The sequence below is a fragment of the Lactuca sativa genome, chromosome 6 (genome assembly GCF_002870075.4).
Source record: "Lactuca sativa cultivar Salinas chromosome 6, Lsat_Salinas_v11, whole genome shotgun sequence".
NCBI lineage: Eukaryota > Viridiplantae > Streptophyta > Magnoliopsida > Asterales > Asteraceae > Lactuca > Lactuca sativa.
Window position 1 is genome coordinate 200,450,219 of NC_056628.2, and position 72,089 is coordinate 200,522,307.

Here is a 72,089-nt window from a genome sequence, read left to right on the forward strand (position 1 = left end):
TGTAATCCCATAAAGTATCAGCCATTGGGTGGAAATTGGAGTCTCTTGGTCCTAAACCCTAGCTATGGGTGTATTTTGCCTAGATCTCACTCTCTACACGTAAAGGTTGCAACTTTACGTGGGAAATAGGCTTGGGGAGGGTAGATCTATAGTTTGGAGCTCATGCATGACTCGGAAGTCCTCTGCATGTAGGTGGATCTCAGTGGACTCGACGAGTCCTTCGAGTGGACTCGGCGAGTAGCTTGAAGATGAGGAGGAACTCGACGAGTGGGATGAGCAGCTCGTCGAGTCAGATGAAGATGGGCATGAACTCGGCGAGTTGGATGAACAACTCGTCGAGTTGGATGAAGTTTGTCGTGTGCTCGGCGAGTCTGTTCTTAGACTCGGCGAGTCAGGTCGAGTGGTCCTAAACCCTTCGAGTTAAGACTCGAGTCAGCGAGTCGAGCCAGGACTCAGTGAGTTGGTCAGGACAGGAATCGAGGATCAGTAAACTCGGCGAGTCAGGGGCTGACTCGGCGAGTAGAGTCGCGAGTGGAAGGACTCCGGATTTATAGACTCGGCAAGTCAGCAGGGTGACTCGGCGAGTAGGGTTGACCTGGAGGGTTGACTTTGACCATAGTTGACTTGGTTAACCTTTGGAGGTCAGTTAGACTAAGTGTTGGGTTGTTGTAGGTAGCTTGGGGAGCTAGCGGAGCAGCAATTCGGAGTTAGCAGTCAGGTAGCGGTCGAAGGGGTTAGCAGCGGCAGTTCGGCAATATCAGGTGAGTTACCTTCCAGTAGCGGTGGGTCTAAGGCCACAATGCCGACCCACCAGTAGGGGTTGTATGATAGATGATTGTCTTTGTGATATCATCTAAGTTCGCTAGTACCTGATATGTTATATGCTAGCATGATATGTTGTATGTGATGGTAGTCGAGTTCGGTTGTTAGGACCGAAGGGTAGTCAGACACCCCAGATACGTCTGACAGTATGTGATGATATGTTTGCATGCTGGCTTGTTATGTTATATGCGATAGAGGTAGTATGAGGGGACCAGTCCCCGTGTTCGGTTGTTAGGACCGGAGAGTAGTTCAGGCACCCCATATATGTCTGATAGTATGTTTATGTTATGATATATGTGATAGTAGCAGTAGGGGGTGGAATAGTCCCCGAGGGTCGGTCGTTAGGACCGACGGGTTGGTCAGCACCCCAGAATGGCTTGACACGGGTTGGTCAGCACCCCAGAATGGCTTGACACGGGTTGGTCAGCACCCCAGAATGGCTTGACACGGGTTGGTCAGCACCCCAGAATGGCTTGACACGGGTTGGTCAGCACCCCAGAATGGCTTGACACGGGTAGGTCAGCACCCCAGAATGGCTTGACACGGGTAGGTCGGGCACCCCAGAATTGCCCGACAGTATGTATGCTATGTGATTGTATGGTATATGGTATGATGGGGGAACTCACTAAGCTTCGTGCTTACGGTTTTCAGTTTTGCTTTCAGGTACTTCCGGTAGCGGAGGGAGGAGCTCGGGGTGATCGTATGGCACACACCATAGAGTAGTCAGCCTGGGAACGTTTACTCTGATAATAAACATGTGTTTTGAAAACTTATACTCAAATTATGTTTTGAATTTAATACTCGAAAGTTATGTTTAACTTATGATATGTTTTTATAAATCTAGTGTTAGTAATGTTTTAAAAGAAATTTTTAGTCGTGATTTTTGGGTCGTTACAAGTTGGTATCAGAGCCTTGGTTTGAGGGATTCGGGCATACTCTCGGGTGTGCCTGAACTCAAACTGAGGGGTCGGATAAAAAGTTTTCAAAATGTGAAAAGACAGTTTTTGTAAAAAGAATTTTGGAAGAATGAAAAACAGTTTTAGAAAAGCAAAAAGAATCCAGAAAGAAAAGAACTTTGAAAAGAGAAAAAGGTGTGGTGCATGCAATCAACCGAGCTCAAGTAAGTACTCCCAATTTACCCATACAAGTTATATTATGATTATCAGTATCGGTTTCAGTTTCAGTTTCAGCTCCAGCTTCAGTAGAACAGCATGCTAGAATAGGACTAAGGATCTAGGATGATGCCTTATGTGCCTGCTTTATGTGTTCAGTTTTATGAGAATTGCATGCTAGTATTGAGTAGACAGCAGTAGGATAGCCTGTTTAGGTTATGCCTGGTAGCACGAGCTTAGCATTGTATGCTAGTGTAGTTTCTCGTTATGAGAATAGTTTTGCCTGAGTATGTCTCCTTTATCCGAATGCTGCTTGCTTTGTGCTTTGTGGGACTCTGAGTGATGAGAGTTAGCCATTAGGTGAATACGTTTCATCACATGTGATCAGGGTTGAATAATCTCAGAGTGCTGGATTTGGCCCTATTGCGCAGCTCTCGTTTGAGTCCAACCGTTGTAGGGACGAGTCTTTTACTTGAAGGATTATCTGAGCCTCGTCACATGTGATGGTATTCAGGTGGTGACTAATTGGCATTACTAGGAGGCCTTCAGCAGCTGAGGACTGTGTGGGTAGAGTCAGAGGTTCCCTAGGGCAAGCCTAGGATGAGAGTAGCAGAGATCAGTAAAAGAGTAAAGGGGACTGTGTGGAGTTGAGGTAACTCTTGAGGAAAGTATGGATAGATGTGGAAGGTAGTAGGGGCCCATACTACTGAAAGCAGAGGATCCGTACTCGATTCAAGAGGGGCCAAGACGAAACCAGGAATGGGGTAGTGAGTGAGAAATTTCTCAGCAGTAGTATGTAAACTGATCAGGATTTTGTTATATTTTTAGCATGGTGACGTTGCGCGAGATACCAGTTAGCAGTTCAGGTGTCGAGGAGGGGTCTGGCTCGGGCTTTAGAGCTGGGCAGCTTGATGATAAGATGAGGGATTTCATTTCCACAGAGATTGCGCACAACATCATCGATCAGACTCCAGTGATTTTCGGTTCGGTTAGAGAGGCCATTGTGGAGCTCATGGACAGCCATCTTGAGGCCTTTAAGGCCGGGTTAGTTTCAGGACAGATTGGGGCTCGTCTAGGTCCCGAATCTTATGGAGTTCAGGGATCCATCAGGGAGGGAGATCCCATTTCTAGTTCCTGCCATCAGGGGGCAGGGGTGAGTGGGGAATTTTGTCTCCAAGAGAGACCATTGCATGATTGGATAGTTGAGGAAGTTTCGCGAGCCATTCGCGAGGATCTGCCCGACATGGTCGTGAGGATCACTGAGAGATTGATAGCGAGGCTTCAGGATCAGACATCTGTTGTTCAGTCAGCAGGCGTTGCCGCTGGGGTAACGCAGGAGCGAGAGTCGGGCAGGGAGTCAGAAGGGAAAAGGAAAATTGATGAGACTCAGGTAGCCTCAGGTTCGGGTAAGAGGCCCAAGGGTCCAGATTTGAGGACGAGGAACTATCAGAGCCGCAGTCGATGCGGGAAGTGCGGAAGGACGCACATGGGTGTGTGTAGGCGTAGAAGTGGTGGCGATGCTGGGTGTTTCAAGTGCGGCCAGATTGGTCATTTTAGCAGAGACTGTGTTGTTACCATCGCCCAGGGGCTTGATCCGTTATGTTTCCATTGCAGTCAGAGGGGCCACAAGAAGGCCCACTGTCCGAGTTTGTATCCAGCAGGGCAGGTGCCAGCTCCTGCCCTTGGGACTTCGAGTACCGCCAGCAATTGTCGAGGCCCGGCAAGGGTGCCTACGGCTCAGAGCCGAGTTTTCCGGTAGATTTCAGCAGGGATTCGAGCAGCACTGAGTAATGAAGGTACGTAACTTTTGTTTTTCTGTCAGCTTATGTCATGATTATATTGTTATGGTTCGGCATCAAATTGAGGTATAAGTGTTGTGTTATAGTGTGGTTTGCTTGTGATTATGTTATATGCCATTTGCATACCTCGGATAATTGGTTGGTAGTTAGGGGATGTGCTCTTATGGAGAAGGTTTCGGTGGACGCAGTAACTATAGCATGGTTGAGAGAGGGATTTGGTGCGTCTCGCTAGTTCGGAGTGGCATAGTGTTAGAGATGGATTGGTTAGATCCCTAGCTATGGCAGGCTTGGGTTCCTTAGCAGAATGATTATGGAATGGCAGCAAAAATCGGGATCTCTTTTGAGTATCGAGCAACAAGGGGTAAGCAGGATCGAAGTGGGGGAGAACCCTCCGGGTATATATGGATAAGATTCTCGTAGACTCAGAATGAGTGCGCGACCTCTAAGAAGAAATGGTAGTAGCTCAGTGATGGATGGATTGAGAAGTTCAGAATTAGGAGTTCGAGAACTTTTCCCAGCGGTTAGTTCATGTAATCGAGATGGTTAGAAGCTGGTTGGGAATCCAGGATTGGAGGACCACCTGTCGGACGCATGAAAGTCGAAATGAGGATCCTGAGAACGGGTAACAAGAGATGTTTTCGTATTAGTAGCCAGTGTCTGAGGCAGCATGCAGGTTGCGTAGATTCAGGAGTTGGGAGGTTGGAAACTTCCCAACAATAGCTTCTTGTATCCGGATTAGTAGACGGTTGGTTTGGGAACCAAGCCGAAGAATTCCTCGACGAAGCGCTAAGAATATCAAGGATATAAGATGATGAGGTTGATGCAGTATTCGAAGACTAAGGGCTATTTTTTTTTTTTAGAAATCGGGATGAGGAATCACTAGCAGGACTAGGGATAGTCAGGATGTTCTCGAGATAGTAGTAGTGTTGTAAGTCTGCGGGGGTAGCCGTAGCATTCACTAGTAGTCAGATAGCAGTAGTAGTGTTGTAAGTCTGCGGGGGTAGCCGTAGCATTCACTAGCAGTCAGATGGCAGTAGTAGTGTTGTAAGTCTGCGGGGGTAGCCGTAGCATCCACTAGCAGCCAGATAGTATTAGAGAGTTGTAAGTCCGCGAGCGTAGTCGCAGTCTTTTATCAGATTGGTAGGTAGCATGTGCGCGTGTTAGACGTGGGAAAGCGGTAGTACCCACCAGTTCGGGTGCAGCAGTGAGGATATGGGAATCCACAGGTTAGATTTCGGATTTCCCAAATGGATCAGTTATGGCTAAGTCAGCAATTTGGGCTATAGATCGTCACATCAGTTATGAGATCGGAGTAGCAGTGGACCGTTGGGGTTCGGGTATGTTGCGGGCTACCGTCAGTCTGGGAGCCATCATGTTGTTAGCCGTGGAATTGATGATGTCAGGATGTGACGTATGGACCCGATCGGTTGGATCGGAAGGTTGTTAGAGCCACAGTGACAGGATAACTAGTGGAAACTAGTCCTAGAGGAAGATTTCGTTCAGAAGTCGTGGAAGCGACTAAGTGAGGAGTCCCTTGACTCCACAGTTGGGTTGGAGTTCAGTGTTTCAGCCAGTTCAGTGTTTCAGGCAGCTCTGTGTTTCAGCCAGTTCAGTGTTTCAGGCAGCTCAGTGTTTCAGGTAGCTTAGTGTTTCAGCCAGTTCAGTGTTTCAGTCAGCTCAGTGTTTCAGCCAGTTCAGTGTTTCAGGCAGCTTAGTGTTTCAGCCAGTTCAGTGTTTCAGGCAGCTCAGTGTTTCAGGCAGCTCAATGTTTCAGTCAGTTCAGTGTTTCAGGCAGCTCAGTGTTTCAGTCAGTTCAGTGTTTCAGGCCGTTCAGCGTTTCAGTCGGTTCAGCGTTTTAGGCAGTTTAGTGTTTCAGGCATGTTCAGTATTGCAGGCAGTTCAGTGTTTGGAAGGTTTCAGGGTTTTGGGTCAGTATTGTATTTGCGTTGGAATGCAAGTGTTGACGATATAGTTGGTTGATTTGGAAATGGCAAGTCCCTCTCAGCAGGATCAGTTGAGCCTTCTGCCAAGTGTAAGTGATCTGTAAGGATAGCTAGGCAGGTAGCTTTTCTTTCAGGATGGAAGGCTCGAGTTAGTAGGAGTTGAGTAATCAGATGGGAGATAAGCAAGTTGGTTCCAGCAGCATCGTTTCAGTATGAGCGGCAGAATGGGTAGAATAGTTATAGATAGTCGAAGTATCTACAGGGGTCGCTGGAGGCGACTAGGAGATTGCAATGGAGTGTAGTGACCGGTGGGAGTCCGGTAACTCGGATATAGGTAGGTCAATTGGACCAGGTGGAAGACCAGCGCAGGTTGGCGGCTGGTGTTGGGTATTGGAGGCAGATCGCAGGCGGTGGGCCATGGTAAACTTCGAGGACGAAGTTCAGTTTAAGTGGGGGAGAGTTGTAACACCCAGGATTTTGAAAGCCAAGAAAGTGAAGGAAACCCTAAATTTAAGAGGGACTCGACGAGTCAAAGGAAGGACTCGGCGAGTCGGAGCGGGATCCGGGTCGATAAGAAAGTGACCAACTCGACGAGTCGGCCAAGTGGACTCGGCGAGTCTGGTCTGTGCGAGGAAAACCCTAAATCCGGGGCTTGGAGCCTATTTAAGCATCTTAATCTTCTTCCTAGGGCTCCTTTACAGCCTCTTGCACCCAGAACGCCGCACCTTAAGCCCCCATTGTGTTCATTCAAGCTTCTAGCCATTTTTGAGTGGGTTTAAGGAAGAAGAAGGAGTGGGAATCCTTGAAGCATCAGGGAGTGGCCTTGGATCTGAAGTTTGGGAAGCATTTCAAAGCATTGGAAGGTATCAATTCGTTGCCCTCCTTCATATTTTTCCTTGGTTATGAGCTTTGGGGCTTTTAAGCCATGTTTAAGACCAATCTTGAGCTTGGGGTCCAGATCTGAGGTTGCTACCTCAGATCCATGTTTATTTTGGTATGTAATCCCATAAAGTATCAGCCATTGGGTGGAAATTGGAGTCTCTTGGTCCTAAACCCTAGCTATGGGTGTATTTTGCCTAGATCTCACTCTCTACACGTAAAGGTTGCAACTTTACGTGGGAAATAGGCTTGGGGAGGGTAGATCTATAGTTTGGAGCTCATGCATGACTCGGAAGTCCTCTGCATGTAGGTGGATCTCAGTGGACTCGACGAGTCCTTCGAGTGGACTCGGCGAGTAGCTTGAAGATGAGGAGGAACTCGACGAGTGGGATGAGCAGCTCGTCGAGTCAGATGAAGATGGGCATGAACTCGGCGAGTTGGATGAACAACTCGTCGAGTTGGATGAAGTTTGTCGTGTGCTCGGCGAGTCTGTTCTTAGACTCGGCGAGTCAGGTCGAGTGGTCCTAAACCCTTCGAGTTAAGACTCGAGTCAGCGAGTCGAGCCAGGACTCAGTGAGTTGGTCAGGACAGGAATCGAGGATCAGTAAACTCGGCGAGTCAGGGGCTGACTCGGCGAGTAGAGTCGCGAGTGGAAGGACTCCGGATTTATAGACTCGGCAAGTCAGCAGGGTGACTCGGCGAGTAGGGTTGACCTGGAGGGTTGACTTTGACCATAGTTGACTTGGTTAACCTTTGGAGGTCAGTTAGACTAAGTGTTGGGTTGTTGTAGGTAGCTTGGGGAGCTAGCGGAGCAGCAATTCGGAGTTAGCAGTCAGGTAGCGGTCGAAGGGGTTAGCAGCGGCAGTTCGGCAATATCAGGTGAGTTACCTTCCAGTAGCGGTGGGTCTAAGGCCACAATGCCGACCCACCAGTAGGGGTTGTATGATAGATGATTGTCTTTGTGATATCATCTAAGTTCGCTAGTACCTGATATGTTATATGCTAGCATGATATGTTGTATGTGATGGTAGTCGAGTTCGGTTGTTAGGACCGAAGGGTAGTCAGACACCCCAGATACGTCTGACAGTATGTGATGATATGTTTGCATGCTGGCTTGTTATGTTATATGCGATAGAGGTAGTATGAGGGGACCAGTCCCCGTGTTCGGTTGTTAGGACCGGAGAGTAGTTCAGGCACCCCATATATGTCTGATAGTATGTTTATGTTATGATATATGTGATAGTAGCAGTAGGGGGTGGAATAGTCCCCGAGGGTCGGTCGTTAGGACCGACGGGTTGGTCAGCACCCCAGAATGGCTTGACACGGGTTGGTCAGCACCCCAGAATGGCTTGACACGGGTTGGTCAGCACCCCAGAATGGCTTGACACGGGTTGGTCAGCACCCCAGAATGGCTTGACACGGGTTGGTCAGCACCCCAGAATGGCTTGACACGGGTAGGTCAGCACCCCAGAATGGCTTGACACGGGTAGGTCGGGCACCCCAGAATTGCCCGACAGTATGTATGCTATGTGATTGTATGGTATATGGTATGATGGGGGAACTCACTAAGCTTCGTGCTTACGGTTTTCAGTTTTGCTTTCAGGTACTTCCGGTAGCGGAGGGAGGAGCTCGGGGTGATCGTATGGCACACACCATAGAGTAGTCAGCCTGGGAACGTTTACTCTGATAATAAACATGTGTTTTGAAAACTTATACTCAAATTATGTTTTGAATTTAATACTCGAAAGTTATGTTTAACTTATGATATGTTTTTATAAATCTAGTGTTAGTAATGTTTTAAAAGAAATTTTTAGTCGTGATTTTTGGGTCGTTACACATAACAACAATTAAGTAACATCCACATACGATATATAACTTAGACATCAGAGAGCAATACCAGGGTCCCACCCTCAATAGTGCTTCCTGACCACGTGTCTATCTATTTTGTAGCATAACTTCCTGTATCGACCTTATTGGAGGAAATCATCAGCACACCAACAACTAATCAGGGATCTACGTAGCATCATTAGTTAATCATATAGTCAACAATCTCTTATGTTTAAATTTTGATATGAATAACCCTTATATTTGTATGTTTATTGCTTGCAATGTTATTTGACGTTTGCAAACTTAACAATAACGTGTTATATAGTTAAATATGTATCGTACTTCAAAGGACATACATATCATTTATATAAGAAGTTATAAAACAAATGAATACAAAACGTTTAATACTTTCACTTAGTTACAGAGAAATATAACAAAACACAAAACATCCTAAATCCCAAACTCCAAACCTAAATGAAGAAGCCCTAATTAATAGAGTATGTGCTAGTATTTCTTCCACTAAGATTTGAAAATCACGACGGTGATTTTTAAGTACTGATACAATGAATTGTTGGACACGTAACCTAAACTTTTGTTTCTAGATAATATCTCACATTCCTTGTAGGTGCACAAAGGTATAGGACTAGAAAAATTGAAACAATCACCATTTATACAACTTTTTAGATTTCTTCGTGGTAAGCGAAAACTTTTTTAGAGTTTAAGTACCATTTATTCCTTCATCTTTGACTTTTTTTTAGCTTTTTTTGGTGTCCTAAATTCAAAATGAATATGTCTTAAATATATTTTCCAAAATCCGAAATACATATTTCATCCTTTATCTAACAATAAGTTAAAAAAGCTTACAATAAAAAAAGTATATTTCGATAAAGCTTTATAAGCTGATGCTCTTTCTAGAAAAATGGAAGACATTTGATATACTCCTGTTGAGAGATAAAAAAGAAGATTTTAAAATAGATTTTAATAAATATGAAAAATTTAGATTTAATATCTAGTAGGAAATGACGTGTTTCAAAGGAAAAAATAATTTTAGTAAACTATTTAAATATGGATTTTGATTATGTTTGTGCTTTGAGGCTGCTTCTTTTTGCTTATGTATTGCACCCACTTGTACATCCGATTAGATACAATTACAAGCTTCTTTTTCATGTTTGGTATCTTGATGATGAGACCGTGATTGGAGATTCAAAGGGGGTGGCCATAGTATTGGACATCATTAGGGCGATAGGTCCAGGATTGGGTGTTGAATTAAATATCAAGAAAAACTGAGTTATTTTGGCCTTCATGTGTTGGTAGGAAGCTTCGTGCGAGTTTATTCCTCATTGACATCGGGCGTCCGTTATTGGGGGATCTATTAGTAGAGACACAAGTTTTATTAGCGGGTTAGCCATGAAGAGAGATGTCAACGCTGTTGATTTGATGTGCATTCTTCCATAATTATGTGACCCCCAAAGTGATCTCCTTTTGCTTCGATCTTGCATGGGCATTACCAAAAATTTCTTAGGTATGAGGACGTTCCAACCCGTTCACATGGAGGAGGTGGCTTTGTTCTTTGATAAATGGTTACGTGGGTCGATTAAGGACATTGTGACTTGCGAGGGTCCTTTCTTTAAGAACATTTAACGATAACTTGCTTCATTACCAATTAGGTTTGGTGGTTTGGGGTTGTACTTAGCGATAGAGGCTTCATCCTATACATTTATGGCCTCACGAGATCAATTGTGGGTGTTACGGGACCACATCGTACGAGATAACAACATATGTGGTATGGATTCTGATTATGTTTGTGCTTTGGCCTATCTTTGTAATACGATTCGAGACTTTGACTTCAAAGTTTTCACTAATAAGGACATTGCCCCTACAAAAACCCAACATTCATTGGCGACTTCCATTTTTAGTAAAATTGTCCAAAACATGTAAGTTTACTTTGGCATGACTATTAGGCATAAAGTAGTTTTTGAGTATCTAACGACACAACATGCTCATGATTTTCTTATGACTATTCCTATTGACGGTCTTGGCCAACATATGTTGCCAGTGGAGTGTCGTGCTATCCTCAAGTATCACCTTATGATCCCTTTATTTGAAGCTGATGAGACATGCCCGGTTTGTCCTAAGGCATGCTTGGACTATTTTGGGGAGCATGCAGTTCATTACAGAGAGCTCCCGAGTTTCAAGTACTGACACGATCTGGTAAGAAATGTTCTTTTCGACATATTTAGCTGCTCTGAGGTTTTTGCCAAGAAAGAGACACCTGTGAAATTAATTTCTGACCAACCCGTTGGAAGGAAGATCAACACTTAGAGCAACTGCCATTCAATTTTTTGGATAGGCCGGAGGGAAACACGCATGTGTGGATCTAACATGGGTTTCCCTCTTGTAGGCTTGGGGAGTAAGGTTTTCACTGTAAGACATACTGCTTTATACCTTTTGCATTTAACACTTTTGGTTTCCTTATGCAAAACATTGTGAAACTACTCAATAGAGTCCAACGGATGATGCATAGTAATATTAGGACCCCAAAATCTATGTATGTTTTTTTGAAAAGAATTAATTTTGTCATCTGAAAAAAGATTACGACGCAACTTATTGTTTGTTACACGTTACGTCTAAGTAAAACTTTTACGAAAATGAATTTTTCTGTGGGTTTTATATGAAAAAAATAATATAAAGAAATATGTGATCGTTTATATGAATATCCTATGAACTATTATGTACATGTAAATGTAAATATTAATGAAAATAAAGTGTGCATGCATTATGCCTACCTATGTAAAGTGATATGATCTATTTTAAGCATATTTTCTAGTTTGTCGATCCGAACCAAATATAATAATTAATGGTCAACAAAAATGAGATGTCACATTTAAAAAGGAGAAAAGAAAAAAAAAAGAATAATAACACCTCGTAAAGGGAATTTTGATTTTTAATCTAATAAGAAAGTTCCCTCCTTTTTCTTTATTTTTGTGATTTCAAGAAAAGTAAACTTTTGCCAGTCTACTGTCTCCATCTTGCAGCAGCATAACAAACCTCATCGCCATTTGCAGATATCACAGCAAATCAGCATTCATCTTCTCATTCCCCTCCATTAATACCCTCCATGGCCATCTTCATCAACTACTGCTCTGTCTCAAATCATCTCTGTGTGTTTCACTGTGTGTGAGAGATGCAACGAGAGTGGGCAGACAGAGGAGAGAGAAAGAGAAAAACACCCATCAAGATTCAGTTCAATTCAAAAACATTAAATTAAATTTGAGATCTCGCTATCTGTCTCCATTAGGATACATACAACTCTCAACTTGGATTTCCTTAAAAGAAATCTCATGTTTTGTTTATTGTAGACATACAAAGAAGAAAGCGAAGTATGAAAATCTTTCTTGGTTTTTTGTTTGTTTTAGTTTTGGATTTCGAAATTAGCTCAACTGATGCCAGACCCGAAGCTTCATTTCCGTTTTCTGCGATTTCTGTTCCTGAATCCTCACCTGCCGCGCCTCCCATTCCTTCAATTCCGGCGTCAATGGCCGACTTCACTTCAGGTATATATATCCCCTTCCATCATTCACATCCGGGTTATTGCTATCTACCTCTAACATCTTTACTTTTATCCGAATCAGGAACTGAAATCGATATCACGAAGCACCAACACAGTTCAAGTCGAAAGGTTCTTATTGGGCTCATCACAGTTTCGTCTGTGATGGCGATCATCATAGTGTCCATCATATGTTTGTGGATATGCCACAGAAAGAATATACACAAATCAGGCAAAATCGGTACCAAAAAATTAGGTAAGACGATGTAAAACTTAATAGGTTTTGATAATGTCTACAGATTCTAATCAGATTCGTTGTTTTAATTTCAAGATTCTTTGAGAGGGCTTCCATTGAGTTCATTCGTTAGCAGAACTAACGGTGTTTTCAAAACCAAAATCGAAAAGGGATCGGTGGTTGTTATGGATTATAACGTGTTAGAATCAGCAACAAATAACTTCGGTGAAAGCGAGATATTAGGCGTAGGTGGATTTGGATGCGTGTATAAAGCTCGACTCGATGATAATTTGCATGTAGCTGTTAAAAGATTAGATGGTATTAGTCAAGACGCCATTAAAGAATTCCAGGTTAATTATCATTATCTTAAAGTTTCAGACTTTAATTAATCTTTTAATTCTTGCAATTTTGTGATTAGGGTTTTCTTTTTTGCAGACGGAGGTGGATCTATTGAGTAAAATTCATCATCCGAATATCATCACCTTATTGGGATATTGTGTTAATGATGAAACCAAGCTTCTTGTTTATGAACTGATGCATAATGGATCTTTAGAAACTCAATTACATGGTGAGTCAATTTTTTGACCTTTTCACAATGCCTAAAATACCCTTTAAAGCTCTGGAGCAAAATCAATATGATTAGGTTGTTTTTAGTGGTTATCACTTATCAGTCTAACAAAAGTACACATCATCTTGAAAGCCGACATAAATTGATATGATTATAATTTGAAACATAGTAAAGGGCAAATATGTCTTTTTTTAGCTATTGATTAGTTTGTAGTGATGGTTAAAGCTTAAAGGGGTAGATGGGTCATATGCATGAAAAGGAGATATGTAGCAATCGATACGAAAAACCCCAAATATGGAAAGTGTGTTAATATTTTGATGAGATTGTTGGGAGTATTTTATTATTTATAAAAATAAAAATAAAAATAAGATTAGATAACAAGAATTAAATTATGTGTCCACACACAGGGCCTTCCAGTGGATCCAATTTAACATGGCATTGCAGGATGAAGATTGCTCTAGATACAGCAAGGTGGGACTTGTGGATAATTAATTAATTTAATAATGAGATGAAATTTTTTATTATTATATTTTTTAAAATATTTGTAATTATTTGAGTACAGAGGATTAGAATATTTGCATGAGAACTGCAAACCATCGGTGATTCATAGAGATCTGAAATCATCTAATATCCTTCTGGATTCCAGCTTCAATGCTAAGGTACTTTTTTAAACATCAAATAATTTCTTTTTCTTTCTTTTTTTTTCTTTTTTTTTTTTTTATAAAATTTACACAAACTTTCTTTCTGTCAGAATCATAATAATAATAATAATGCATCTCCCACCTACTTTGAAAGTCTTAGGTAGGCTATATGACTTGCATTCATAGTGGGACCCTGTCACATATACCTTTCCAAAAATAAATCAATTTTTAAAATATATTAAAAATAATCAATTTTGTGTTGTAAACCACAAAGAAGAAGAAGAAGAAATACTGAAATTTTGTTACAATTGTTATCTTTTGTAAAGCTTTCAGATTTTGGTCTTGCTATAATGGATGGGGCCCAGAACAAAAACAACATTAAGCTTTCAGGGACATTGGGTTATGTAGCTCCCGAGTATCTTTTAGATGGTATGTATACATTCATTTTTGATTTGTTTATTACTTTATTACACTTATCCGGTGTTTTATTATTATTATTATTTTAAGGTATGATGTTATTTAAATGTACAATGTCATAATTGGGTAGATTTTTCATATAGGATAAAGCTTGAATAAGGAAAAAAAAAACTGCAATATATAAATAATTGAAAGTATGTTGCTATTTCTAGGGATTAAAATCCGACTTTTTTGTGCTATTTAATGATGGTCAATTACAAGTACAAAATTTTGATGCATAAATTGAATGTTGATAAAAGGATGTTTTAATGCTTTCCATTTTTGTGTACAGGAAAATTGACGGATAAAAGTGACGTGTATGCGTTTGGAGTTGTGCTTTTAGAGCTTTTACTTGGAAGGCGACCTGTAGAAAAATTAGCAGAGTCGCAATGCCAATCTATTGTCACTTGGGTAGAACTTACACTTTTTTTTGAACATTTGATTATTTGATTTTTATTCGGTGTTTTGAAACCAAATTTGTGAATTTCAGGCTATGCCACAATTAACAGACAGATCAAAGCTTCCGAATATTGTAGATCCCGTGATCAGATACACAATGGATCTCAAGCACCTGTACCAAGTACGTAAATATGATTAGAAAAACTAATTTTAAATAATCATCTGATTTTTGAATAAACAATTTATGAGATTATAAATGTTTGAATGATCTAACACATTTTTTTTTTAACTTTTTCGTTAAATTTTATGTACTGTAAAAAAGATTGACGTGATAAATGTATTAAATAGCAACGTACTTTTTTTATAATATATTATTAGTTTGTTTTTCATAAGTCGAATTTTGAAAAACCTAGCCAACTTTAGCATTACTAATTTTAATTCATCATCATATTTAGGTATTTTGAAAATCTGCCCAATTATAGCAGTGAAATTACTTTGTATTTGAATATGGCCATTCCTATAATTAGGTGGATTTTTTCAAAGTAAAAAGTGTTAACACGAATAAATGAAAAAATAAATGGAAGTAGTAAACATAGTTTCATTTATTTGTATGTAGAGAAATCGATTTGTATTACAATCACATTGCTAAATTAGGTAAGTTATAATAATTTAAATTCAATTAATCTATGTTATTATTTCTTGCATTTAATCCTTGAATGAAACTTAGGTTGAAATTGCCTCCTTTGTGGAATCAATAAAAAAGACAAATCTCTTATGATATACATACCATATGTCCATATCTGGGTTTGTTATTGATAGAGTGAATAAATATGTTATAATAGCAAATGAATGGAAGTACATTGCTGTTTTTTTTATCTGTAGGTTGCTGCGGTGGCTGTGTTATGTGTACAACCGGAACCAAGCTACCGGCCATTAATAACCGACGTCTTGCATTCTCTGATCCCTCTTGTTCCCGTTGAGCTTGGAGGGACTCTAAGACTTACACAAACAAGGCCTTCGGTATCAGTCGACCCATGATTTCCTCATCTACCTATTTGTTTAGGCTATCTTTTTTATTTTTATTTTGTGGGTTTTGTTTTTAAAGATGAAAAAGAGAAGAAAATGGCAAAGTGAGGGTGTTTATTAGAATATTTATTTATTTGGGGGGTAGATGGGTAAAAAGATGTATTTGGTGGGGGTGGGATGGATATGTAAACTTGAAAAGGGTATCCATATGTAAATGAGGGGGAAGGTGTTATTGGTTTTGGAGTCATTGTATGGGTATGATTTGTTTTTGGTTGTAAATTATACTTTTTGTGAAACTTAAAGAAAATAGACTCCACGTCCACTTTATAAAAATTGGATGAATTATGATATAATATGTTTATATAGGCTTGTTTTTTTTAATGTGAAATAGGATATGATAGAATATTGGATTAGGCTACTTCTTGGGTTTATTGTTTCTATTTTGTGGATTTTGTTTTGGGTAATTACACCAATTGTCCTCGTGTACATATCAGAAAATATGTTTGATCCTTATTTTTAAAAATTAATTCGGATTGTCTACTGTTTGTTTAACGCTTGCACGCTTCGTCTTTGATATTTAGTTTTATACAAATTTAGTCCATGTCAAATTTGAAATGACCATAATATCTTTTTTTTTTTTAATTTAATTTCCAATTATTTTTGATTTATTATAATGATATTAGTTATAGATTAATATTTAGAAAAATGTATATCTCCTCATTTCCAAAAAACCTCACCTTTACAAAAAAATCACAAACACCACCATTTTCTTTCCGGGAAGACCACCATTGCCAGAAAACCGCCCGCCACCATTGTCGGAGCACCACTTACCACCATTATTATTGTCCAGAACCATGACATCTTTTTCCTACTCCTTTTCTAATCGAATATCTCTTATTCTCAACTCGTCATCTTGTAATCTTCTCCACTATTCAACCACCCTTTTCATCGTGAGCCACCTTTAACCACCAGCACAACTCTTGTCCTGTCGATGACCTTCAACAACAAAGAACACAAATTAGGATTTCCAATCGCCGCCTAGGGTTTCGAGATTGATGATCTCCTTCTTTACCTGTGCGCCATCACTGGTACTACATTTCTCTCTTCCTCCTTTTCCGATAGATGATCTCCTTCTTCACCTGTGCGCCTAGGGTTTTAGATTCATATACGGGGAAATGTGTGGTTTCAGATCAAGAACTTTGGACGTTTCATGAAGGATTTCACTTTGGGGGTTTCAGATCGAGCATCACCACCACTAATAATCTATTTTTCTAGATTGCGTCGCAATCACAGTTAGAGTCTGACCGATGGATTTAGGAAGTTGTTAGATGGTGGGAAGGAGGTTGTAACCGGTTTTGAGTCGAGTCAAGATGAAGAGAATAGGTGGTGTGACGAGTCTGGAACCAAAATGAAGCGGCGGTGGAAAATCTGCCGGTGATTCGCCTGAGGATTTTGATCGGAGATGGGGAGGTTTCTATTGGGAGGAAAGGACACTAGGAAAAGGAAGAGGGAGGGTGGCTACCATATATATATTATAAAACAATAATAGAAAATTAAAAAAAAAATTAAAGCCAAAATAGTATTTTTATGTCCAGAGGGATGAAATGTGCAAGTTTTAAACAAACGAGGAAAGTCCGAGTTAAATTTTAAAAATATGGACTATACACGTTTTCTGACATGTGTACGAGGGACGATTGATGTAATTTACCATTTTGTTTTTAGCATGACAGAGAATAAAGTGGCAAAATGATGGTGTTTATATAAAATTGTTTAAATGGGGGTGTAGACGGGTAAAAAGTTGGATCTTGTGGGGGTGGAAATGGACATGTACACTTGAAAAGGGGATCCAAATAAATGAGAGGGGGATCTCTTATCAAGATTCAAAATAATAGATGTAACTGTTGGGTTTTGTACAAACAATCCTATGTGTGCATGCAACCCTATAATTGGATCTATATTTTCACTATTAGATACACAACATTATGAACACATATAGAAACCCTAATATGCCCTAGTATTTTCGAAATCTACATAGAAGGTTAGATCACATACCTCTTGTTGTTATATTTGTAATAACAACTTAAATCTTGAATCTTCTTGTCTTTGAAAGCAAGTACCACAAGTGTAGTACCTCTAATGACTCACAAACACCAAGAGCAAATGGAGAGGCAAGAGAGAGAGAGAGAGAGAGAGAGAGAGAGAGAGAGAGAGAGAGAGAGAGAGAGGAGGTATGAAATTTGTCCCTAGGAACCCTAGACCAGGCATGGACGAATTTCATTAGCCAAGGGGTCTTTATATAGGTGTAGGGATTAGGGTTTCAGTCCTTATCCTTATCTAGTTGTTTGCCCACCAAGTAACAATAAGATAAGTCTTGAAAACCCTTATCCTTTGGACGATTTCAAGGATCCTTATCTCCTTGAATTCGTTCAACCATATTTAGGATAACCATTACCATATTTTGTAACTATCACATAATTACAATTCAGCCGCTCTAGTTTAATTAATTACACTTGATCACAAAATTAATTCTTAATTAATTATTGACCAATATTAATTAAACAAATATGATTTTTCCTTTAATATATTATTCTTATAACATATTAATAAATCATAATAACCCCTTTCTCTATTATTTCTCCATTCAAGTTGTTTTGGTGAAGGCAACCCAAAAAGACCATGCACAATCGGGTCAAATTTTAAGTTTTTACGAGTCGTGACGGACCATGTCGTTTGTAAGGTGTGACTTAAGGCGACAATCTTGTATATAATCGATAATTATATATTATCTACTATTATTCATTTTTATATATACATATACGACTTAAGGTGACAGTTTATTAAAGTTTGACGTCAAGTGCAGGCCTTGAAGCAATAACGCGCTATGCCGAACTTTTTAGAATAATGTATTGTTGTACTATTATTGGTTTTGTAGTTACTGTAGTGTTATGTTTTTTTGTGAAATATAAAAGAGTAAATAGCAATATTGGTCCTTGTGGTTTATTAGAAAATGTAGTTTAAGTCAAATATATTTTGTTTCAGAGTCAGTTTAAAATTGAAACTTCCGTATAGAATTTGTCTTTCGAAAATTTAAATGCATTTGAAAAAACTATTTTGTCATTTTTTTTTTTCATTTTCTTTTATTTACTAAATATTAAAAAAATGAAAAAATAGCAAAAAAAACCTTTAATAAGCTACCCTTCCCATCATTTTCTCTTTTAAGGCCGGAGGGTGTGGACGCGGTTTTTGCAACCTCAGCCGCGCACACCGCCAAGACTGCGGTTTTGGCCGCACTACGACTGTAGATGACCGCGACACATGATTGGCTAATGAATGTTTGACCGTTGAACGATCATTTTGTGCGTTATTTTTATTTTATTTTATTTTATTCCTTTTTGTCTTTTTTCCCTATATATACACAAGCACTTCATTTTTTTCACACAATACAAACCCTTCTCGCTCATTTTTTTTAAAAAAAATTACTCATCTCTCTCAAAAATGTCATCTTCTTCATCTTCTGAAGAATTTCAGACTATTTTTGATGGCACTGTTGCGTGTGCTCAAATGGCGGAACAAACATACGATGTTTTATGCAATAATGCAGCTGCAAGTTCTCAACGGAGAACACGAGGATATATTTTCAGAAATCGTAAAGAAGCCAACCATTATTTGGTACAAGACTATTTTCAAGAGAATGCCACTTATCAAGGGTATTATTTTCGTAGGCGCTTCAGAATGTTTAAAGGTTTATACGAATGTATAGTTGAAGATGTAACGAGGGATTGCAGTTTTTTTTCAACAACGCTACGATGTTAGAGGTACACTCGGTTTCACTCCCTTACAAAAATACACGACATCACTTCGTCAGTTAGTATATGACATTCCACCTGATGCATTAGATGAAAGTTTTAGGATGTCTACTAGGATAGCACGAGACAGTCTCCACTTTTTCTGCCAAACTGTAATTCACTTTTATGGTCCAAAATATTTACGTAAGCCTACACGTAATGACATCTTGCAATTGCAAGCTCATCATACTAGTGTGCATGGGTTTCCTGGAATGTTAGGAAGCTTAGATTGTCTCCATCGGACATGGAAAAATTGCCTTACATCATATCATGGGCAATTTACCCGAGGTGATCATGGTCACCCAATGGTCATACTTGAAGCAGTTGCATCATAAGATCTGTGGATTTAACATGATTTTTTTGGTTCTCCTGGTTCGATTAATGACATCAATGTTCTTAATCGTTCACCTATATTTAACAACATATATGATGGATCCGCACCAAATTCTTCTTTTGAAGTGCGTGGAACGCCATATAAGTATGGTTATTATCTAGTCGATGGAATCTATCCTGAGCATGTTGTGTTTGTTAAATCGTTTACGTGTTCAGATGGTTCTAGACGAAAAAAATTCAAGAGAGCTCAAGAAAGAGCTAGGAAGGAGGTTGAGCATGCTTTGGAGCTCTGAAGAAACAGTGGTTTATATTGAAAAAACCAGCAGTTCATTTAGGCGAGGAAAAACTTCAAGAAATCATGTATACATGTCTCATATATCACAACATGATTATTGAAGACGAAGGAAGAGCAATATGTGCATTTGACGAGGAAGAAACCATACCAGAGACACAACCAATGAAAATTGGTGGCGAAGAGTATATGAATAGGAGAGCAGAGATACGTTGCACTGAAACATTTCACAATCTTCGCAATGACTTAGTGAAACACATTTATGGGGTTCAAAATATTAACCTTAATTTGGATCCACCGGATGACTCCGAAGACGAGTTCTCGGAGAACGACCTTATGTAGTTTGCTTTAGCTATTTTATTTTGTGTTTTTTAAGTTTCTAGGATTATTTTAATGTCATGTGTGTCTTTTTCGTTGGTTTTTTTTTTGGTAATGCAATGTAATGTTTTTTGAATTTTCATTGTAATGTTTTTTTTTTTTTTTTTTTAAATTTTCAAGTAATGAAAAATTATGTTTTTTTTTTTTTATTAAAAAAGAAGTTTTAATTAAAATAGCTAAAAAAACAAAACAAATAAAAATAAAAATAAAAGTGTGGCACCACTCCCTTGGTGTGGCAAGAAACCACACTTGTGTGGTAAAAAATGACGTGACGCTTATGTGGCGGTGGAGGGAGTGCGGTTTCGGTGGCACCACACCCTCCAACCTAATACACCAATACAATCGGCTGTCTCTTTTTTTTCCTGCTGCTGCCGCAAGGAATATCTTCTCCTTTAATCACCATCGTCAAAATTGTTGTCCGCAACCCCCCTTTGTCAGACTACACCTTCCCGTCATCTGTTCGTCTCTACCTTAACTAGAGCTTCCTTCATGTCGCTATAACCTAGGTTGGCTAGGGGTTTTCTGGTCCGGGGCTAGGGTTTCTATATTGAAGTCGTCATTGATATAGTCTTCTCTCTATTTCTTTCTCAGACAAAGATTATGTAGGTTTCTAGATTCGTGAGAGGGTCGAACATGAACATGGAAATCCCTAACCCTACTGCTTCTATCACCGATCGACTAGGGTTTTTAGGCCAAGAGAATCCTAGATGTATCCGTTTCATATCTTTGAGGGAGAGAGAGGTGACATATTCATTTTCATGTATGTTTCTTTGTGTTATCCGATGGCAATGTCTCTGTTGGCGATGGTGGTAGCTTCATCTAGTATATGCTTCCTAAAATGGGTTTGATGAAAATCGATTTGCTGAAGATAGTGGTGGTTTTTGGAAAGAGGGAGCAGGGGGTGTATGGTGTTTTTTTTTTCTGGACAAAAAAATGGTGTGAAGATGGTTGCCAGCGGTGGTGGTGCTGCAACATGAAAGAGTAGAGAGAGAGAAGACAGTGTTAAGAAAAATGGAGTGAAAAATAGTCTTTTCAAATGCATTCAAATTTTTTAGGGACCAGTTCTGTATGAAAGTTTCAATTTTAGATTAACCATGTGACAAAAAAAATTAAATTCAAACTATACTTTTTGGTAAATGATAGGGACCAATTTTGCTATTTACTCAACATAAAAAAATGAACTCCACTCATCTATAAAAAATGGATGAATTATGACATAACATATGTTGTATCATGTTACATCAACATATTAAATGGATTAATACGATATATTTGGTGTAGAAGTAGGCCTAACATTTTTATTGGAAAACCACGGGTTTCCAAGTCATCGACCATGTACTCATTACTTCTGGCATTGTTATTGCCATCTTATTAGGTTCAACCCACAAACCATTTCGAGCATTAGGTTTTATTTCTATCCCATAAATAATATGACTTCTTAGCAAAGACCTACTCCATAACGTGGAGGAGATATAGGTAAATGATATTCCAATTGAATGCCTCTTTGAAAGGAAAGAGTTATTTTATAGGCTTGGCTTGTTATGTAACATAAAATATGAAAGAATATTGGATTAGGCTATTTTCTTGGGTTTATTTTTTATGTTTTGTGGATTTTCTTTTTAACATGACAAAGATAAGAAAGTGGCAAAATGATGGTGTTTATATAAAACTTTGTTTAAATGGGGTGTAGATGGGTAAAAATATTGTATTTGGTGGGAGATAGAAAAGGATATGTAAATTGGAAAAGATTCAAATATAAATGAGAGATGGGGCTTATGATTTGTTTACGGAGTCATTATATTGTATGGTTATACTTTGTTTTTGGTTTATGAACCACAAAAAGAAAATGGACGCTACTTTCAATTTATAAAAGCGGATGTTTAAAAAGTTTATATTTAGTGAGGGTGGAAAATGAAATATAAACTCGAAAAAGTACTCTAAATGCAAATGAGAGATGGGGGTTTTACTTCTTTTCGCGGGACTAGAGTCCTTTTTTTTATTTTTTTTATTTTTATTTTTATTTTTAATATTTGGATGTAAAGTATCTTTTTTTGTGAAACATAAAGAAAATGTTGGACTCCACTCTTACTCTATAAAGTGGATGGTTATCTTGATAAAACATGTATTGTATTTGTCTTCAAACGGATAATGTATATGACTTGTAATGAGATTGGTGTTAATGAGGTAAAATTTGTGTTTTTTTGCTCCACCAAAAAAGACTTAACAAAGTGGGAGTGTGAGAAATAGACTTGCTCTTAATCTTTATATGTCCAAAAATTATGAATACCAATGATCAAGAGGATTTTGTACAAAGCATTTACAGAGCCGGTTTAGACGGTGGGCAATCCGAAAGACCGCTCAAGGCCTACGTCTCTATGGGACCCAAAATTTGTGTGCTATGTAGTGCATATATATATATATATATATATATATATATATATATGAGGTTCAATAGAGAACCATAATTAATCAATAAACCAAGAAACCAATCTTTTTTTTTTTCAACTTTTAGAACTTATTTTTTATCAAAAAAAAAAAAAAAAAAAACTAAAAATACAGAAATTCATAACTTTTTATCCTTTTTCCAATGATATAAAATTCGAATTTTTTTTTACGTCAAATTCACAATATGAATTTTTAAAAATTCATAACGTGAATCCGGATTCACAAGGTCAATTCGAAAAATATTTTTCACATTCACAATGTTAACATATGAATTTAGATATTTTTAGATTTTTTTTTGATAAAGAATAAACTTTAGAATTTGAAAAAAAGATTTGGTTCCTTGAAGAACCAATAATTATGGTTCTCTATTGAACTTTTCACTATATATATATATATATATATATATATATATATATATATATATATATATATATATATATATATATATATATATAAGAACCAATAATTATGGTTCTCTATTGAACTTTTCACTATATATATATATATATATATATATATATATATATATATATCCGGTAAGAAATTTTTTTTGGTAGGAAGGTAAGAAGTTTTTTTTCTACATATTTTTTTGACGAACAAAATAAATGAATCACTAGATGATTCATTTGTAAGATGATTCACAAGAAAAAATTCCAAAAAAAACATATTTATGATTCATTTTTTAAGTAAATTAAGAAAAAATTCACTTTTATGACAATTTTAGTGAATAACAACAAAATCATTGTATAAATGAATCATCGAAATGTTTTTTTGAGAATTTTTTCTTGTGAATCATCTTACAAATGAATCATCTAATGATTCATTTTGTTTGTTCGCGAAAAAAATATGTAGGAAAAAAACTTCTTACCTTCTTACAAAAAATTTCCTTCTTATTTGATCTTGACTCTCTCTCTCTCTCTCTCTCTCTGTATATATATATATATATATATATATATATATATATATATATATATATATATGTTATTACCTAAATGATTTGCTTGTTATTGCTAATTGAACACGTTTATAGTGAAGAATAAATGATATATATATATATATATATATATATATATATATATATATATATTGAATTTTCATTATATTTGTCTTTAGGGACCTTTTTTTTTCTTTTTGCCCCAGACCCTATATACGTTTAGACCGGCCCTGGCCATTTATGTAATTAAATGTTAGATGTGACATCCCCAAAATCACGGCCATAAAAGACCGATTTTGTTTATGCTTTATAAAAATCAGAGTACTTCATTTTATAAAAAGGTTGCGGAATTTGTTCCCAGAAAAACATGGTAAATACGTTATTAAAACATTTTCGAAGAAACGTATTTATTTCATTTTAAAATGTTTGGGATGTCATCGTTAATACCGAAACATAAGCATAAACAGAACTTACAATGATTTACACTAGTGATCTACATCTCTTTTAAATCTCTCAGTGTAATGTCACTTCACTTCGTCACCTGTGATATACATAAACTGAGTGGGTCAGGTTGGGAAACCTGGTGAGTACATAGGGTTTTCAACCCACAATAATATAATTATTATGTTCAATCAAACAATCAACCCAATTACTCATCCCCATTATCTTCTTTACTCTTTAAGGATTTAACCTAAGAGTCATCTATCCTGCATTCGTTTATTCCGAAGTCCCTTACTTCCAGGGTTATGGGACTGGCACTAAATCCATAGCTGCCAATGTTCGTTCATAAAGCACTAATTCCATAGCTGCTATAGTCTATTCATCGGGTACTAAATCCATAGCTACCAGTCTTTATCTAATAGGTACTAAGTCCATAGCTACCAATGTTCAACAGGTACTAAGTCCATAGCTACCAATTCCTACAGGTACTAAATCCTTAGCTACCAGCGTCTAACTAATAGGTACTAAGTCCATAGCTACCAATTCCCAACAGGTACTAAATCCATAGCTACCAACGTCTAACTAATAGGTACTAAGTCCATAGCTACCAATTCCCAACAGGTACTAAATCCATAGCTACCAACGTCTAAAAGGTACTAAGTCCATAGCTACCGGTGTTTGTCCCATAGGCACTAAGTCTATAGCTGCCAATGTATACTCACGTCATCTTCTATCTCTCATCATTCATCTACCCATCTCATACCCAACATTTTCGTATATATAAAATACGTATACAGTTTAAGTCCTTTAAAACATGTATAAAACGTTCAACCGGCATAGACAGCAAGTATTCAGATAATGTGCACACATAGCACGTAGTTTATATAAAATACTTCATATCTATGTGTAAGATGAAAGGGACTATGCACTCACTTGAAAGGTGGTGAGTCGGCACTCAGACAGCACTTCGTTACTCTTAAAACAATTATCCCTTGACGAAACCTAGTATCATTAACCACTTGGGTTGTGGTGACTTGGTAAGGCATGTGGAAGATATGGTGGATAACCTATTGACCCATGTTCAAATCCTGGCACCACTAAGCCCTTGTGGCCATGGAGGTTCGCCTGCAGTGACTCCAGAGCATGAAGCAAAGCTTTATGTTTGCAGTGAGGGATTAGTCGGTGCGCGAAAGCTGGCCCGGAAACCCTCGTTAGGGAAGTTCCCTTTCCAAAAAAAAAAAACCTAGTATCATTACCACTAGAGTTTAGTCTAACGCTTGACGAGACTAATTTAATAGTCTAGCTATTATTACTATTATATAAGCGTTAAATAACACTCAATATAACTCATAATAATAGCCTAAATAATTATTTTAAGGTCCTAACAATGTTACTATAATTAAATAAAATCTATATTAAATATACTATAGGCGTAGCTCACTTACAGCGGGTTTTTATTAAAAACCGGGCTTCGCTGGAGCAGCGTTTCCGAGCCGAAAGCTTTTCTTCTCGGAGCCGTCGGGCGCTCCGGGGCTCTCTTCTCGTGCTAGGGAGGTTCCGTAGACTTGGGAGGGGTTTAGGGAGGCTAGAGAGAAGTTAGAGAGAGAAAGAAAGGCTTATGGTGTGAAGAAAATATGAGGAGTTCACCCTTGTATTTATAGGAAGTGTATAGTAAAGTAGTCTCCAAGCTTCGTCCGTAACTTTTGCATACGAGCTCCGTTTTTGTCTGTCTTTTTACTGTTGAGTTCCTATTAATGAGATCTTCAACTTTCATTTAGACCTCGTTGGCTAATTCTCATTCTATCTCGGATTTACAAAACTGTATCAAATTCGCCGCGCTCGAAAAGTAGGGACTAAGCTTCGTCCATAACTTTCGCATACGAGCTCCATTTTTGTCTGTCTTTTTACCGTTGAGTTCCTATTAATGAGATCTTCAACTCTCATTTAGACCTCGTTGGCTAATTCTCATTCTATCTCGTATTTACAAAACTGTATCGAATTCGCCGCGCTCGAAAAGTAGGGACTAAGCTTCGTCCATAACTTTTGCATACGAGCTCTATTATCGACGTTCTTTATATCCACGCGTTGGTATTTACGAGTACTATAACTTTCATTTAGATCCCGTCGGCTAAAAATCGACCGATCTAAAATTCAGATTTCGGGTTGTGCACTGCTATGCTAAATCTTAGGAAAATCATAACTTCCTCATACGAAGTCAGATTTGGGCGTTCTTTTTATCGATTTTCTTAGTTTAACATATTCTACGACTTTCGTTTAGATCGCTAAGGCTAAATCTCGCTCTATCGTAAATTCACTATTCACGCTTCCCGGTATCGTGCCGGTTCCGTCGCGAAACTTCAACGGGTCATAACTTCTTCGTTATAACTCGGTTTTCGGCGTTCTTTATATGTACGAAAACCTTGTAACATACTATACAACTTGGTTAAGATTATTTATTCTAAATAATCTTTTGTCGAAAAGTCGTTTTCGACCCCTATTGCCTCTAAATTGACTAGCCCGGATTTGCGGGCGTTACATTAGACATCTTATTAAATGAAATTTTTATATTTAAAGTGTAAGATTTTTAATCTTGTAATTCGTTATGTAGTTATTACAAATGATTTTATTTCATCTTACATGCATGGAATGCTCGAACAGTTTCAATAGTTTTTGCTTTGTTTTCTAAAACAAGTTCTTCAACTCAGGAGCACTTATATGCATCATACTTCTCTAGTTAGGGACTATCCTGTAACACCTGTTAAATCGATACAAAATACATAATCTTTTTTTTTACAAACTCATGATAGCACGGTGTACATTTATATCAACCTAGTATACAAGTTCTATCACGGGATAATATGAATAAACTATTACCCCACCACCACCACCAAGTGTCACGATCAATACTCTTCCCAATACACGAAAGTTTACCATCTTGAAGCTCAATAAGCGCGTTAATACTCTCCATGAAGTGTCACATTTTCCTTTATCACCCTTAAAAGTATTTTGACTATTAATAGTTACTCTTGACATTCTCCATAAGACTATAACTCAATGCTAGTCATACTCATATGCTCAAGAATCATACAAGATACATGTTTCAGAATCCATGCATTAATGCATCACATACTTTTTTTCGATCAATGCATTGCATTTCTATGGATCAATGCATTATTTTTTATCAAATCTTCGAAATAAATTTTAACACATCGTTAATCTCTGAAGGTTTAAGTTTAAGAATCTACTCTTTTAGACACTTAATTTGTTAAATCTCAACTATGATACCAACTTGTAACACCCGTAAAATCAATACAAAGTACATAAAATTATTGTTTTACAAACTTATAATACCACATTGTACATTTATATCCATTCCAATACTTTATAAGTTCTATCAAGGGACAATATGACAAAACTATACAAAAGCTCGTGATCCCTACTCTTCCCAATACGTGAAAGTACACCTCACTCATCTTGAGCTAAGTTATGTCCTTACTCTTACTAGTTTTTCATGAAACTGAAAGGACATCATCACAACTATTAGCTACAAGAGCTTAGTGATTAATAGGCTCAATATACACAATAGCAAATAAACTCAGTAACATCAGTATAATCCGTGTGGGACCTCCAAAAAACATGTCATTACTACAAAGTGTCTGAAGCCCTTTCAATTCCTTAAAAACAATATCTTTTTCGGATGACATACCCAAACTCCAACATACCTAAAGTCGTCTATTGTCTTCTCCTTAAACTTTAAATTACATCAAATTCCCATGTAATCTCACATAGCTTCTATTGGCTACACCTATCCGACACCAATTACATGTTGGGGAAAAACGAAATAGGGTTATTGGAAATCTGGATCACAAACAGGAATCGTGTTATCACTTTCCTTATTTGATATTTCGACCCTATATGCCTTGGGTATCACGAAATCCAAACTGGGATAATTCCTGATGCAACAATTCTGATTTAAGGCACAAAATTAGAATCAATTTTGAGAAGATGAAGAAGAAAGCGTTTCCAGTTTTCTGTGTTTCAAAGTCGTTATTTTTCCCGGATTTATCCACTCAACGGATAAACAAGAACAGTTTGCATCTTTCAGAAAAGACATATTAGTTCTTGAATTTGCATTTTTCAAGAATAACAAATTAGTCCTTGTACTGTTCTAAATTTTTTTTTTCAGGACGTTGCCCCGAACCCCGACTTGACACAGTAGATTAGGTTCGGTACTAACAATGTTTAGTAAATACAAGTGTGCACTCCCACATCTCTTAACTTGTATTATAACTAAAACATTATTCTTGATACACTTGTTAAATACATTACACTAAAATATATTTTGTGAAAAAATCACCAACATTACAAACTACTGACCAGACAAAAAGACAAAATTACCCCTAAAATTGACTTATGACATTTCCATTAGCAAGTTGACTTGTAAAGTCTGTGTGATGGTAAAGAACACATCAAAGAAACCCGGGAACTTTACTCGAGAAAGATAGTCCATAGAAGGAAATTATGATTATGACGAGATTAACAAAATACACAAAATTTGTTTATTTCAAAAGGATGAAAAAGCTTTGGAGTTGTTTAGAAGTTTTCTCCACAAATCAATTAATTAGGTGCTATTTTTGGTGAAGTTTCCTTTCAAAAAGACCGGATGTTTTAGTTATTTAGCATTATTTTTGTGTTTGTTCCCTTTATTTTACTCGCCAAACTTTGTTTCACTCCAGCTTCCTGTTGGATTTTCATCTTATAAAGTTTTATGTTGTTAAAAAAAGGCATTTCTCTATAACACCTATATATACCTTATATGATCAGATCCTATCCTAATTAAGTAAAAAAAATATCACACAAAGTGTTTCACGACTTATCTCAAACATGTTGCTTGAAATTACTCCCTTTGAAACCCCACTAAGGATGGTGGTGTGATCATTGAGGAACTTTACAAGAGGTTAGAGCCAAGATTGAAGTGAGGTAAGGGGGTGTTCAAGCATGAACGAGTACTAGGATATGGTCTTGATTAGAAAGTAATGTTCTCGTTTTTTAGTTTATAATCAGATTTATATTTAGTGCTAAAGTTTTTGGTTTTATGTATATGCGACAATGAAAATCAAACCAAGGGTCGGTGTCATAGTTCACTTATTTCTAGACTTTTAGATATAGTCATATAGCAATAACATTTTTTTATTTAGTTTTTGGCTTTCACAAACTTCCAAAATTTCCCAGATCAACACTTTTTTAGGTTAAAAATGGCATTCCAATAATGTGATACTCTTCTTTATAAAATAACCTATGTATGTAAAACTTGTTCATTCGTTAGACCATATCTTTTGTTTTCCATGGATTAGGGAGTGATTGATCCGATTATGTACATTGAAATGCTCTTTTATGTGGCATGTAAATTAAAGTAATTATATTTTCATATATTAAAGGATCATATGATCTTTTTGCCTTGAAAATTGAAGTAGCATGCAAAATTTCAGATTTTTCCAAAACAAATGGGGGGAGTTATCGAGGCAATAAGTCAAGTGGTTACACAAATATACTATATGTTTCTTCAACTTAGGCTATATGGAGTGGTCACTACAAACTCACCGGAAAAGTGGTGCCACCTATGCGCCACATCACCTTCATCACCAACCCACTCCACTATGGAAATGGTCACCACTAACAACATTTACTTTTTTTATTATTATTATTATTTTAACATTTTGTTAAGTAAATAACATAATTTTTAAAATAGGTAAATTTTTTTATTTTTTGTAACACTATATGAAATAAAAAAACATAATTTATAAGATAAATAAATTTTTTGAAAATACAAAAAAAAAAAAAAATTTCATTAACTAAAAACATAGAAATTTAAAACCTAAAATTACTAAAACACACATAAAACCTAACAAATCAACTACTACACTACTTAACTTAAAAAAAAAAGTAAAACACAAAAACCGTAGAACAGTACTACTCGTTGTCATCATCATCATCATCCTTATCCTCATCCGCCTCGTCGTCACCGTCTGCATTCTCGTCGTAATCATCGCCCTCGTCCTCTTCGTCTTCATCGTCATTTCCCCCTTGGTGTTGTCTCTCCCATATGTGCTCGGTCAAATCGTGTCGTAGATTGTGATGTGTTTCACGATTTTGTATTTCCAAAACCCTAGAGAAGTATGCCGGGCTCCCAACTTGTATTACTGCAGGTGAGTTAAGTGCATCGTTGTCGGTATATGAACAAATAGCTCTGCCCTCTTCTTCTATTATCATGTTATGTAAAATCACACAGGCAGTCAACACTGTCGTTAGTTTTGCCCTATCCCATGTTCTTGCTGGATGCTTGATTATGTGACATCTTTGTTTTAGGACTCCAAATGCTCTTTCAACGTCCTTCTGTGCAGATTCCTGTGCTAACTTGAACAATTTTCGTTTCTCATCGGCTGGAAACGAAAAAGACTTAACAAATGTAGCATACTCTGGGTATATCCCATCACCTAGGTAATATCCATACTTGTATTCATTTCCATTCACAACGTATGACATATCTGGTGCTTTACCCTGCAAAATATCGTTAAATATCGGAGACGCGTGGAGCACATTCAGGTCATTGTTTGACCCCACCATGCCAAAGAATGCATGCCAAAACCATAGGTCGTTTGAAACAGCCGCCTCCAGTATAACAGTCGGGACCCCATGATCTCCTCGTGTGAACTGACCAGGCCACGCATTGGGACAATTTGCTCACTCCCAATGTGTACAATCAATACTACCAAGCATCCCTGGAAAACCATGTTTAGCTTCATGCGCGGCATACAACTGTTCGACATCACTTTTAGTCGGATGTCGCAGGTATATGTCACGGTAAAGCTCTATAACATACTCACAGAAAAGATATGTACAGTCTCGACCCGTCCTCTCAGACATTTTCAGATACTCATCTGATGCGTCTGCGGTTATACCATATCCCAATTGTCTAAGAGCGGCCGTACATTTTTGTATTGTGGTAAAACCACGTTTACCTCTAGCATCCCAACGTAATTGGAAAAACTCATAATTACGTTCCAAATCTGAAGCTATACGTAAAAATAATTTTCTACTAATACGAAAACGGTCTTCGAATTTCGAAAGGTCATAAAGACTATCAGGGGCAAAATAATCATGTACCAAAAGTTCATGTGCCGCCTCTCGATCCCGATTGATATATTTTCTATGTTTCTTCTCGCGATGTGAAGTTTCGCCTCTCTGACGAATCACGTCTTGTGCCGCAGACAATAGTGTGTGCAAAACCAAATTGTCATCAGAATCGCTATCCATTTTTTGGTTGAGTTTGTATGTTTGTTTTGAGAGAATTTGTATGAATGTTTTAAAAAAAAATTGTATATGTGGATGTATATATAGATAGAGAAAGTAAATTAAAGAAAAAAGATTTTTTTTTTATTTAATACTCCAACGGTTGAAAATTGAATGGCCAATCGATTTACGCGTCTTCGTCCGTCCTGGGAGCCACGCCACAACCAACCCACTGAACACATGGGCGGTGTTCACGTGTGGAGAGACCCTCCACGTAAGCATTCCACGCGTGGAGGTCTCTCCACTCCTGATAGCCTTATAGTAATTGCTAATTTATGGGCAATACTTCCATTTTACATGATGCTACTAAATGACAAATATTACCGGAGGCCAAAAAGACTGTAAATAATGTCAGAACTTGAGTTGGTTATGGGGACAAAATGGTACAATGCTATCTAGCAAAAAAGGAAATAGGATGTATAAAAGAAAATAAAATTGATTCATTATTTTTAGATCGATAATAAACTATATATTATAACCCAAAAGAAAACTGTGTTTTAAAATTGACTAATTCAATTTGACACCTAAATATGTCTGAGGCTTTATCATCACTAAACATTTCTTTGATTATAGTAGCATTAAGGTTTTGTGGTTATAATAAAACTCTACTTTCTATTGAGACTTTATAAAAAACCAAACATAAAAGAAAGAAATTAAAATAAGATGTTACAATATAAAAATATTTGAAAGTCAATTGTTATTTTTATAGTTTATCGCTTAAATTTAAACAATTTTATTTTAATGATATAACAATAATAGGAAAAAATGAACGATGTAACTAAAAAAAAAAACTTTATAGTATTATGGGAACAAATGAAAATGAAAACATGATGTTACTAAATAAAGTAAAATCGATCAACTCAGCCACTAAAGGAACATGACATTAGTTAGTTACAAACAAGTGACTTTTTTGGTTTCGTAGTCCTTTTGGAGTGTTTTGTATGTGAAAATGGTCTCTCCGAAAACTGAAATGACTATAATACCCTTGGGGTATTTATTTTTCATTTTTCTTTCATTATTCTTAAAATTTAATATTTATTTATTTATTTTAACAATTAAAAAATTAAAAAAGGGCCCACCTCTCTCTCTCTCTCTCTCTCTCTCTCTCTCTCTCTAAAACCAGGTCCTGCCTTGAACACGAACGATCGGGGATGGACACGAACGAAACTAGTCAAAAAATCGAGGGCACCGGTGGGGGTCAAACAGATCGCGGCGAGGGGAGAAGGAGTTCGTCGAGACCGGCGATTCCTCCTTGGCCTTATTGATTTCATCGTTGGCAGCCACATATCGAGGAAGGTGAAGTAATTGCAGTCGATGACAGTTTTGGTGTGGCCGGTAAATACCGAGGAGGGGAAAGGAGTCGATATCTATCGAGCTTTCCTTGGTCCTCTCACCTGTTCGCTGGCAACAATAAACCGGGAGAAACAAAACAACTGAAACTTTCCACATTTAGGGGTGTTTGGTAGCTCCAATCGACTAAAAAGAAGGAAAAAGGGGTAGGTTTTCGTTGGTGAACTGTGAATGAGAAAGGGAGGTGGAGACGGCGGTCGTCGTTTGTGGTGGTGAGGGAGGCTGCTCCAACGGCTTCCCTTGGTTTCCTTCGTGCTGGATCCAGTAGCGCACAAGCAGAAGAAAATCCGCAGCAGCAGCTGGGGGTGTTTGTGGTGGTGAGGGAGGCTGCTCCAGCTCTCTCTCTCTCTCTCTCTCTCTCTCTCTCTCTCTCTTCGTCATCACATATTCTTCATGTGTACACATTTCATATATATATATATATATATATATATATATATATATATATATATATATATATATATATATATATATATATATATAAACACTAAAAATTTAGAAAACACACACATAATGGACTTTCAACTTAAAGGCATACATGTATCACCCAGATACTTTTGTGATTCCGATTCCAAAACCTTACATAATTTACCCTGTTTTGATTTCCCCCAAATCCATATAGACCCATCGATTCCGACAGTTGCAGAAACAACACCATATGCAAATGGAGCAACTTCTAGGGTTCTAGTGGATTCAGATCTTCATAATCAACGGCAACAACAACATCAACATTAATTGCAACAGCAGGGGCAACAAACTATGAACTCTGGTTTGATGCGATACAGATCAACACCAAGTTCGTATTTCTCAAATTTGATAAACAGTGACATGTATGAAGACGAAGATGCTGACCCATTCTTCAACCCTCGGGCATAATACCCCGAAACGGAACGCATTTTATCGAGATTCATCTCCGGGGATGGTGATAATTTAAGCTCTCATCATAATATAGGTCAAATTCGGGGAAACGACCCCCCCCCCCCCCAAAATTTATGGATCCTATAAAGCAAGAACGAGCGAGATCCATGGATCAAATTGGAACTGATGATGGCAGTGTACCAGATTTATCAAAGGGGTTTGAAAATTGAATGGCTTTCTCATCAGTTTCACATTCATCTTTGATACCATTGTCTCTTATCCCTGAAAACAAAGGCAAAACCATGGGAATGAGTGGTGCTTGTGTACACAACAATGGAGGTTTTGGCCATCGGAATGAGTGGTGCTTGTGTACACAACAATGGAGGTTTTGGTCAAGCTCATCCAAGAGCTACTGGCTATGGCTTCCCTGGTAGTTCTTATAGAGCTTGGAGAAAGCGATCAAAGACACGCCCTTCTAGGAGTGAGTGAGAGAGAGAGAGGTGGACCCTTTTTTATTTTTTTTAATTGTTAAAATAAATAAATAAATATTAAATTTTAAGAATAATGAAAGAAAAATGAAAAATAAATACCCTAAGGGTATTATAGTCATTTCAGTTTTCGGAGGGACCATTTTCACATACAAACCACTCCAAAAGGACTACGAAACCAAAAAAGTCACTGTTTGGACTAAAACCTCAAAATTTTGCATACCGTAGGGACCATTTTTTCAATTTTGTCTTAAATAAAGTAAAATCGATCAACTCAGGGGGTGTTTGGCTTAGCTTTTCAAAGCCAAAAGTTCTTTTTGAAAAAGAAAAAAAAGGAAAATATGTTTGGCAAACTAGTTTTAGAAGCTACTTTTGAGGTTTTTACATAAGGAAAAGTAACTTTTTGGAAAAGTCAGGAAATCCTGACTTTTTGTAACTTTTCCAAAAAAGATTTTTGGGGTTTGAAAAGCTAAGCCAAACACCCCCTCAGCCACTAAAGGAATATGACATTAGTTAGTTACAACTTGAAAAAACAACCGTGGATATCATTTTGAGAAAAAAATATAAAATACAAAAGTAGAATGAGATATAAATGAAGCATAACATTACGAATAATACTCTCCGGCTTATTTTGAAACAAAAATGGCATCGGCTTACTACGAGTAACTCCTGAAACCTTGTAATCAGGAAGTCGTATTTATCTATTTCTTCTCCAAATAATCTTTTGGTTTTCAAATTTATAGTAATATTGATTAAAATCTCCATTTGAAAGCAAATGAGAATATACGACGACGATCACAAAGAAAAAAAAAAAACAAAGAAATATAGACTTTGAGAATCTTCACACATGGTGGGGACAATATGAGTTTTGTTGTTCATAGCCTCCGAACTTATTTTATTTGAATCCCTATACCTACTTGATGTCGAAGGCTTGTGACACCATGGAAACAGCATGTCATAATCATTTGGTACAAGAATAAAAACACATATCATAACATTTTTCATTTTAAATTAAAGAAAAATATATATTATAATTGTATTACTTTTATATGCTATTAATTGATATAACTTATGTTTGGCACAAAATATTTGAAAGCTTCTAACTTTTAGATTTTGACAAAACATTCGATTTAAACAAGAAACGTCGTTTGATGATACATGCTTTTAGCTTTTAATTTAACCAAAACATTTCAAATCTAAAAACTATTTCATTTAGCGTTTAAAAAAAAATTATTGAGCATTTAAATCAATTTCCAGAATTGCCATTTTTATTTGGTATGTTTCACATTTAGCTTTTAGACCGGTGCCTTTTTTTTTGTAATTTTACATATTTCTAAAACTTTTAATTTTTTGACAAACACTAATTAAATAAGAGTCACAGCTTCCCGCTTCCAGCTATTAACTATCAGTTAGTGTCAAACCCACCTATAACTTGTTGATTTATTAACACTAGACCATTTTGGTTTGGAATTTCTTTAAGAAAGTCGATGAGATTTAAAAATATACAAATCAAATTGTGTGGAGTGCCAATATAAATGTAATCCCTTATATATATATATATATATATATATATATATATATATATATATATATATATATATATATATATATATATATATATATATATATATATATATATATATATTTTGTAACATCGTAAAAATCATGACAAAAAATTTCATCTTTAATTATTAAATAAAACCATAGTTATCAAAATCATTTCATCAAAACATAAGTCATAGTATCTCAAAACATCATAAATGGTATATCCATATCAAAACATCTGTCAAATATATCAGAGTAAACATCTCCGGCTGAAACATCATGGTGTGTGCAATGCAGTCATCCCGAGCTGTTCCCTTTGCTACCGAAAGTACCTGAAACCAAAACTGAAAACTGTAAGTACGAAGCTTAGTGAGTCTCCCCAAACTACCACATACCATACACATAACATGCAACTAGGAGATACGGGCCCCGCCCACACTCGAGGAGATACGGGCTTCACTGACACTCGGCAAACGGTCCCCACCCTTACAATACAGGCGCCACCCATGCTTAATGAGATACGGGCCTCACCCACACTCAACTATCTAGGAGATATGGGCCCTACCCACACTCAGCTAACTAAGAAACAAATACAAGTGTCACACAAACAACAAGTATAACCAAATCTACTAATCTATTCATAACCATAGTCAAATAATGCTAAGATACGGGCCTTGCCCACACTTAGCTACTAATCTGCACACATAACATACATGGGCTGACGTTGGTGCCTTCGACCCGTTCAAACTTGGAGGAAACTCACCTTAAATTTCGGATGATAGCTGAAACGTCTCTGCTCGAAATCAACTCTACTCACTCCCTGAACCAAAGCAACCCCTTAGATACCATTTCATGCATATAACCCTTTAGGGTCAACTATGGTCAAAGTCAAGTCTAGGTCAAAGTCAAAGCCAACACTCCAAGTTGACTCAACTCGTCGAGTTCCTTCTTTTTCAATAGAGTCGGGAACATTCCAAACCAACTCACCGAGTTCCCCTTATGGACTCGTCGAGTTCATCAGTTTGTCAATCCTTCTTAATGCATTAAGACCTTATCCTTCAAATTCAATTCCCATATTCCAGATCTAGACTGGAAATGCCTCTAGAAGGGTAAAGTTTCCAACTTTACCCATGAATACCTTTCCTAAATGGATTAAGCTCAAAACCTAACCCAAAAAGGCCAAGGTCTTAATCAGAACACCATCAAAGCAAAAAGGTAGACCATGAGATTTAGATCTAGACTCTAGGGACTAAATAATCATGTACAATCTTAAACTTTATCCCCATGCATGGCCATAAAAGCTTCAAAATACCAAAATGATGGTCTAAAGGTTGCATGGGACTTCCATGGCCGTAAAGTTGGCACCTTTATGCCATGAAAACCCCTTAAGGCCCTAGATCTGAAGTGTTCTTCACTTGGGATGTACAAGTCCCAATAATCATATCATTTGGACCAAAATAAGCTAGGAACTTCAAAAATGGAGATCTAAATGACCACAAAGCAAGGTTCAAGCTTTATACCAACAAAATGTTGAGGATGAAACAAAGGTTCTAGATCTATAAACTCCTTCTTGTGTCCTTAAGCTTCTCCTTCTTCCAATGGCTTCAAAACACACACTAAAACACTTGAAATAGCTCACAAACACTCACAATAACATTAGGGTTTCGAGATTTAGGGTTTGGGACTTGGAAGCTAGAAATGAGGCCAACATGAAAGGTTTAAGGTGCATAGGAGGGTGCAAACCCCAAAAATTAGGGTTTCTTCCCTGCCGGCCTACTCATCGAATTGAGGCCTCCTATCTCGTCAAGTAGGTTACTTAAATTACGCGAACCTTATGATCTCTACTCGACGAGTTTGGGGCTCCCAACTCGTCGAGTTGCTTTATAAAATGGAATAAATTTAAGTTAAATACGTACCAGGAACCAGGCGTTACACACACACACACACACATATATATATATATATATATATATATATATATATATATATATATATATATATATATATATATATAAAGACTAGGCCAAACTTATCTATAAATAGTAAATTACTATTGAATTTACAATATAAATGTTTAATAGTCTATCACAATTGAAGTGGGAGGTAGATATATGATGGGTTTTATAGGTTATAAAACTATGCATGAGGTGTAAAATTACTTCACTCTTAAGTTCACATGCAACATATTTGGATCTATGTTTTCTCTATTGGTAGCAATAAACTATGAACATCAAGAACCCTAAAGGAAATCTATAATAATCGAACTAAACATAGAGTTCAGGTTTACATATGTTTTGATTATTATAAAGTAAATAACCAAACAAAATTCCGTCTTGAAAACCTTGGAAAAAAAAGCAGTAAAAGTTTAGTGCCTCTAATGGTTTGTACGAAAAACCCTAGAAACCCTAGAATGATGAGGAAAGAGAGGGAGGAGAAGGAAATTTCCTTCCTAGGACTTTTGATAAAGGTGTGAACGAAATTTGATGGCCTTGGGGTCTTATGTATAATTTATGTAACTTGCAGGCAAAACTAGCTTTCAATTAATTAAATAATAGATTTCATTCCAATTCAAATCATTTCCTTATATGCATTCAGGAGGCTTCCACAACCCCTAGTGAGTCTCCAAAATCGTCCACCCTTGGATGGTTCTAGAATTGCCTTCTTTTGTTCAACTATTGAACAATTAAAATTCACCCCTTGCAACTTTAATTACACCATGGATAGTTCTAATTAATAATTAATTAATTCTAATTGATTTCTTATTAATTTATCAACAATATAAATTAACAAATCAATTATTTAACTATTGACCTCATGTTAATTTATTAATCACATAACAAATTAACATACAAATTATTGTTTCCAATTAATATATCAATCAAATAATATATTAACAAATCATTTCTCTCTCTTTTTATATATCTCTCTCTCTCTCTCACACATACACACACAAACACACACATACTCTCTCTCTCTCTCTCTCTCCTAATATCATTTCTAGCTATTTCTAGTTATAATGGCAACCCAAAAAGACTTTGCTTCTATTTGCAAGTTTATACCAATTTATTTATGAGCTTAGAATCCTTAATCCAAAAATATATGCTAAGACTAACGTAATTGTCATCAAAAGAATTCTTGGCAGGCCATTAGCGAATGCATCCGCAAGTTGATGCCAACATGTGATGTCTAAAACATGAATCTCTACTCGAGCAACTTCTTCTCGAAAAAAGTGAATGTTCATTTCAATAATATTTATGTGTGTATGTTGAACTGGATTTCCTGAGAGGTACATATCACTCACATTGTTATAATACATAATGGTGACTTTTGTGAGATGGATATGTAGTTTAAGTGAGAGTTTTGTAACTAATGTGTTAGAGATACTATACTTGTAATAATATGAAATTTAGCTTCAAACACTAGAGTATGAGATAATTGGTTGTCTATTTAAAGACCATGAATAAGTTTTCCTTAAGAAAGGAACAATAACCGATGATGGATCTTCGTGCATCCAGACACTCCCAACTCGCATCAGTGTAGCATCACAAGGTTATGGTTTTGGATTTGGAGAGGTGTAAATCATATGGGACTATGCCGTGTAATATCAAATTATATGTATGAGTGCATTTATTTGGATTGTGGATTATTCATGTGAAGACAAACTAGTTTAATTGCATAATATATATTTAGTTGTGTAAATATGATTTATTAAAGAGCATCGGTTACATTGCGGTAATAAGTAGGATCTGAAACTGATTATCAGTTAATATGTCCAATTTGGCATACATGTCAGTAGGAGTTTGAGATGGTTTGCACGAGGATATTATCGTTTGCTTAGTGATATTCTTTGTATATTGGGATTTGTTAAGAAAGAGGTAGTTTAATGATGATTAATAACAATTCAAAAAAGAATAGTTAAGTTACCTGTGATCCTTCATAGCAAATTTAGTGGCAATAAGTGTTATGAATGGTCTATGACTTTCTTGAGAGAAGGTGTGTAGAATAATTTTTTCTATGTAGATAAGAAGGTAAGAAACATCTTAAAACGGAGGATGATAAATAGAGAGTGATCACACTTATTGTTAATATTTGTTAACACCGATTCAGAAAAATATTTAGAACCAAGTTCGTAGAGCTTGTTTTAAGTCGTACAATGATCTATTTAGAAGGAAAAGTTGGTCCGATTTTAAAGTGTCCATGAATATGATCGATTGTTACATTTAAACAATCCAGTTTTCATTGTAAAGAAAAATGAATCTTTGATGTTAACTTGTTGTATTGGTCGTACATATGGTTGGTTTGAACACATGGCTAAATTTTTTGTTGAAATCCAACCCACGTATTTTAATACTCCATCTCTAACTAACCGCACTTTGTACCGCTCAAAGGAACCATATAATTCAAATGTATGTCCAAAAATCTACATGGACAATATGACATACATGTATGATTTTCTTGGTACTAAAACCCAAGTATTATTTTCAATTAGAGCTTTAAAGTTTTTTGTCATACCATCTTTCCAGTTAGGATTACGGGAGCGTTGTTGATGTTACATGGTCATGGATAAAATGTTGGTCCCATAATAACTTATTCAATCAATAAATACTAAAAACGTTATATAAAAATTAAAATCAAAGATAAAGAATCATAAACTTATTCATATTCGACACAATCTTATTGATTTTCACACAAAAAACTATTACAATATTTTGCACAAGAAGATTTCCAGAATACGTAAATTCTAGAATAACATATATACTAGGTCCGGATGATAAAGTGAAATCCCTTTAACATATGGATCCTTCCATCAGATAAGCAAACAAATCTTTATATGTATTTGAGTCAATCCTACACACTAAGATATCGAGATTGATGCTTCTAGAACAAGTCTTCATTCAACTATCGTTTTTAATATAGATCCATTTAATGGCACTAGCTCAACTGACTTGTTGCTCTATTAATCGGATGATGTAGTACTTCGACTCATCAAATCATAAGTTTTGATCCTAACAATCTCCCTATTTTGGTGATGTTAAAAATGTACTAAGTACTAAAAAATACACTATATGAACAACTCTTTATATCTTATGGAGATCATATATTTACAATAGATCTAATATACTATACAAATTTAGAATACCGATTCGTCATGTCAACAACCTCATCAATAATCTCATGCTTAACTACAGTGAAATCTATATGCTTATAAGTTTTATTTTTATTTTTTCCTACTCGAAAGATATTAGAAAGTGAAACCTCTTGGATATGTCTTTATGATTTCACTTATATATAATATAAAAGAGATGAGAAGTAGCGGCTTTGGATATTTCCCTAGTATGCAAAAGTAACATTTGCCAATCATTGTCAACATAGAACACCCCATGTTTGGGTTATGTGATCATATTTAAATTGACAAGTGGTACACTAACTGGAAGATTTGGTGTTCATGGGTGATGCGATTCTACTTAACCTTAGAGACCATATGGGTCTAAACAACCTTCAACTCATTTATATGTTTGCAATTCTATTTGTCTACTATCCCTAATATCTCCATCCATTATGTGTATCTATAATTCTATATGGTACTAACTTTGAAACTTGAGCATACTCCCTTGTAGAGATTTCAGTCTCCGAGTAAGATGCATAGTGGGAATTTTGTGTCCAGTTGGCTTGCTGCATCTCACCTCGAAATACTTTGATTTGTAAACCTCATTTTAAATTATAAAACCACTTTTACTTTAACTAGGGAATTCAAGACAACTGGGAAAGTGTGACCCAATCATATCATAGCATACTGTTGGTAAGAACGGGTGTCGAACACAAGCAAAACTATAGTGAATTAATATTAGAATGTTAGATTATAGGTTAAACTATCAAACAAAAAATATAAGTAGGAACTGATTATTAAACTTAGGTAAACACAAATTAATAAGTAATAAGCTAAAAATAAACTGATTGGAAACAAACCGCTTTGAATACTCCTTAAAATTATGGTTGATTACTAAAGTGTTATGGACATGTATTCATTATTCACCAATTTCTAAATTGGTTAAGCCTCTTGGTCAAATTCTAACCTTAATGATCATAAAGACAATTAATACAATGGTCATCCAATTAACTATCTAAATTCTCAGTCTGAGGTTCGTGTTATGGAAGATTTGATATTTATAAATCTTGATGGTCATAAGAATTAATTAATGCATGAATTGGTCATCATATGTAATCACACACATTAAAGTTCATTCCTTGTTAGTTTATCCCTACGATTTGGTCTATCATTAGTCATAACTATTTTAATAATCATGAAACAGTTATGATTCAAGAAAACGTAGTAGATTGGTCCCCTAACTACATAAAATCAACAAGAGGTAACAAAGAATAATCTTCAATATATATAGATCTTCAATCAAACTTAACACAATAAATTAAATAACTTTAAATAATAAAAACAGAAAATCAAACAAATATTTAAAGAATTCATCAAGCTAAACACAAAGGAAAATTACGACCATAAATCAGAAAGTAAAAGATAACAGAAATCACAAAGGATGCCAAATATGGTCAATAAACCACACTCTACGAAGTTGCGCTCAATTCGTCTCTTTGATCCCTTATATCTCTGCTCCATATCATCCTAAAAACCCTTTGTCCACCTTTCATACCCTTAGAATGATGTTCTTGGAGTTACTTTTCGACAAAGGTGGTGTAATGTATCGTATTTACCCCCCATTTTGATTAAACATTTTAAATTGTTTATAGGGATTTTGCAACTTACATGACACATATGTTGAGTTGATGCATCACATAATAGGTTTTGTCATGTACCCTCCAAGAAAATGGCATAACACATATTCATGTGTAACACAACGTGTATGACTCTTTTCAGTATCTTTATTGTATACATCAATCCAATCCAATTTCCAGCTCTATTTAAACTCCTTTTTATCTAGCAATGTAAATAGTCTGCAAATTGACAATGTAACTACAATAACACCTTTTTCTCCTATTGTATCAAAACATATGATAAATGTACTCGATATCGCATGCAATATATATGTATAAAATAAGCAATATCAAAATACATTATACTTATTCTTTGATTTCCATCACCCAAAACAAGACTTAATTCATACCAAAATCACAATTTCATCTCAACATCAAATCTTATATACCATTACCCATCACAACCAAAAAGAATAACTCAAAGAAAAGTCATCAATTATATTTAGATGAAGAATCTATTTTTGTAATGTTCCTTTTAACTTTTTTATGTTTCAAATACTCTTTATCATCGTAAGCAACTATCCCTCAACTTGAATTTTACTCATTTTTGCATACTGTAGAATTTACCATTCAAAAACTACGAAGTATCAAACTTCATTTCCAAATTTCTAAGTGAATCAACTAAAAACAAAATATTGTATATTGGATACCCTAATATATAACTATTCATTTCCTCTTGTTTTTCCACTATTTTCTTTTCTTCTTTTCATTTTTTTCACAATTATTGTCTTGTTTTTTTTTATCCTTTTTAAAATTTTCTAATTTTTTTTAATATTTATTGACTCTTTACTTTATCAACATAAAATTAAACAACAAAACAAACTAACTCTCGTTATATTAATAATCTTACTATAGTTCGTAACTTTTGAATGAAACTCATTAAAGCTCCCAAAGTCTCAAAGGCCACTAGTGGAGTCTATGAATTTCAATGAAACTCGTGTAACAGATGTAACGACCATAAAATTTACAACCAATTTAAACTTTTCAAAAACAACCATTTTCATTAAGTTATTACAAAAAGGTTTTCAGTTCATTTATTATCAGAGTATCCCAGAAACATCAACATAAAACTGAGGAACGGTACGATCACGCCTTCGCCTTGCAACGGTCTCCTGAAGTACCTGAAACATTGCACTGAAACTGTAAGTCCAAAAGCTTAGTGAGTTACCCCCAAAATACTACATACAACACATGCGCCCTTCCAGGCCATAACAACACATACGCCCTTCCAGGCCATAACAACACATACGCCCTTCTAGGTCATAACTCCATGGGATCTTCCGATCCGAATGTCTCAGGGGATTTTCATCCCATAACTTTGTTGACCTTCCGGTCCATACTCTGTTGACCTTCCGGTCCTTACCATACGTAGCATACATAGCACATACAAAAATATCATCTTAACCTTCCGGTCCTTATCATACATAACATACATAACACATACATATCACATAACCACATATAACATGATGACCTTTCGGTCCATAACATACTGCTCATATAGTAACATAACACCTACAAATCTCATAACATCTAACAACATATATCTCATACTCTTCATAGCACATAAGACCTTCTATAACATGATGACCTTCCGGTCCATAACATACTGCTCATATCGTAACATAACACATACAACTCTCATAAAATCTAACAACATATATCTCATAGTCTTCATAGCACATAAGACCTTTTGGTCACATATATACCATCCTAACTATCAGGAGACCGACCTTAACCAGGTCTCTAACATATACCATCCTAACTACCAGGAGGTAAACATAGCAAAGCAATAACATAACAACAATACCTAGATTTCCATCCGATAGAGGGCCGACCTTGGTGCCGTAGACCCTGTCAGTATAATGAGGATAACTCACCCGTAACTGCCGACTGAAGAATAAGATCACGCTGCTCCGACCACGAACACGAACTCCACCACTGAACATTACCAAATAACCAAATCCAATAAATACCAATAATTACCAAAATACCCCTTGAAGTCAATTGGTCAACCTTGGTCAAAGTCCAAATCCTCAGTCAAAGTCAACCTTCCTGTTGACCCTACTCACCGAGTCAACCCGTTGACTCGTCGAGTTCACATACTCAAAACTCCCATATCACGACTCAACTCGCCGAGTCGTCCTAAGACTCGTCGAGTTCAACAATCTCTGAGTCCCATCCTGCTCAACTCACCGAGTCGTCCCTCGACTCACCGATTCACGGCTTAACTAGAAAAGGTTATGGTTCCACGACCAGACTCGCCGAGTCCAAGAATAGACTCGCCGAGTCCACACGTGACATCTTTATTCAGACGATTACAGGCCATTCCATTGCTTCCAGTACATAGATCTGGACTCCTAGGGCCGGATTCACACGTAAAGTTTCCAACTTTACGTGCATGCAAGGCTCAACAAGCTCCAACCAAGCTACAAGAAGGTTTTGGGACAAAGGCACTCTCAATCAAGCCCCATGGCTGATGCTTTCTGCCCTCATGGCTCTAACACAACCTAGATCTGAAGTTGCAACCTCAGATCTAGAATCTATACCCAAAATAGATCTTAATCATGCTAAAGAATCCTAAAACAACCACCATGGATGAACAATCAAGGAAATAGGCTGAAGGATGTGACTTCTTACCCTAAAGATGAGTCTAAACTAATGTAGACTTCAGATCCACAAGCTCTCTTGATGCTATCCTCAAAGTCCTCCAACTTCTCTTCACCAATTTCTTCTTCCAATCTCAAACTTTAACAATGGAGGCTCACACACACTAATTAGGGTTTCTGGAACTCAAATGGGCAGTAAAGAGGCTGAGGGTGGCTATAATGAGCTTTATATAGGGCACAACTCCCGGAATTAGGGTTTTCTCCTTTCAGCAGCAACTCGTCGAGTCCACTTCCGACTCGCCAAGTTGGTCACTTAACACATGACCAGAATCGCGACTCGACTCGCTGAGTCTATCCATCGACTCGCTGAGTCGACCTTCCTTATTTACACTAAGAACCTTGAATTTGCACTTCTGAACTCGGGGTGTTAGAACAGAGTTCAGCGCATCCCGATCCGAGTCATTATGCATCACATGGAATATATCATCCATCAGGGATCTAAACTGGACTTCAAAAGCCACAAATGACTCCACTCCTGAACTGCCACTTAGTTAGTATTTAACCAAGACTAAATAAAACTCAAACATCAAATAAACTAAACTCAATCAACCTATTTTGACTATGGATTCTCTAATGGGTTTACTTACATCAAATTTGCAAAACATATTGTAACTTTCAAACCAACAAATATCTATTTACAAATCAAAGTTTTTCTAAAATGTAGAAAATCCACAAACACTATACATATGAACTAAATATTACCTTAGACTCACTTCAAATTAGTATTCATAACTCCAAAAAATACTATTGTTTCATATTCATTCCCAAATAAAATTTAAATTTAGGACCAAATTTCAACTAGCATTTAATTTCCTCGATTCCACCTGATACCCTAATGCCCTCATTGTATGCAAAAATAAAATAAAGATAAGGGAGAAAAAGTTATAGACTACCCTGGGGTATGAGTGGCGAGATTGAAATTTTGACCATCAATGGGATGCTTCAAAAACATACTATAATGATGTTATGATGGTATGCTGAAAATCTAAAACATGGATACATTTTGTCTTTTCCACTCATGTTGGAACTATTAGAAATAGTGACCACAGTCACATCTGTTAGTAATATTACTATTAATATCAATGTCTTTTTGGGTTACACGTAAGGAAACATATAAGCAATATTGAATTAAGAAGAATTATAAGGATCCAGTTTGTTAATTAATTAAATAAAATATGTAGATATATAAGGTCTTACGTGTAAGAAACTGAAAGTCAGATAATTACCAAACTTAAGGATAATTACTTAATGACCAAGTAATTATCCCTCAAAGGTTTAAACCCTTCCCTATAAATAGAAGGCTTCATAACCAGATTTAAGTGTTGATCCCAAGTATGGAAACCCCTAGTAATTTCGGTTACCTTATCTCTTTCTCAAATTCCTAAGTTGCCTTATCCGAGCGTTGCGTGTATCTGATTCACACTCCATGTAAGATGCAGACAATCCATAATCGATTATGGTTATGTTGGTTGGTTGTTCCATAGGATTCCAATGTTGTTGATTTGTTCCTTGGGAGCGACTTCTTTTGATAGATTAGGGTTATAAACTTGATGTCATGAAATTCGTTACGCCTAGAACTTACCCACAAGTAAGTTATGGATGAGAGTTATTCACAAACATTTTAGTTAAAGGCTTTTTAGTGAGTCTCTACGTTATTCATTAGCAGAGTCTAAACACTTAGCATACCCAAACTACTATAATCGTTAATCTTCGGAGTGAGATACATATGTATAGATCTATACGGGTTTACATCCCCACCTGCGGTTGTTAGCTACAACCTCGACTGATCAATCGAAGCGGGTGATATGTGTCTACAATTTTTACTGCAACTTCCAATGAAGCATTGTAGTCGGGCACATTCAAGTCACATAGCTCAATTATAGGACACACTATAAACATTAACTCGAATCTCTCTCTCTCTCTCTCTCTCTCTCTCTTACTAAAACTCATAAACTTTATTCTTTCAAAACCATTTTAAGCATGATTTTACTTATATAAAAAACACCTTTTGGATTTTCAAAGCTTATATAAATATTATTTACTTATAAATAAAATACTTTATGGAACTCTTTTAAAAGTATCATTACTGTAGCTAGCAGAAAACCTGTGACATCCACCAACCTTGTGTTGACCCTCAAAACTACATGTATTCTCAGGGAATCAGTGAGTCTCAAGCATACTGAGACATTGGAAATCATGGATTGCAGGCATTTTAAATTTGTACTTTTGTTTTGTTAAGGCTAACTGTTGTGGCATTTCATGTATTACCATTATTATCTGTAAGAACCTCGTATCCAAACTTAAAGATGGAATAAAAATTGTATTTTGTTTATTGTTGTATTTGTGATATATATTCAGTTTATCTGTGATCCTTGAATTTAGTCACACAGCCTGGCATGTTCCGCCGCCTCGGCCGGGGGTGTGACAGATTCATATCAGAGCTAAATTGGCTATAGAGAAGTCGTATCCTCGAAAGAGGAATACAACTATATCAACTAGCTTCTAATACAAGTATTATTAATAAGGAAACTACTTCTCAACTACTTACGGTACGGGGAATAGAGTTTGAAGGGCCGCATAGTGTTGTTGGATATCAGAACAACTTAAATGCCAAAATGGTCCTGCCCTCTGGTGCTTCATGTTTGGCCCCTGTCTATGATCGGTAGTTGGGAAGTACAAAACATAAATTAATAATACTACAAAACCCACCAACCATAATATATAAGAGTTTATATATACTATGACCAGCGATGAGAACACTTAATAAAAATTCTAAACATCCCTTCAACTAAAACTACTAACTCAACCCTTTAGGTTAGACACCTCAATTAAAAGGTTAGTACCATAAATAATCCATACCAAAAATAAACCAGGAATGCGCACCTATTGTATTTATGGTCGGGCCGGTACACAACCAACTTTGAGCAAAGAGTTTGACAAACTACAACAGTTGAGAGGTTTAGAAGTCGAAGAATGTTCACTAGATCCGATGCAGATACCTAGTACCTTAGAGCCTTTGTATCAACCTTAAAACACTTATTAAATGTTGAAATACTTATACTAACACACTTGAAACCCTTTTATAGATGGTTGGACTACCTGATGACCCCGAGGACAAGTTTCGCAACGAGGATCCCGAGGAGCTACATGAAGTTCCGTTGCATCCGCATGAGGATCCACTACACCTAGCTGGGGATCCATATTTTACCCAGGACGCTCCAAATGAACTTGATGAGGAGGATTCCGAAGAGGAACCTGAAAAGGATCCCAAGGATGATGAGGACCCTAGGGACGAGCATATCCCCCGTTTACCACCTGGACCCAACTGCTCATGTTTTCCAACCCACTAGTGGTCTATTAGGTAAATAGACTCGACCCAGTGAGATATCTTGGCTCACATACCTCCTTTGCATGAGGGAAATTACTGATTTACCACCACGATTCGAGGTTGAGGAATCTTCACGAGCACCACTCAGGGTTAACCCTGAGGATGATCCGATATCCTGCCTGATGTCTCGGGATGAGCAGACTGAGGATAGAGTCGAATCCTTGGAGCACTTCGTGAGAGATTCAGGCTCTACTTCTCTTGAGCACTGAGTTGAGACGCTCGAGGAAGGGAAGAAGGAGGATTCTGATGCAATCCATACATTATACCATCACTCTGGTGCTAATCGCAATACAGTGAATGCCTTAAGAGCTCAGGTTAGAGAACAAAGACTACATAATTCAGATCATGGAGAGTGAGCTGGCTACGGAATGACATCAGTCGGTTATCTATGCGCAGGAGCTGCGCTATATCTTGGACCAGTTCAAGGATTTTGTCCTATATGTGATGACCTGCTTTGGGAGGTAGGTATAGTATCTATGGCAGCTTGTTCCCTAGGATAGGGTTAGAACTTTTAAGGAATAGCTTCTGTTTTGCAAGTGTTTATCACTACCTGGTTTGTAATAGATATTTTGAAAATATTTTCCATTTCTAACCTTATATGGCTACTTTGTAACCAAAACAAGCAGTTCTAATGAAAATGTTTCAGTATTTTGTTAAATGTTTGCATTTATTATGTATTGCCTGCAAAACTCTATATCTTGTGACATAAAATTTGTATGATTTCGGGGGAAAAACAAATTGAATGAATACAAAATACACATGTGATTATTATAACTACATGGTTTAAAAAAACTTAACTTAGCTATCTAACATATTAGGACAATTCTTCGACGAAAAGAACCACGAGTTCGTCCATCACCGACTCCCCGAGCCAACATAAACAACACTCCAGAAGTAACTCAAACGTTAGTAGAAACTCCTAACCGTGAAGGAAATCCAAACACAATGAATGAAAACCCAAAATTCCAAATGGACCCCACCATGATGCAAAATACGCCGGCAGAAGGAATTGCTACAGCCTTGGCAACATATGAAGCTGTTCAAAATGGAAACACGGGTAATAGTGGAAGTAGCACTCCAGTAGCTAACTAAAACTACCCCAGGCACTGCTTTTACAATGAAATAATGGGTTACAAACCTCCATCCTTCTACGACACTGAAGGATTTGTTGGTCTATCCCGTTGGATAGAAAAGACTGAAGCTGTTTTTCACATTAGTTCTTGTCCCGATGACTGATAGGTCAAGTGCACTACCTGTATACTGATGGAATCCACCTTAACTTGGTGGAATAGCTATGCCAAGTCCGTGGGAATCACTGAAGCCTATGCTATGGGATGGGAACCACTGTAGCAGATGATAATCAAAGAATACTTCCCCCGACAAGAAATCCAAGCCCTGGAGCGGGAACTTTGGAACCTGACCATGCAAGGATTCGAGATAACTGCCTACACTTCTCGATTCAATGACCTTGCTAACCTTTGCCCAGGAATGGTGCCATCAGAAGGTAAGAAGACAAAAAGATACATTTGGGGACTAGCGTCACCGATCCAAGGTCTGGTTACTGCATCTGGACCATCCACTTTTGATAGTGCTAAGAAACCGACCTATCAGTTGACTGAGCAATGCATCCGTCGGGGTACCATGAACCCAATGAAAGAAAAGAACCAAGAAGTAATTGCAAAGAGAAAGTTCCATGGAAACCCGAAAGGGAACTTTAAGCATCGCAAGCCAAATCTAGAACCTATAATAGTTACACTACAGTCACAACCACTCCCACTCCAGCCAAAACATACTCTGAAACTCTACCTCGTTGCCCCAAGTGCAACTATCATCATGCTGGAAATTGCTTGATCTGCAACAATTACAACTTTAAGAGGCATTCCGCTAAGTTTTGCAGGAAAGCTCCAAAAAACACAACCCCAATTACTACCGTAGGAGGAAGTCGGGCCTGCTTTGAATGCAAACAACCAGGGCATTTCATGAAACACTGCCCTAAACTGAAAAGTCAGGGCAATAAAGGAAGAGCATTTGTGATAGGTGTGGGAGATGCACGCCAGGAACCAACTGTGGTTACTGGTACATTTCTGATCAACAATATTTATGCTTCCGTATTATTTGACACTAATGCCGATAGAAGATTTATTTCCCACAAGTTTAAGAAAATGATAGATTATGAATCATGTAAACTTAATGAAGTTTACACAATAGAACTAGCCAATGGTCAAATAGAAAGCACCTTAGAAATACTCACCAACTGCCTTCTCACCCTGAATAATCACGTGTTCTATGTTAACTTAATGCCCATGACCATTGGAAGGTTCGATGTGATCATCAGAATGGATTTGTTATCAACCCTTCGAGTAGAGATTCTCTGTTACAAAAAATCTGTAAGATTACCTTTACCAAAGGACAAAACCCTTGTGATTTATGGAGACAAGGCAAGGAAGAACCTAAGAGTCATCACTTGCATGAAGGCAAGAAAGTATTTTCAGAAAGGATGTTATTCTTTCTTGGCCCATATGGTGGATACACAAGACAAGGGTAAGGAAATCAAAGACATACTGCAAGTGTGCGACTACCCGAACGTATTTCTAGAAGACCTACCTGGAGTACCTCCAATCAGACATGTTGAATACCGAGTTGACCTAGTCTCAGGTGCAACACCGGTGGCACGATCTCCTTATCGTCTGACTACATCAGAAATGCAAGAATTATCCAATCAAATCCAAGAACTTCTCGACAAAGGATTTATCCGGCCAAGCTTCTCTCCATGGGGAGCCCCAACAATGTTTGTTAAAAAGAAGGATGGATCGTTTAGGATGTGCATCGACTATCGAGAGTTGAAAAAGCTCACTATAAAGACCGGTATCCACACCCGAGGATCGATGACCTGTTCGACCAACTGCAAGGATCATGCTACTACTTGAAGATCGATCCAAGATCCGACTATCATCAACTTAGAGGTCAAGAAGCAGATATTCCAAAGACAACGTTCCAAAATAGATACGGTCATTGTGAGTTCCTAGTTATGCCATTTGGATTGACCAATGCACCAACCATATTCATGGACCTTATGAATCAGGTGTGTAAACCATACTTGGATAAGTTTGTGATTGTATTCATCGATGACATATTAATACACTCACGAACAAAGGAAGAACATGGACAACACTTGCGTTTAATTCTGGAACTGTTAAGAAAAGAGAAACTTTATACAAAGTTTTCTAAATGTGAGTTCTGGATTAACAAAGTTCATTTCCTCGGTCATGTGGTCAGCAGTAAAGGGATTCATGTTGATCCCACAAAGATTGAAGTAGTAAAGAATTGGAAAGCACCAACAACACAAATGAGGTACGCCAATTCTTAGGGCTTGCAGGCTATTATCGGAGATTTATCGAGAATCCTCAGTGCTCCCCATGGGGAACTGCTCAGACGAAGGAATTCCAGGTCTAGTAGTTCCTAAAGATGCGTAGACTGCTTTTGCATATCTGGCGGAGCTAGATGGTACATTGCCTTGGCTATCAGAGCCGCACCAGGCACCAAATCAATACCAAACTCTACTTGCCTCTTGGGAGGCACCCCAGACAACTCCTCTGGAAATACATCCAAAAAATCCCGCACAATAGGTACACTACATATATCTAACGTGACCTTCACCCTCATATCCGAGACATAAACCAAGAACCCAGAACAACCCTGCTGAAGAAATCCCCTAGCCCTCACAGTCAAATTGAGAGTTAGGCCATACGAGGCTCTATCCCCATGGATAACAAGTTCTCCTCCACTTAGGGTTCGAAACCTCACTAGTTGATGCTTGTAATCTATCATGGCCCCATTGGGCCCCAACCAATCCGTCACGATGATCACCTTCAATCATCTCAAAGGAATTAGAACCTGATCAATAAGAAACCTCCCCCCAAACATATTCAGGACACTCCTCTGAAATACCCTCGTAGTGCTCATGGTATGATCATCCGCAATCTCCACCTCAAGTGGGGAATCCAAAGTCCCCAAAGCATCTCAAAACTTCTTGTTGAGCGCAAAAGGTACAAATGATCGGGTAGCCCCCGAATAAAAAAGAATATGAGTTGACAAACCATTGACCAAAAAGGTCCCTATACAAGATCATAACATATAAGTATAAATAAAATAAATAAAACAGAAATAGGTCATATACCGGTCATGAAGTCTGGCGCTGCTCGGGCCTCCTCAATAGTCAACTGAAATGCGCGACTCATCACCACAGGAGCTTTTGTCTTGATTGGGTGGCCATCAGTAATCCTCATTGTGGCGGACGCAAGCGCAACCACCGCTACTCCTCCTATAACCATCCTTGGACAATCGACCTTTTTATGACTGGTCTGGTTGTAGTGGAAAAAAATCAAGCTCTTCTTGGGGAAATCCCGAATCATCAGACCTGGCTAGCCACATACATAACATGCCAAACCTGCTGCTCGACAGGCTCCACTGTGCGGCTTACCACACTTGGCACATCAGCGACGGCCCTGCCGGCCCCTGTTAGGAGGATCGGAGGTCTTAGGCTTCTTGGCCTGACCTACTGCTCCGACTTCCGCTTTATCCGGAGCTCCAACTCAATTTCCCGTTTCCGGGCCTTCTCCACCATATCATTCAGGGCTTGCACCTTAAAAACCTCAAAAGCTCCTAGATATCATCCCTCAGCATGGAATGATACCTCGTCTTCTTCATCTCCTCATCCGCAGCATACTGCGGAACCAATAATGCTCTCTCCCGAAACTTGGCGTTGATCTCCGCCACAGTCTCTATAGTTTGCTATAGATCCTGAAACTCTCTCACCAAACATTGTACCTAGATGGACGGTGCAAATTCATGATCAAAACTCTTCACAAACTCCTCCTAAGTCATCTCAACCATTACCGCTGATCCCACTTTGCGGGTAACCTCTTCCCACCAATCTCGCACTCGATCCCTCAATATACAAGATGTGAACCCCACCTTTGATGCCTTGGGGAAAAAGCTCATGCGTTGGGCGTTCTCAATGTTTGCCACCCAGCGTCGACTAGTGATGGGATCCCTAACCCCAAATAACTTAGGCGTACCACATGCCTTAAACTCCTTGAACAAGGGAGCTCGGGCCCCAATTTGGCCTGCAGCAATCTTGGCTCGAAAAGAAATGAGCTGCTCCTCCATGATCTCCATGACGCCCTCCTTGACGGTACCAAAAATCATCGGGGTAGAGTCAAGGACACCACGAGTAATCTCGGCCATGATAAGGTCGCAAAACCTCTCATCAAATGGCTTTGCACCCGATCCTGAACCTGATCCTAATCCTGATCCTGATCCTGAACCTCGTGTGATCATCACTATCCTCAACTAAAAAAATACCACATGATAAAAAGAATGATAAGGAATTCAAAAGGGACTACTCCACACTGGACTCCTTAGAGCTTCCAGGTCTGACATTTTTTCAGGTACATGCCCTGTGCTTTCAGTAGTATGAACCCAATACTACTTTCCATACATACCTGTACCTTCTCCCAAGGCTATACCTGATACCCCTAATTCACCCGATCATACATCACGACCCACAAAACACGACACCAACTCAGATCCTAGACTATTATAGGATTTCTCAATCCCTACTGAACCAGAAATGCAAACCAATCATAGCAGGTTGCCCTATGAATTCAAGTTATACACAAATAGAATTACATAGATTGTTAAATAAGCTTCTACCCTAAGCCACAACAAAACAAAGAACATGAATAAGGCATAATTCATCATTCCATGGCTATGTAATCGTAAACATATACAACTTGGAAAACATGCACATAACAAGTAATCAATTCAACATAAATTTCAAAATATAACTATAGCATGGCTATTACATTGGGAACACTTACTTGAGCTCAGCCGATTACGCGAATTACACTCTCCCCTTTTTCTTACACAAAAACCATTTTCAAGAAAAATTGTAACTTTTAGTTTCTTTTTGGAAAAAGGGTTTACCATTTCCTCGGTTTGAGCTCTGACACACCCAAGAGTGTGCCCTAATCCCTCAAACCAAGGTTCTGATACCAACTTGTAACAACCCAAAATTCAAGTAAAAATTTTCATTTTTAAAAATTCCCATTTAATATTTAGAAGTTCCAATCACATTTGTTTCCAAGATTCCAATACATAATCATATTATTCAGAAAGACCAGAGTGTCCATAACAACTAGGGGGAAAATACAGGAGAGTGCATGCTACGCCATCATGTCGGGCCCTTGCCCTTATATCCTGAAGTACCTGAAACAACCAACAAACTATAAGTTAATGCTTAGTGAGTTTTCCCAAAACATACCCAACCATATATCCACATAATGCCATGCAAACATAAACATAAGAATGCCATTGACTCCCTCCATGTTCTTCATCCGAAATGCCATGGGCTACCCCCATGGTCTTACACCCGTGGGCCATGAGCTCCCCCATGGTCTTAACCATTTGCCATGGGCTCCCCCATGGTCTTTACATAAACACATAACACATCAAATAACACATTCATTGCACATGCAAGTATTAAGACTTCATAACAAGTAATGGACCGACCTTGGTGCCTTCGACCCAATGGTATGATGAGGAGACTCACCTCAGTTGCTCGCCTAACAGTCTGATATTTGATACTGAAGAACAGAACAAATAACCGTAAATTAGGATTATAACTCATCATAGGCAAAGAGTCCAAATACCTAAGCCTAATTCTTTTCATGGAGACCCAAAGTTCTCACCCTTACTAATGGGCCTAGTACCAAGATAAATCTATTAATGGGCTACATGGCCCAATAAGGCCCAACCAATATAACTATAGCCCAACTCAGAATAACAAACTAATATCACTAAAGGGACCAGGACCAACGCTAAATAAGGCCCAAAAAGCTTACAAGTCCACACGAAGCCAAAACCCATCTAGGGAACGTACACCCAGTGTACCACTCCAGTATGCTTAACGTACTAAGCCTCATGCCTGTGCGCGCATAATACACTAGGTTACGCCCAACATACAAACAGGAGATGCACCATTGATCATTAAGAGCTTAAAACTTGGGATTTCAACGTCCAATTTCATATCTGAGCTCATTAAGAGGTCCTAATGCATAAAGTTGGCAACTTTATGCCCTTGCATGCCATAAGGGACTCCTAAAATTTATTCTTCTCATTAAGACTTCATATGAGACCTCAAAATCATGCATGGTTTCGATACAACTTTCAAGATGGCACCTTTATGCATTACGCATGTAACACCGTAAATTTTCAAAAAAAAATTTCAATTTGTCAGAAACACAAATTCACAACCAAAATTGTCAATTTGTCAAAAAATACAAATTCAGAAGTTGTCTGATAAAATCCAGGATCCTAAAAACATAAACTCCATCTCGTGTGTACAATCAAGCCGACACCTTCCCGCAATCCTGAGAAGTACCCGAAGCACATTTCATATAACACGGTAAGCACAAAGCTTAGTGAGTTCCCCAAAATACCACACACATCTCATTAGTCTCTCATGGCTATATCTCAAATAAGACCCTCCGGTCGATGTGTCTCAGTGGAGACCCTCCGGTCCCACAACTCGGGTTGGACCCTTCGGTCGTAACTCAATGAAGCTCAGAATAATACACAACATACATCACAAAGACATAATGCAATATATCACAATAATAAGTAATAACATACAAGACCCTCTGGTCACACAAAGTTACCACTCTTGGTAAGTATAGTGAGAAGACTCACCTCATAAGCAAACAAGTAAACCTTGTACCTCTCGAACGGTCTTAGCCCCGCCTACATGTCATAATCATATCTAATAGACACTAATAACCACAACTCTAAACTAATTCAGTCAACCTCTCTCTCTAACTCTTGGAATGGGTAAAAGACCATTTTACCCCTCCATGGTCTCCATAATCCAAGTCTTGACCAAACCCTAAAAGACAACAGAAGTCAACACTCGAGTCAACAATCCTTGTAGACCCAACTTGTCGAGTGCATCTATGTGACTCATCGAGTCCCCTCATTTCCTCAGAAGTGTTGTGAAAATCCAAGTTAACTCGTTGAGTTGTCTCATCAACTCGCCGAGTTACACGTCGAGTCAGCTCACCGACTCGTCGAGTCCCTTCAGACCATTTCCTCATTCAAACATTTTTAGGCAGAAGTGATATCTCATACTCTAGATCTAGCCTTATAAGTCTCACTTATCATGTAAAGCTACGAGCTTTATGTTCATGCATGGCATCTAGGGCTCAAAATGCCAAAACAAGCTCCATACAGGGTTTCATGCATGGAGACTTGCCCAAAGCTTGATAAAGCATGGATCTTTGGGCTGATGGGACCTCCTTTTGTCCATATCTAGAGTCTCAACTCCATGGTAAGCTCCAATAACTCAGGAACCACAAGATAAGGGGGGAAAATCCCTAAAACTCTCTAGAAAGAGATCTATCAAAAGAAATGCTCAAGGTGGTAACTTTTTACCTCCAAATTCAAGCTAACACAGAGAAACACTTGATCCACAAGCCTCTTCTCATTCCAAGGCTTGATGCTCTTCACTTTCCTTCCAAAAGAGCACTAAAACACCCAAAGTTAGCTCCTCTCTCTCTCTCTCTCTCTCTGCTCACACACACACACACAAATGGATACACACGATTAGGGTTTCTCATAGAGGGTTAGAATGATAAGTGAGGCAGAAATGAGGGATTAAGGTCCTTTAAATAGGACACAAACACTGAAAATTAGGGTTTTCTCACTCAGCTCCTACTCGTCGAGTCGGGGTCCTCCGACTCGTCAAGTAGATTCTAAAATCCCACGGCCATAATATTCTCTACTCGGTGAGTTGGTGCTTCCAACTCATCGAGTTTCCTTGTCAAAAAGAAACGAAATAATTAAATATCATACCTGGGAGTCGGGATGTTACAAAGCATGCTCAAAGAGCTCAGATCTAACAATCCTAACCTCTGGAGTTGCTCAACTCACAATAAAGGGTACAACCAACCAAAAATGGACTTTATAGCAAAACCCTAGATCAAACTAACAAAAAGAATGACAAGGATATTACTTTATACCTCCAGAAGTTCCTCAAGATGAACTTGATGCAGGATCTAAAAGCTTAATGACACCCAATACTTGATCACCACCTTCTCCCTCTTGAATGCTCTTTAAAATGGCCAACAAAACACTCTTTAAGCTCAAGAATCACTCTCACAAGAAAATTTGGGGTTAAGGGATGAAATGAGGCTATGAAAGCTGTTTAGGGTTTGGTCCAAAATGGTGAAAGGTTGCTTAAGTAGGTCATAAGTCCGAAAATTAGGGTTTTTGGCCATCTTCCATGTACACCCCGCGTACCTACTCGTATTCCCCGCTTACATGGTTCACTTCTGCGATCATTCCTCCTCAGTACGCTAAGTGTACTCATAAATACGCCCAATGTATGGAAGTGGCCAATTTTGCAATGAAATTTCATTTAAAGGGAATAGAGGTAAATGCTTGGATTCCCCACTTGAACTAGAGTTCGTCCTTGAAGTTCGCAGTCACAAACAGATCCGGGTAATGATCTCGCCTCTTATCCTCCGGCTCCCATGTCCGTTCAGAGCCCTTACGGTGTTGCCATTGCACCTTAACCAGCTTAACCACTTTGTTCTGAGGGGTTTTAGTTTTTCTATCCAATACTGCAATGGGCTTCTCCACGTAGTTCAGGCTCCCATCTACCTGAATATCATCCAAAGAAATGATTGCGGCCTCACAACAACACACTTCCAAAGTTGAGACACATGGAAGGTGTTATGGATCTGACTAAGCTCGTCCAGAAGATCCAACTGATAAGCAACCCTACCAACTCAGGCAAAAATCCTGAATGGACCAATGAATCAGGGCCCCAACTTGCTCCTCTTTCGAAACCAAACGACACCCTTCCAAGGTGACACCTTTAGCAACACAAAATCACCCACTTGGAACTCGAGATATGATCAACGCCGGTCTGCATAGATCTTCTAATGGCTCTGCGCAACCCTTAGTCTATCACACATATATTGAATCAACTCAGTGGTCTTAAGCACCACTTTGGTGCTTCCCATGACCTGATGCCCCACCTCACCCGAACAAATTGGAGTACTATACCTCCGACCATACAACATCTCAAACGGGGGACAATCAATACTAGCATGATAACTGTTGTTGTATGAGAATTATGCTAACGGAAGGTAAGTATCCCAACTCCCTCCGAAGTCCAATACATATGCCCGAAGCATATCCTCAAGTGTCTGAATCGTCTGCTCACTCTGACCATCGGCTTGGGGGTGGTAATCAGCGTTGAAATGAAATTGAGTACCCAACTCCTAATGAAACTTCCTCCAGAATATGGAGGTGAAACGAACATCACAGTACGAGACTACAGATACCGAAACCCCGTGCCTGATCATCACCTCCTGCACATAAATATTTGCTAATTTCTCAGCAGAGATACTCTCGAAAATCCGAAAAAAATGCGCACTCTTAGTCAACTTGTCCACAATAACCCAAATGGAATCCACACCTTGTGTCGTCCTAGGTAACTTCGTGATAAAACCCATGGTGATCTCTTCCCATTTCTACATGGGAATGGGTAGCGGCTGAACCTTGCCATGAGGCCTCTAATGTTCGGCTTTGACCTTTCTGCAAGTCAAACACCGCTCAACAAACCACGCAACTTCCTGCTTCATGGAGGGCTACCAATAGCTCAATCTCAGGTCTCGGTACATCTTTGTGGCCCCTAGATGAATAGAAAATTTGGACTTGTGTGCCTCCTTTAATATCCTTTGCCTCACTCCCCCGAATGCCAGAACGCAAACTCTGCCACACTGAGTTAATAACACCCGACTATCTCAAACAAACAATGGAATCTGCCCCCGAATCCGCTCAATCTTCCAATTCGTCTTTTTTTAAACCCTCCACCCGTGCCTCTTTGATAATATCTAATAAAGGTGAAATCACCGTCATCCTCTTCGCATACATCTCAGATCAGAGTAATTGTTGTCTTACGGATCAAAGCATCTCTTTTTAACTTCTTCCCCACCTTCTCACCAGTAACCTTACTCTCTTTCTTCTCAACCTTCGACTCTTCTCTAAAATTCTTCCTAGGTGATGAGTTTCCTTTGAAATCATTATTTCCTTTGAATTTCGGATTGAATGGCTTCTTAAAGAACTTCTTAACTTTGTTGTTTGAATAATAAGTCACAGCTTCATCTTCTGAATGCATGAGAAAATCTTCATCATCAGAACCATCAATCTCAACAGATTCAACTTCAGACTCTTTTCCTGACACCTTCGAAACCAATGCAATAGGACCTCCTAAATTCATTTTTCCTTCTTTAGCTAATTCATTAATCTCACTTTCATGAGCTTTTAGAACATTATAGAGATCTCTCGACGAATAGTTATCGAAGCTCTGTTGTGTCTTGATCATCAAACTGATGTTTCTCCACTCCTTTCGAAGTCCCATTAAGAAGGTGAAATTGTACTCAAGATTAGAATGATTAACTCCACATCGACTGCATTTGAAGATCAATTTGTTAAGATGATCATAATAAAGTTCGATAGTCTCATTCTCTTTCTCCTTGAATTCTCCTAATTGAAGCAAGCATTGCTTCACCGAGCTCTTTCTAGCCTTCTCACTTCCTTGATACTTCTTTTTCAAAGTATCCCATATCTCCTTTGCTGTTTTGCAACCATGTATATAATTGTAAACCACCGGTGGAAGAGCACCATGAAGTTCTTGCAAGCATCTCTTGTCATTTTCCTTTTGTTTTTCTGTTTGCAATACAACATCAGGAGCAGAACCAGAAGTTTCGACTTTTTCTAGCCTTTCTGAAGGACGATTTCCACCGGTAATGTAGCACCAAAGATCCTCATCAATCCCATTGAGATAATCTTCCATTCTATCCGCCCATTGCTCGTAATATTCAGGAATCAGCACTGGAATTTTGGTTGAAGAACCAAGAAGACGAGAGAAACCAGTCATCATGTTCATTTAGAATGAAGAATCTAATGAATGAATCTTTCAGAAAACAATCAACGTACACTCGATTTATCAAAAGAAATGCAAAATTGAATCAAAACAGTTGATTAGAAAAAATTTTGTAGATCAAAAGTGCGAAATATTTTTGAATTGAAAAGAGTGATTCAAAACTTTTGAAAACATAAGAAAATCAGAAATCAACTGAAGGAATCATGCTCTGATGCCAAATGTAGTTCGTATAAATCGAGTGTATAGAATGAAATCAGAGTATGAATTGAATCAAGAAAATTAGAAATCAACTATAAGGAATCCTGCTCTGATACCAAAAGTATTTCGTATAAATCAAGTGTATATAATGAAATCAGAGTATGAATTGAATCAAGAACACAAAACGTAAATATAATTTGTTTGGCTCCATTAATACTTATAAAAGGATACAAGAGAATGAAAGAGTAAAGTACACAGAGTGCCAAAAGTTATCTTACTCCTATATCTATCCCTATTTATAGGAACAACAGAAGTAAACAAAAAGTACATAAGGGCTAAGACACATACGCTTCGAAATCTAAAAATGCCCTTATGAAATACATACATGCGAATATACAACACAGAATTCGAAACTAAACATAACAAAAGACACTTCGATATCTCACAACATATTTCGAACTCTACACCATGATCCCTTTCTTGATGGTGCCAAACATCATAAGAGTCTTCTCCAAAAATACCGCGGGTGATCTCTAATGAGATAAATTCTCACATTTGCTCATCCATTGGATCAACACCAACACCTGAGCTTGATTCGGATCCTCCTGAACGAGTGCTCATCACCATACTGAAAACCAACCATACACAAATGATCAAAACATACCCAAATAATCCTCATCCCACCAGCTTCTAGATTTTCCGTGACTCTTCTGGAGTCAAGTATGAATCTTGTGATTTTAGTAGTGTGGGCCCAATACTACCTTCCACACCTATTCATACTTTCCTCAAGAATTAATCCTAATCCTCTAGGTCACCTTCTCAAACTAATACTCCAAATATCTTCTAAAAAGCGCAACCAACTCACTACAGTGCATCCTAGGCTCTCCTAGGTTCCCAACCTCACCCTCCCATTAGTTGCTGAAGAACTCCCAATAATGTCAATTAACCAACTCACGAATACAATCACATGCAACAAAGCTTAGATAGTCCTTCAAGTAAAAGTCCCAGCCCTACAATGGTTAGACTCATACGAGAGCTGCATAATAGGGCCAAATTAATCACTCTGAGATTATTTAACCCATGTAGCATGTGACTTAACATATTCACTAAATAGTTAACTCTTACTGCCAAAAGTCCCACAAAGCACAAATCAAGCAACATTCATGCAATAACACTCTAAGCCATAGACAAATCAAATGGCTCCTCAAGCTCATTGACCACCAACGTCTTCGTTGCACTAACATTCTTCCTAAGTGCTCCTACGATTCCTCACCCCATCCTACCATTAGCTGCTGAAGAACTCCCTCCAATGTCAACTAACTACCTCATGAATACAATTACATGCCACAAAGCTTAGATAATCCTTCGAGTAAAAGTCTCAACCCTACAATGGTTAGACTCATACGAGAGCTGTAGAATATATTCAAATCCAGCACTCTGAGATTATTTAACCTTTGCAACATGTGACTTAACATATTCCCTTAAAATTAACTCACATAACTAAGAGTTCCATAAAGCACCAAACAAGCAGCATTCGAGCATCGGAAAGTGTAACGCCCGTAGATCTGGGCTAGTCGATTTAGAGACGATAAGCATCAAAAATGACTTTTTGATAGAAAAGTGTTTAGAATAAATGATCTTAACCAAGTTGTAGTATATGTCACAAGGTTTCCATACATATAAAGAATGCTAAAATCCGAGTTATAACGAAGAAGTTTTGACCTGTCGAAGTTTCGCGACAGATCCGATACGACGCAGCGCGGCGTAAATAATGAATTTACGATAGAGCGATATTTGGATTTAGTGATCTAAACGAACGTCATGGAATACGTTAAACCGAGAGCGTGCATAAAGAGAACGCCCAAATCTGACTTCGTATGAGGAAGTTATGATTTTTCTAAGTTTCAGCTTAGCGATATGCAACCCAAATCTCGAAATTGAGATCGAGTGATATTTGGTTGAAACAATCTAAACGAGAATCGAAGGTCTCGTTGATAGTATTTCAACGGTAAAAAGACAGACGAAAACAGAAGTCAGATGAAGAATTTATGAATTTCTAACGGTGTTTTGTTGTCCCAGCCTACTAAAAATAACATAATAAAAAATAAAGTCAAAATTAGCCGATGGAGTCTAAACAAAAGTTGTAGAGCATAATCTCACCTACGCATGGATATAAATAACGTCGAAAATGGAACTTGTATGCAAAAGATATGAATTTATGAAGTTCGGGGCACGAACCCCGACACTGTGTCAGAGTTCACGACGTGAACTCAGAGATGACGTCTGCTGGAGCCTGACAGACCCAAGTTGCGATGACGCACCTGATGACGACTGAACTCATGACGTGAATATTTAAGATTCACGACGTGAATCCAGAATATCAGCTCTATAAACAGATATCAAAGGGCAGCCGATTTTGGTTGCTAATTCCTTCACTCTCTCACACCCTATACCCTCTCTAGCTGTCTTTAAGTACCCCCGAAGCCATGGTATCATCTCGACACCCGAAGCAAGTCCCGAAGCCCCGAAGATCCCGAGAAGAAAAGAGTTTTAAGATATCCAAGTTTCATCGAAGAATATTACTTTTAAGAGCCGTAGTGCTTTCTAATCATCGTCTTATCAAGTGAGCGTGTATTCACTTTCATCTTACACATAAATATGAAGTATTTTATATAAAATATGTGCTATGTATATATATGTTGTTTGATTATTTGAGATGGATGATGAATGAATATTTTATACAGGTTTTAAACTGTATATGTATTTTATATCTACGAATATATTGGGTAAAACATGGGTAGATAAAGAATGAGGGATGAAAGACGATACATATGTTATTGGAAGCTGCGGCTAATAAATAATATTAGCAACTATCCCAATTAGAGAATAAATGATGTTGTTGGCAGCTACGCCTAATAAATAATATTGGCAACTATACCAATTAGAGAATAAATGATGTTATTGGCAGATGCGTCTTATAAATAACATTGGCAGCTGCGTCATAGGCACAGATGGACTTTGTGCCTATTCCTTAGGATAACCCTTAGGAATGAATGAGTAAAGGATAGACGATTCTTAAGATCTTTAAGAATAAAGAAGATAACGGGGTTGGGAAATTTGGTTGATTGTTTAATGTTTAATCATAATAAATTTATTATTTGTGGGTTGAAAACCCTATATGCTCACCAAAGTCCCAAGCATGACCCACTCAGTTTTTCTTTGTATTACAGGTAGTGGCACCAGAGCATAAGTTGGATGACTTATCAAGATATTTTGGATTATAGATCAGTAGTTGTAAATAACTGTTGTAAGGTCTATTTTGTACTGTTTATTCTTTTGGTCTGTATCGGAACATGACATCCCGAAATTTTTGTTATATAATGCAAAATATATTTCTTTATGAAATGCTTTGATAAATTCTTATCACATTTTGTTTTGGGAACAAATTCCGCAACTCTTTTAATCAAAGGATTACTGTGATATTATTTTAAAAGCATAAATTAAATCAATCTTTTTTGGTCGTGAAAGTGGGGATGTCACAGAAAGTCTAACCAGCTTACCAACTAATCAAACTATTCTATCCCATCATCTGAAATCAATGCTATCATGAAATTCTGAAGCTCAAACAACAGGTATACAAATGGGTCTCTCCTAATATGAAATCTTGAGCAGATCCTTAGCCCTAATTTGGCATGCAAATCTCATAACATATAAAATAGCAACATGTATGGGTATTCTGGGAATCACTTACTCGAGCTCGACTGATTGCACGTACCACACCCTTTTTCTTTTATTATAAAATCCTTTATTAAAACTTTTATTTTATAAAAATCTACCAAAATCTCAATTTGAGTTCAGACACACACAAGAGTGTGCCTGAATCCCTCAAACCAATGCTCTAATACCAACTTGAAACATCCCGGAATTTAAGACCAAAAAATTATTTTTAATAATAATAAAATCTTCATCCAAAACATTTTCATTAAACTATAAAGGAAAATCGGAGTAAGTTAATCAATCATACCAATACATCAGAGTCATATAAAATGGAAGTCATGGTGTGTGTGTGCGATGCGATCACCCCAAGCTCTTCTTTTTTGATCCAGAAGTACCTTACACGTAAACTGAAAACCGTAAACACAAAGCTTAGTGAGTTCTCCAAAATACCTCATACCATACATATCAAAAATTTAATAGGCCATGCCCCAACAACCAACGGTCCCCGCCCGATATCGAGCCCCACTCGAAACAAATCTGTCAATAATATGGGATTGGCCCCGCCAAATCGCATCCATCAGGCCCCACACGGTATACATATCCCATACTACACATGCAAGAGTTACACAGACAACTAGCATCCTAATCATAATAAATCATGGGCCGACATTGGTGCCTTTGACCCGCTAAACACTATGAGAAGACTCACCTCAAACTGCTGAATATCAGATAAAAGCTTGGATTGTTGATTCGTAAAAATCCCCGTGCTAATCAATCAAACAACACCCCAGTTAATAATTGCGCCATAACCATAAATATTAATCTCGTTCAGTTATCCAACTTTTAGGGTAAAAGACCATTTTACCGTTTCCTCACTTGGCCTAAAAACCGATGCCCAACCCAATGGCTCCAAAAGCCCAATATGACCCAAATTGCTAAATGAGACCCAAAACCCATTATGGGACAAAATCCAAGAAGGCCCAAAGCCTAATAATGTCCCAAGTCATAAAGATTATTGGCCCAACAAGGCCCAACACCCTACTAGTCCACATATGGCCCAAAAAGCAAAAGTCCACAAAAGTCAAGATGCTGGGTATTCCCGACGTACTCAAACTTGCGCTCAACGTACTCCCCTGTGGCCAGTACACGCAGCGTACTAGCTGGGTACGCCTAGCATGCTCCGTAGTCACCCCAACTCTCCATTAAGAGCTTAAATGGTTAAGACACTAAGCCAAATTCTTAGATATGATCCTAAATGATGTATTAACACGTAAAGTTTGCAACTTTACACCCTTTTATGACTTATTGGTACTCAATACTCAAAATGAACCATATAAATAACTCTAGCTCATGCATGGACCAAGATAAGTCATCATGATTGCATTTTTATGAACAAGGGACCTAAAAAATGCAAAGATCTACCATCCCTAGCTTCTGGAGTAGTTCATACCCTCAAGCATGGCTTAATGGATCATAAAAAGCATAAAAACAAGCCCTAACTAAATGTTACCAAATGATCCATCAAGTTAGCAACTTTATACCTCAAATAGCTTGGAAAGTTTATGAAGATTCTGGATCATCAAGCTCCAAGTCCACCACAACTTCACCAACAAGCTTTACTTACCTCAAAGGATCCAAAAACACCATAAGATCACAAAAATGGCTCAAAAACTGTAACATCCCAAAATTCGATGCCAAAAATTTCACTTTTGATTAGGTGATTTATAAAATGGTTCATCGAAACATTGCCAAGATCATGTTGATATGTAAACCATAATATCATGTCTCAAAACCAAATCATCTGAAATAACATAATATCAGAGTACAATCCTAGAAAACTCTAAGCGGAAATCATATGTGTACGTGTGTGAAGTGCTGCTAGACTAGAGGCTCGTTCCCCTTGGACGAAGAGGTACCTGAAACCAAAACTGAAAATGTAAGCACAGAGCTTAGTGAGTTTCCCCCATCATACCACATACCATATAATCACATAGCATACATACTACCATACAATTCTGGGGCGCCTATCCTACCCATGCCAAGCCATTCCAGGGTGCTGACCTACCCATGTCAAGCCACAATCATGTTGTCAGACATATCTGGGGTGTCCAACCTACCCATTGGTCCTAACGACCGAATCGGGGACTAGTCCCTTTCTACCGATACTATCTTATATAACATGGTAACTAGCAAACTAGCATACTCACATATCTAGGAGTCTAGCATATTCACATATCCAACAATAATAGACCAAACAATTATCACAAAGATAACCATCCCAACTAACAATTACTAGTGGGCCGGCCTTGGTGCCTTAGACCCACTTCTACTGGAAGGTAACTCACCTCGATGTCGTGTAGTGTCTGAACTGTCCTTTGCGTGAAGGTTGGCTCTAGTCGACTCCTCAATCCCTACATAACAACCTTCAAGTCATCAAACATAACATACAACCCTAACCAGGTTCAATACCAAACCAAGCAAAGTCAACATTGGTTAAAGTCAACCCCCAGTTGACCTGACTCGCCGGGTTGTTCTACAAACTCGTCGAGTCCATACTCCACTAACCCGATCCAACCCTGACTCCACTCGTCGAGTTTAGCAAGAACTCGACGGGCTCTCCTTCATTCAAACCATCGGGACCATATTCATCCGATTCACCGAGTTCTTCCTTGAACTCGGCGAGTTCATCCCCCTCATAAGAATGTGTCCGGTTTACGACTCGCCGAGTTGTATGAACAACTCGTTGAGTCCATCTTTAAAGGTTGGCAGATTGCTTTGGAGTCGCCGAGTCTGTTTATACACCCGTCAAGTCCCATGATTCCCAGGTCCCTTTTCGCGTCTAAACATCTACGGGACTTTCCTCACTAACAACTGGTCCATCCATAGAAAGGATTTGGTGGTCATTACACCGCGACTCGCCGAGTCCCAAGAACAAATCATCGAGTCCATCCTTGACCAACACTATACAGTCAATTTATATGGGACTTAACACTTCAAAACCATAAATCTGGCCCCCTAATGTCCATTTCATACGTAAAGCTCCAAACTTGGTGCACATGCATGGGGTGTCACACCCCAAAACCAAGAACGACGGAAACGTTCCGGGGTGGAGGACGTCATGTGAAGTATCATAACAGTGTAAAGTCATAAACAAGCAACAACATCATCCATTGCATTAAAAGTAAAGTTTTAATACATGTGTGTTCTTTAATTGTAATAAGACACCAAAATATGTAATCAAAACAAAAGACGAGTCTTGTCTGTGCTCCGTCTTCTCAAAACCTGGCCGTCGTACCTGTCTACTGGTGACCTGAGAATACAAGTTATTTTGAAAGCGAGTATCAGCGTAAGGCTGGTGAATTCATAAGTATTTAAGTGTCATTGTCTTGCTTTGGAAATCTGTTATGAATGCTATGAAAATCTTTGAATGAAACAGTTGATATAAGTATGAAAACCCTAGAAAATCCCATAGTTCCTACTAGTATGAAATGTAGTCTTCTACGAAGACCCGAATGTTTTGCTATAACAATGATAGTTTTTCCTTCTTTTTGACTATTACTAATAGTACTTAGTCTAACTCATTGTTTACGTAAATGTATCACGAAATAAAGTAATAGGAAAAATATAATCATGTAAGTGTTGTCCTTTTGCATTAGGATCAACCCGACATCGCAACTGCCGAAAGGTATAACCTTTGAACATCCGTAGATTGTTCAATTTTCCTCTGTAGCTAGCAGCAGGTTTAAGGAATGGTTAGTCCCGTAAAGGTACTCCTAATATAAGTATTAACCGTAGGCATCGTCAGATGTTCATTACCTCTGTTGCTAACAGGTGGGTTCCGGAATGGTTAGTCCCGTCCAGTTATCCTTTTGAACTAGGATAGGCAGAACAATTTACACATAATGTACTAGTAAATCATCCTAATGAATCTAGGTACAAGTATCCATGTAAGTGTTTACAGGTAAATGTATCTATGTAAAGGTATTCATGTAAGCGTATCTATGTAGACGTATTCATGTAACATGTAATGTATAGTATAGACTCATGAATGAACTGACTCTGGTGTAATTCCTTGTAATAGGAATAATGTTATGTATCTCCTAACTATCCCTATAATAGTTAACTGGAAGGTAATTGATTGTCCATGCAGGTTTATACACCCTTGCTACACAAGAGTGTGGGAAACTGAATGCAGGCTGAAAACTATAACATCAATTCATATATAAGAACATAAGTGTATAGATATAGTTTTGTTCAAGAAGGTAAAAATGGTTTTTGTGTGACATCTAAGAGTTTTAAACAATAATTAACAATGACTTGATGTCATTTTAATAAGCATTTCAAAACTATATACTTTTGCTACCAAGGTATTTTTAAGATAGAAAACTATTTCATGCATCACATTTTGAAGTATGTGAAATCTACTGGATGAAAACACAGTTATAAATACATATGAGTGATTAAATAACATGCTGTTTAAAGCATTTAAAATCATTTAAAATATTGATTAAGGGGTATGAACTCACCTGTAGTGAGCGGACCGGAAGGAAGTGTTAGACCAGTGCTTGGTGTCAAGTGAAGACTTAGACACACACAATAATCCTAAATAGATATGAAGACATATGTATATAACCAATTAGTGATTTTACCACTAATTAAACATGTATAAACATCCTATTGCGAGAAAAACACTTTGGTCAAGTGCTAAGAGGCTATCGGGTTGCAACAAAGGAGGGCAAAGCCTCATACGGGAGTTTATAGTCCAAAGACCATGTGTGTTGGAGTTTACGGCCTAGGGGAGTAAACTCCTGGCCGTAAACTCTCATTTGGGTCTCTAAATGCTGCTCAAAGCTATTACAACTTAAGTGGTGAAGTGCTTCAAAGCTTAAACAAGTGTTTGGGTGGGTTTAAGGCCCTAAAATGGCCTTGCTTAATGTTCATGGCCCTGGGACCACTCCTCCATGAGTTTACGGCCGTAAACTCATGGTAAGGAGTACCATTTCATGAATCTTGGTCCTTAGGTCGATGGTGTAATGTTCTATGCTAAAAATCAAGGCTTACTAGAGTGTTAGGGCTTCCTTTTAACTCCTTTGAGGAGTTCACAGCCTTGGGACCAACCTCTTGGAGATTACGGCCGTAATCTCCCTTGGAAGGGTGTTTTTGGTGATTTCCATGTCCCTAATTTAACTAGGAACTAATCCAAGCTAGTGTCCAAGGCTTTTGGAGGTTGTAAAGCACACTTTGGCCCCTTTGTTAGGAGTTCACGGCCCTGGAACTTCTTGGGTCGTGAACACCTTACTCTTGGTGTTCATGGGTGATTTCTAGTCCTATATACACTAACATACAAGTCTAAGGTAGTTACATATCAAGGGGAAAGGACTAGGCATCATTTTACCCTTATAATAATTTTTTTCCCCCCAAGGTGTTCTTGGGCGGTAAACTCTCAAATTTTGCTGTTTTGTTATGAAATCTATGTTAATAAGCACATAATAAGCCATTTAAAACAACTAGAGAGAGGTACTCACGATTTGGGATGAAAAACCGAAGATCCGTGAGAGAGAAAATGGCTTTTCTCTAGTTGGAAATGTAACTAATGAATAAATATGGTTCAGAATCCTATATATAGTCCTGGGATTTTTGGCAGAAAATATTTTATTCATGAAATGAACTGTAATATCATGGAGTTTTGGAATAATAGAGTTGCACAAAACTCTAGTGCATCCACTCTCCTGATATCTCCTTAAGTGTAAACCTGAAATACTCAAACTTATACTAAAAGTCTGGAAATTTACTGCAACTGTTCTAATCTTCTACTGACTTGATATGGTTTGTACAGAATGGAAATTTCGGGTTGTCACATGGGGGCTTTGGCTCAGAAAGTCATAAAAGGTGCACTACAAGATGCATGGGGCTCTCATGGCCATAAAGTTGGCACCTTTATTCCATGAGACCCTTCCGATGACTCGGATCTGAAGTCAAGACTCCATACAACACTCCACAAATCCGAAAATGGCTTGGGAAGCCCTAAATGTGCCCAAAATCCAAGTCTAAAGATGAATAAACACATAGAAGACCAAGACAGGGGCAGTGTACCTTGATTGTGCTGAATATGGAACTAGATCTCTGAATCTCTAAGCCCCAACTCGAACTCTCAAGCTTTTTTCTTCTTCTCAAGCTTCACAAACCACCAAATATACCGAAATGGCCTTAGAACACACAAAAGCGGCTAGGGTTTCGATACACAGCTTTCTGGGAGTGATAAGGGCGATGGAGGATAAGATAAGGTGTTTAAATAGGGTGCAAACCCTCAGATTCAGGGTTTCACTCAACTAGCACCTACTCGCCGAGTCAGTCCCCCGCCTCATCGAGTAGGTTACTTAAACTGCTCGCGGGTGACGACTCTACTCGACGAGTTGGGCCTCCAACTCGTCGAGTCCCATAGAAAAACACAAAAAATACTTGAATAATAGGCATACTAGGAATCAGGTGTTACAAATCTCCCCCACTTATCTTAGACTTCGTCCTCGAAGTATGCTGCTCGGTCCTGAAAAAGCTCGAGGTAATGCTCCCTCATCTCGTCCTCCGGCTCCCTGGTCCATTCCAAGCCCTTGCGGTGCTGCCACTGCACCTTTACGAGCTCCACCATCTTGTTCCTCACATCCCTTGACTTCCTGTCAAGTATTGCCACTGGCCGTTCAATGTAGTCCAGGATGTCATCAACCTGAATATCCTCTAGAGGCACCACTGCCGAATCGTTCACCAGACATTTCCGCAACTAGGAGACGTGAAAAGTGCTATGAATCTGACTGAGTTCGGCTGGCAGATCCAGCCTATATGCTACCTTGCCCACCGGGACATAACCCTGAATGGTCCAATATACATGGGGCCCAACTTGCCCCGCTTCCTGAACCAAATGACGCCCTTTCATGGCGACACCTTCAGGAGCACCATATCCCCGAGCTGAAACTCCAGGTCTGACCGCCGCTTGTCGTCATAACTTTTCTGCCGACTCTGAGCAGTCTGAAGCCTGCTCCGAACCTGCTGGATCTTCTCCGTAGTCTTGAGTACCACTTCGGTACTCCCCATGACCCTCTGTCCAACCTCTCCCTAACATATCGGGGTCCTGCACTTCCTCCCATACAACATCTCGAAAGGAGGACGGTCGATGCTCGCATGATAGCTATTGTTATAGGAGAACTTAGCCAATGGAAGGTAAGTATCCCAACTACCTCCGAAGTCTAAAACACACGCCCGCAGCATATCCTCTAGAGTCTGGATGGTCCGATCGCTCTGACCATCCGTCTGCAGGTGAAAGGAGGTGCTAAAATGCAGTCGAGTACCCAGCTCGTCATGAAACTTCTTCCAAAACCTAGAAGTGAACCGCACGTCCCTGTCCGAAAACCACTGAAAATGGCACCCCGTGCCGCGCCACTACCTCCCTAATATAAATGTCGGCCAACTTTTCGGCCGAAATACTCTCCTGAATCGGAATAAAATGGGCGCTCTTGGTCAATCAATCCACGATGAACCAAATCGAATCCATTCCCTGCGCGGTCCTAGGAAGCTTCGTAATGAAGTCCATAGTAATATCCTCCCGCTTCCATAGCGGGATATCCAACGGATGGACCTTGTCGTGAGGTCTCTGGTGCTCAACCTTGACCTTCCTGCAGGTCAGGCACCTTTCCACAGACCAAGCTATGTCCCTCTTCATACAGGGCCACCAATAATCGAGACGAAGATCCCTGTACATCTACGTCGCCCTGGGATGGATAGAGAACCTGGATTTGTGCGCCTCTACCATTAATAGC

The 72,089-nt window shown here is 38.1% G+C and overlaps 3 protein-coding genes across 3 annotated transcripts; 1 reads left to right on the top strand and 2 right to left on the bottom strand.

Annotated features, from left to right (window-relative positions):
* Positions 1-11,326: 11,326 nt before the first annotated feature.
* Positions 11,327-15,587, top strand: LOC111914127 (probable receptor-like protein kinase At1g80640). The gene is made up of 10 exons (XM_023909872.3): positions 11,327-11,936; positions 12,015-12,185; positions 12,261-12,514; positions 12,600-12,732; positions 13,140-13,203; positions 13,295-13,391; positions 13,700-13,802; positions 14,122-14,240; positions 14,320-14,409; positions 15,111-15,587. The coding sequence occupies exons 1-10, from the start codon at positions 11,765-11,767 to the stop codon at positions 15,264-15,266; spliced, it is 1,359 nt and encodes a 452-aa protein (XP_023765640.1). The 5' UTR covers positions 11,327-11,764; the 3' UTR covers positions 15,267-15,587.
* A 14,305-nt stretch (positions 15,588-29,892) lies between these two features.
* On the bottom strand, positions 29,893-30,546 carry LOC111914087 (nonsense-mediated mRNA decay protein 2-like). The gene has a single exon (XM_023909823.2). It carries the CDS (start codon positions 30,544-30,546, stop codon positions 29,893-29,895), a length of 654 nt encoding a protein of 217 aa, XP_023765591.2.
* Positions 30,547-30,663: 117 nt separating this feature from the next.
* LOC111914088 (uncharacterized) lies at positions 30,664-31,236 on the bottom strand. Its single transcript, XM_023909824.1, has one exon. The coding sequence runs from the start codon at positions 31,234-31,236 to the stop codon at positions 30,664-30,666; it is 573 nt and encodes a 190-aa protein (XP_023765592.1).
* Positions 31,237-72,089: the final 40,853 nt, after the last annotated feature.

Bases quoted from the DNA above. Each gene is read 5' to 3' on its own strand.
- LOC111914127 (XM_023909872.3), top strand. From the start codon at position 11,765: ATGAAAATCTTTCTTGGTTTTTTGTTTGTTTTAGTTTTGGATTTCGAA. The intron at 12,186-12,260 runs GTAAGACGATGT...TTTAATTTCAAG, and splicing joins AATCGGTACCAAAAAATTAG to ATTCTTTGAGAGGGCTTCCA. The intron at 13,204-13,294 runs GTGGGACTTGTG...ATTTGAGTACAG, and splicing joins ATTGCTCTAGATACAGCAAG to AGGATTAGAATATTTGCATG.
- LOC111914087 (XM_023909823.2), bottom strand. From the start codon at position 30,546: ATGGTGGGGTCAAACAATGACCTGAATGTGCTCCACGCGTCTCCGATA.
- LOC111914088 (XM_023909824.1), bottom strand. From the start codon at position 31,236: ATGGATAGCGATTCTGATGACAATTTGGTTTTGCACACACTATTGTCT.